Below are 72,089 nucleotides of genomic sequence, written 5' to 3'. Positions count from 1 at the left end.
TACACCCATCAGAATGCCCCCTCAACGAGAAGTTATTCTGTGGACATGAGAAGAAACAGGAATTTCCATGTACTGCCGGTGGATGCACAGCCTGGTGGGTGTGTAGCCTGGAGCAACCTTCCGAAGAACAATCTGGTGACGTTGGTCAAATCAAGTATGTGCATGCCCTGTGCCTTGGGAGTTTTACTAATGGGTCTATACCCCAAAGAAACTTTCAAACTGAAAGCAAATATATGAGGATGCTCATTGCAGCATTTAGTGGGCATTGGAAGCAAGCAACATAGTTGTCTATCACTGTGAGTTAATAGAGATAAAAAAGTTCCATGTCATGGGATGCACACTCTGTATGTCTCTATATAGCAAAATAGAACTTATGCGAATATGATGTACATACACATAACACTATGCATATTAAAATACTAACTAAAGATTCAGTTATGCATATTGGAAGCATTAGGGTGGTGGTCTGCAAAGGAAGGAAAGGGGAATGGAATTATAGACCAAGTGCAAAAAAGAATAAACCAATATCCGAGTGTGAGGCCTGGCATGAATCAAAGATGTGGTAAGCCATGAAACAAGTACAGTTAATTTAACACGAGATTTTTCTGTGATCCCTTTATCTTCATTTTCTCTATTCAACTCAATGCTGCTTTTTTTTTTTTTAGTTAAAATTAAGTTAAAAGCAACATTTCCCCTGATTACGTTTTTTTACTCTTTAAAACTGGTCCTTTGGCAAAGTTGTAGCTGAAAAATTCAGTGTAGAATTGATTTTTTTACACTGGATGAAAACAAATCTAAAATATTGCCTATAAAATATTAGTTGAATCGAAACATGTGTTTGTTTAAGCTCCCTAGGGCATGCCTCTCCTATGAAGAATGTCTCATGACAGTTCTCTTAAATCCTTGGTCTTTGTTTTAAGATTCTCCCCATATTTGTATAACAAGAAGAATGTGAGTTCTCCTGGAGACAATAAAATTTCTAATCTCATGGGAAAAGCATTAAAAACTGACATTTGTAATTGAATGTTAGAAGTTTTTTACCTTTTTAAATCCATAGATCAAAACACATTGAAGGTTTATGATGATGACAGCTTTTATCTTCATTTTGTTGGGTAATAAGCTTTATTTCTTTGTGTCACACCAGTCATTTTAGGATCTTAGGAGACAAACCTGTTTAGAGGATGCCTGGATACCAGCTGTGTGAAGACTGTGATGGACTATGTTTCCTACGGTTTCTTCCTCCCAATATTTCTCATGTCCTGGCATAGTGACTGTTTCTGCCTGATTACATCTGTGACAGTCAAAATGCTCCGGTTTAGATAGCAGAAGACAGTCTTTTAGATCTCTATTAGTTAACCCCTAATCTGCCTGGTACAAAGAAGCGTTTAGATTCCTTTAAAGTTTCCAAGATTCACATACATCCATGTGAACTTAGGGTTTCTTTTAAATAATAAATAGGTTTTCCAAATTCAAGATTTGAAAATTTCAAAAATTTTTTTTCACTAACTTTTAAAAAATGGGAAATCTGGAGTCCTTAATGACGACAACATCAGTGACATGAAGGGGATGTTCTGACCACACCCATGAGTCCCTCACCACAGTTTTTCATTTTCAGGTACCTACATCTTAGATCTCTGTATTTATTTCTCTGAAGGGAACCTCCTCCACCTGTTATGAGTGCTCTCCTGGATTTTGTTCACCAAATGTGTATATTTGAGTTTGTTACCAACAACAGGTTCTTGGGATGTCAATGCAGTAAAAATTAAAAATTGACATGAGGCCAAGAGAGTTTTCCCAGATAAGGCTTTACTGGAGCCCATAAGGGAGACAGCATGAGAGAGAGAATTCCCTGGCTGCCCCCACCACACTGAAAAGAATTGGAAGGGATTTTTTTATTACACATAGTGCAGGAATTGACACCAGGGGTAAGGTAAGCAGGCTGGGCTGGAGGTTTCTGGGAGGATATTTTAGATGAGATTAACATTTACACTGGTGGACTTTTAATCCTTTTAGTACAGCAGATTGCCCTCCATAATGTGGGTGGGCTCATCTAATCAGGCCTGAATAGGGCAAGGAGTCGGGCCTCTTTCCTGCAAGAGAGAATTTTTCAAACACTGCTTTCAGACTTCATCTGAAACATGGACTCTTCCTGGCTCTATAGCAGCTGCTTTTGGACTTAAACTCTGTTCTCTGAATCTCCACCCTGCAAATTTCAGACTTGCCAACCTCTATAGTCATGTGAGCCAATTCCTTATCACAATTCTCTTTATATATATATAGGGAAGCTGGGGCTCACAGAAGACACACAGCCAGCATGTGGGAGAGAGAGGATCCAAGTTCAAGTCCAGATATGCCTGGCTTCAGAGCCTAAGCATTCACTCACTTTTCTCTTTGGCCTCATGAGAAGCTGAAGCATGAGAGAGTGATAGCTGTAGAATTATACGGCTAATATGTACAGACTTTGTGTTCTAGCTTCCAGCTCTGGCTTAGACTCCATCTCACAATCTCTATGATGTCTTGCTAGCATGTTCCTTTTTTCTGGCATTTTGTTTGGAGATAGAGCAAGTGCCAATTTAGTAAGGAGGTTCCCAGTGCACAGCAGTAGGGATGATTCAGTCCTCCCCTGATTGATAAGAACTATGAGTGGTGATGGACTGTATTACCTGGGAGGCAGCACCCCCCCACCCCCGTGTCCTCTGCCACCTGTATAAACAAACAGTGGAAGCTGCTCTTAGGCATTTCAGCAAGATATGTGGCCTCTGTGAGGTTATCAGCAAAATAATATATTTGGTTTTCAAATCAAGGCATCTGTAAAAGCCAATTTGTCAGACTAATAAATTCAATTTTGAGTCACAAAGCCCTGCAAGAGGATTGGAGCTTTGAATTCTTATTTTTAAATGTTTCATCTCCAGCCCTGAAAGGAAAAGCCCTTTCCTCCTGCTCAAGGGTAAGATTGTCTCATTCTTCTGATTCATATTCATCTTTCAAGATACAAGGTTTTTCATAGTTCTTTTCCTTTTGAAAGTGGGCGTCTTTTTATCTCAGATTTAAACAATAACTCCACATCCCAGCGCTTGACTGTTTCTGGAAATCTATTTAATTTCACAAAACAAGTTACCAAAGCATGCAGACTTAACCAATTTCCATTTTAATAGTATCATCTCTACTTAAGTTTGGATTTGGATGAATATAGACCACTGTCTGGAACATTCGGAATTTCTAACAGTGCTGCTTTGTGGAAAGGATACCTATTTGACCAAAATGCTTTTAATTTCAGGTCCATTTTTGGAATATGAAGGCAAAAATATAAAATTTGAAAATCACCTCTTTCCCCATTGCTTTGGGTTTGTTAGAAAAACGGATGAACAGGATCACAAATACCAGAAATTGCCTACACTAAGGAAACAGCAAGAAACTCATTTTGGGTAAAGATTTATGAGGTTTGTGAGACCTCAAGGAAGTTGCTGAGGCCCATCCATTACCTGTAGGCTCAGTGGCTTTTTTTCCTGCCTCCTCTGCTTTGCCTAAAATTTTGGTGAAATATGTCTTACCCCAGATCACATGTGCTCAGCTATTAAATTCTCCCTCGCTCCTTTAAGAAAAAGGATACCATGGATTGTTTATAAGCTCTTTTCTTTTCTGTCAGGGAGCAATTCAGTACTCAAAAGAAGACGTTTCCATGATTTTTAAAAAGCTTTTCCTTTTTACCTTGCTGGGGCTTCCTGAACAATGGGTAGGTGAGGGAACTTGCGGTCAGTTCAAATCCTTGTTCTACAGTTTACTAGCTGGTTTAAGATCAAGCTTTCAGGTTCTCTAGCCCTCAATCTTCTCACCTTTGCAGTAGGTGTACTGATACCTCCCAGGATGGTTTTGAAGGATGAATAAGTTTGCACTTACAAAATTCTTGGCACAGTGTCTGTCATAGCAGGTCTCGAGGAAAGGTACTGGTATCCCACAAAGCACATTCATGTACATTATCTCACTTTACCTTTACAGTATTCCTATAGGTAGGTGCATCACCTTCCACTATTCCGTTTGTAGAGATAAGAAACTTAGCCAGGTAGTGTTAAATACAGTGCTCAAGGTCACAAAATCAGTAGCAGATATAATATGACATCTCAGATGTCTTGGTTTATTAATGTGATGTCTCTCTTTCTGAATCCTTTAACTGGGATAAGAGCGTGGGCCTCTGGAGGAAAACCCATCAGCTCTGACGCACTAAACATAATTTTCTCTACCCAAAAAGGTAAATGCCAATGAACACAGATTTGCAAAAGTGAAACTAAGTCTAAGTGTCTAGTATGTTCATCTTGTGGTTTTTCAAGGTTTCACTTGTAACCAATTAAATTCTGCTTCTCATTTTCTTCCCTTGGATTGTGTCTCCCTATGACTATGTGTGTCTCTGTGTACACCTTTTCCTCTGTGCTTTTCTTTTTGTGTATGGTGTCTTAGTCCATTTTGGGTTGCTATAAAAGAATACCTGAGACTTGGTCATTTATAAAGAAAAGAGGTTTATTTGGCTCATTGTTCTGCAGGCTCTCCAAGCAGCATGATACCAGCATCTGCTTCTGGTGAGGCCTCAGGAAGCTTCCAATCATAGCAGGAAGCAAAGGGGGAGCAGAAGTGTAACTTGGCAATAGAGACAGCAGAGAGAGGGGAGGAATGCTAGCCCCTTTTAAACACCTCACTCTTGGAGGAACTATTAGAGTGAGAACTCATTCACCTCCAAAGGAGGGTGTTAATCCATTCATGAGGGAGCTGTCCTTGCAATCCAAATCCCTCCCACCAGGCCCCACCTCTAACATTGAAGATCAAATTTCTTTTTAAAAAAATTTTTTTTGTTTTTGTTTTATTTCTTTTTTTAAAAAAAAGAACGGGATACATGTGCAAAATGTGCAGGCTTGTGACATAGGTATACATGTGCCATGATGGTTTGCTGCACCTATTGACCCATCCTATAAATTCCCTCCCCTCACTCCCCACCCCACAACAAGCCCTGCTGTGTGTTGTTCCCCTCTCTGTGTCCGTGTATGTTCAATGTTCAACTCCCACTTATAAGTGAGAACATGCGGTGTTTGGTTTTCTGTTCCTGTGTTAGTTTGCTGAGGATGATGGCTTCCAGCTTTATCCATGTCCCTGCAGAAGGCATGATCTCATCCTTTTTTATGGCTGCGTAGTGTTTATGGCTGCATGGTGTATATGTACCACATTTTCTTTAGAGGATCAAACTTCAGCCTGAGATTTGGAAAGGACAAATATCCAAACTATACTGTATGAGTTTTCCTGATATTGACCCCACATTCTATCTTCCTGTCTCACTCCCTCGATGAAAAGAAAATTTGTATGTGTATCTTTGATTCACAAAATAGGCACAAAATATCTATGAACTAAAGCGATGAATAGATTCATAATTTTTAGAAATCCCTCCCTCCTTTAAGAAAAAGGATACCATGGATTGTTTATAAGCTCATTTCTTTTCTGTCAGGGAGCAATTCAGTACTCAAGGAAGATGTTGTCATGATTTTTAAAAAGCTTTTGCTTTTTACCTTGGGAGTAGACTTGGGAGAGGAAAATTAAGAGACAGATACAGAAAGAGAGAGAGAGAGAGAATGAATGTGCCGGGTAAGACATGGATAAGATGAATAAGACCTAGTTCTCACCCTCAGTCAATTTATAGTTAAGTAGTGGGAATAACTCAGAAATATCTGAAATCCTGAAACTCTTTTGTGTGTTCAGCTCTTTATCAAATGCTCCTAGATTAGACAGAGGAAATACAAGGCATATTTGTTGTCCTCAAGGGGCTTATAATTTAATTGGGGCCATATCTTAAAATGACAGCGAGTATGGTTCTGGCTTTCAAGGAGCTTGGGGATTTTGTTTATTGATGAATGAGTGAGTTCATTTAATGAGCATTCACTGAAAGCCGATTGCCGGAGAGATTCTGTGCTGTATTCTGGGGATGCTGGGTGCTCCTCAGAATTCTAATAATCTTTTTTTGCACGGGGCTCATATTCAAGAAGAGTAATCTGGTGGGAAAAACACATTGAATAAGGCAGAGATTAAATTTTTTAGAAGAGTTAAGCTGTAAGCTGCTTCAGATCTAATAATGAGGAAATGTTCCCTAACACTGGTCTGTTCTCAGAAGAATTGTTTGTGTGACCCTCCTTAGATATGCAAGTGTCAGGCAAGTAGGCCTTAGAGAAAAAATATAATGGTATGTAACTGTGACTTGACAAACACTGCTATACACACATACACGGACGGACACACACACAGAGTCTTTTGGGAGGCACATGGGTCTGGGAGTTCCAGTGGAAATTTGACCTCACATTTGAGGGACTTCTCAAAGATTAGGGGTGTAGAACACAGATCCCACCCCTGCAATTTAAAGTCAGTGATGGGAGCCTTTGATGGGAGTCTTGTCAACAACTGCTGGTAGAAAAGAACCCCAAAGAACTTGAAGGAAACAATGAGGAGTTCGAGTTGGTGATTCAAACACACACTCATGGCCTGAGGGTCCCTGCAAAAGGAATGGTTCGGGTACATATGTGGCTGCTGTTGAAAGTACCTGTGGGTGCACCCATTCTAATGCAGTGATTGTTCTTTGGGGAACTATGGCTGAGGAAGGGAATGTGAACCAAAAAAATAGTTAGACCTCAGTGCTCATTGTGGAGCACAACTATAGCCTGAAAAAGTTGTAGAGCACCATACACCCAGCATTAGGTAAACATTCTTCAGGGCAGGACATATATATATATATATCAGACAGAGTTTTGCTCTTGTCACCCAGGCTGGAGTGCAATGGTGTGATCTCAGCTCACTGCAACCTCTGCCTCCAGGGTTCAAGTGGTTCTCCTGCCTCAGCCTCCTGTGTAGTTGGGATTACAGGCACCCATCACCATGCCTGGCTAATTTTTTTGTTTTTTTTTTTTTTTGTATTTTTAGTAGAGATGGGGTTTCACCATGTTGGCCAGGCTGTTCTTGAAATCCTGACCTCAGGTGATCCTCCCACCTCAGCCTCCTGAAGTGTTGGGATTACAGGTGTGAGCCACTGCACCTGGACGGCAGAGCCAGTCTTGAACTAGGATATGCATATGAGGGAGGGTAAATATCTCCAAAATTAGTAAATTAGACTCTAGATTTTTCTTCATGGTATGTTCAGAAGCAGAGTTGCATTCAAGTTAAAATTAAGGCATAAATCACTAGTTTTAAAACTAGGGTATGATGTATAATTTCTCATTTCTTCAGGTTAGCGAAAATGTAAAAGCTCAACCCACACTTTGTTGGCAAGGCTATGGGGCTACAGGTACTCCCATAAGAAGCTGTTGAGAGTGCAGAGTGATATAGCCCTTATGGAGGGGAATTCGGTTCTGTCTAATAAACTACGCATGCATTTTCCCTTTGCTATAAGAAAACAAAATGGTCATTTCCATCACTTTCTCTGATAATTCCATCATCTCTGTCATCTTGGAGTCATTCTCCTGCTCCTTGGCATGTCTAGTAATTTTCAGTTGGGCATTGTGAAACTTACATGGTTGAATGGTTGATCATCTAATTTTGTTGTCTTCCTTTAAAGAGTGCTAGTTTTTGTTGCTAGGTAGTTAAATTTCCAGTTTGAGCCTTTTTTTTTTTTTTTTTTTCTTTTGAGATGGAATCTCGCTCTGTCGCCCAGGCTGGAGTGCTGTGGCGCGATCTCGGCTCACTGCAAGCTCCGCCTCCCGGGTTCACGCCATTCTCCCGCCTCAGCCTCCCGAGTAGCTGGGACTACAGGCGCCCACCACCACGCTGCAAATTTTGTTTTTGTATTTTTAGTAGAGACGGGGTTTCACTGTGTTAGCCAGGATGGTCTCGATCTCCTGACCTCGTGATCCACCTGCCTCAGCCTCCCAATTTGCTGGGATTACAGGTGTGAGCCACCACGCCCAGCCCAGTATGAGCACTTTTGAGGCTTGTTTTTATGCTTTGGTAGATCATATCTAAAATAGCCTTTACTCTAGGGATAGTTTAGCCCTATTACTTAGGCATGGTCCTCTGGTTATTCTGCTGAATGATCAGAGAGATCATGAGGACTCTCCATTATTGCCAGTGGGAATTCAAATGATTCCCAGCCCTGTGTAATCTCTGAGAGCTATGGAACTCCCAGCAACACAGCTGGGGTTACTCTTTGCCTTGTGGGCTTTTACCCTATGTATATACATCATGGTATTAGCAAAAGATTAGAGAGGATTCCAATGAAGATCATTGGATCTCTTTTCCTGGCTGTTTCTTTCTTCTCTGAAAATCTGCCCTGTAACTCCCAGTCATCTCCCTGAATTCTGAAATCTCTCTCTGCTTGGCAAGTCCATGGTGCTCTGTTTGGGATTCCCCTTCACTGTTTCGTGGTCTACAACATGCCCCTGGCAGAGAGCCGAGGTAATCATGGGACTCACCTTATTTGTTTCACTTCCCTCAGGGATCTCAGTCCTGTGTTGCTTGTGGTTCAATACCTGAAAACAGTGGTTTCATATTGTATTAGTCTGTTCTCATGCTGCTGATAAAGCTATATCTGAGACTGGGTCATTTATTTAAAAACAGAGGTTTAATGGACTCATAGTTCCACATGGCTGGGGAGGCCTCACAATCATGGTGGAATGCCAAAGGCACATCTTTTAATTTTTTTTTTTCCCAAGGCAGAGTCTTGCTCTGTCACCCAGGCTGGAGCGCATTGGCATGATCTCGGCTGATTTCCACCTCTGCTTCCCAGGTTCAAGCGAGTCTCCTGTCTCAGCCTCCCGAGTAGCTGGGATTACAGGCACGCACTACCACGCCTGGCTAATTTTTGTATTTTCAGTAGAGATGGGGTTTTGCCATGTTGGCCAGGCTGTTCTCAAACTCCTGACCTCGTGATTCATCCACCTTGGACTCCCAAAGTGCTGAGATTACAGGCATGAGTCACTGTGCCCAGCTAAAAGTCACATCTTACATGGTGGCAGACAAGAGAGAATATGAGAGCCAAGTGAAAGGGGAAAACCCTTATAAAAGCATCAGATCTAGCAAGACTTTTCACTACCATGAGTATAGTATGTGGGGAACCTCCCCCATGATTCAGTTATCTCCCACTGGGTCCCTCCTACAACACGTGGAAATTACAGGAGCTGCAATTCAAAATGCAATTTCAGTGGGGACACAGTGAAACCATATTGTATATATTTGTATGTTTTTTCCAGTTTTCTAGTCATTTAAAGTGTGACGGTAACTCCAGTGCCTAATATACTCCCTCATATCTAAAAGCCAAATATGTATATAACATGTAATATTTCCTAGCTCTGTCCATTTTAAGGGTCTAAAAGCAATGACATCCCAGTAGCAATGAACATGGTTATTGCCCAGATTCTCTTTTCTAAATATCACTCTCAGTAAAAAACAACAACAATGGCAGAAAAGAAAAGAAACAAAACAGAGTTCCTTGGACAAATGTCTGATTCCAGATCTGAGGCAGAGAAACTACGAAGTGATCATGGTACACTTGGTGTCTTCCCCAAAGTAAGAAGCACTAAAGAATGAATGGAATGTATCAAAAGGACACAGAGCCAGTTTCAAAGAGCTATCACTGGGTTGTCCCAAATTTGAGAATCTGGACATCACAAACAATAATGATGATAATTGGTTTTAACATATCGAATAAAAGAAGAATCCGTGAATTCATGGCAATACTAAAAGAAAAGGGTGGGGTAGGGAGTGAGGGTAAGCATTTATTGACAGAAGAATGATGGTTGATGAATGTGAAATAAATGATAGAATTTGAAAATTATCATTTTCAGCCACTAATGTAATAATTGACTCTGGCAACTTCATTAATAAATGTTAAAACCATTGGGTTAATGGCCAGGTGCAGTGGCTCATGCCTGTGATCCTAGCCCTTTGGGAGGCCGAGGTGGGTGAATCACCTGAGGCCAGGAGTTTGAGACCAGCCTGGCCAACATGGCGAAACCCCGTCTCTACTAAAAAGACAAAAATGAGCCGGGCATGGTGGCAGGCACCTATAATCCCAGCTACTCGGGAGGCTGAGGCAGGAGAATTGCTTGAACCTGAGGGACGGAGATTGCAATGAGGTGAAATCATGCCACTTCACTAAGGCCTGGGCAAAAGATCGAAACATTGTCTCAAAAAAACAAAACAAAACAAAACAAAAAAACATTGGGTTAAAACTTGATGGGTAACAGGGTATTCACATATTTTTCAAAGTACTATACCACAGAATATTAGTTAATGAACAAAGGGAAAATATCACCTTTGTGATGGAGAGAGCTGGTAGATGCTAAATTAACCAAGTAATTAAACAGCATCACCAGTAAGAAAACCAGTGCCTTCTATTAGTGCCTTCTAATGTGAAGCATTGAGAAAGACACTATATCAACCTAAGTAGTTGCAGGAAATCATTTAGTTTGAATCTAATCACAAGAAAACAGACAAATCTAGAATATGAGATCTTCTATAAGAAAACTTGGCTGTATCCTTCAAAAATATAAATGTCAAAGGGAAGAAAATAAAAGAAAAAAATCTGCACTCTGGGAGGCCAAGGCAGGTGGATCATGAGATCAGGAAATCGAGACCATCCTGACTAACATGTTGAAACCCTGTCTCTACTAAAAATACAAAAAATTAGCTGGGTGTGGTGGCATGTGCCTGTAGTCCCACTTACTTAGAAGGCTGAGGCAGAAGAATCGCTTGAACCCGGGAGGTGGAGGTTGCAGTCAGCTGAGATAGCGCCACTGCACTCCAGCCTGGGCAACAAGAGCAAGACTCCGTCTCAAAAAAAAATAAATAAATAAAAAACAACAACAACAAAAAACACCTCAGCAGTAATAGACATTAGTGGGACAGTTAGGGAAAATTAAACATAGACTACAATATTACTGTATTACTGTAAATTTTCTTAAGTTTGATCCATAGGAGAATGTCTTTCTTCTGTTCTTGATACACGCTGAAGTATTTAAGGGCAAAGTGTCACAATGATTACTTTCAAATGACTCACCAATCACAGTGTTAGGTGGATAAATAAGTGAGTGTGATTTTCCAGGCCTGGATCAGGTGCTTACATACCTGGGGCTAGAGTCAGCCCCACAGAGCCAAATATCCTGAGGGCGAAAGCTACCAGGAAGAAAACTGGACAACCAAATAGATGTTCACTACTTAGAGAATGAATATTCAGTTTGATATTTCACCAAGATCCCTCTGGAGCGGTACAAAGGATGGAAAGGAGAGTTAAAATTAAACGGAGGAACCCTGGTAAGGAGGTTGTTAAAGTCATCTAGGTGGAATAAAGTGGACATGAACCACGGTAGTGGTAATGGGTATGGAAGAGAGACAACAGATTTGAGCCGTAATTAAAGGCTACTGAAGGTGTTGGTGATTAATTGGTGGTCTCTCAGGATTTTGTGCATATATCACCATGAGGTCGGAACCAGGAGTGTCTTTTCATTGTTTTATTCCCAACACTTGGAACAAGGGTTGGTGTCCAGTATGTATCTAATGAATAGAAGTGCTAGGGCCAGTCAGAAGGAGTAGAGGCTAGGTTAATTTCAAGTGGAGAAATCTAGGAAGACTTCTTAAAAGAAGTGTCACTTGAAATATGAGTGGGATATTGACATACCACTAGCTAGTAAATAGGTACTTCTGAGAGGTGGCATGGAATGATGGGTAAGAATAGGGTTGGGCAGAGAAATGTATACTAGAGCTGACCACAACCTGCCACAGGACCTCAAATAAGTCATATCCCCACATCAAGCGTCTGTTTCTTCATTGTTAAAATAAGGAAGTTGATTCATGTGTCTTAAGGTTGCTCCTAGCTCTAATATTACATCTGTGTTTAAATGATCTGGGATGTCATCTCTGTCTGTAGAAGGTAGACTCAGCTGAATCAGTGACATTGTTTGGTTCACAGTCATTTGTTGAACTTAACGAGAAGGAGATTAAAGCTGAATGAGGCTAGTCTCTGATCATGAGAAAACTGAAATCCAGGAAAGTTGGACAAGCTCTGGGCCATTTCCTTAAATCATGGTCTCCCCACTCTCAGTCTGTTTCTTATTCCACTACGTCACTTTAAGGTCAGATTTTAGGAGACTTTGACAGAAAAAAGAGTTAATCCTCATTCTGTAGTTAAGAGGCAAGGAGTGAGGATTTAATTTCTGGAGGAAGAGCACACCGTGATTCAAGTTACTGTGTTAATGTGATCATATATCCCATACATGTGTTTCTGAGTTTTTGAAGTTAAAACAATGTTGATTTCTTTCTAATGTATTCCTTTCTTTCCTTTATCTTACCCTTTTTTTTTAGTTCTAGAATAATTGCTTTCTGAAGGGAAAATGCCGAGGAGTATTAAAGGATAAAATATTGGTCACTGAATGATTTAGGTGATGTATTACATGTAAGAAATGTTACTATATTAAAAGTCCCTGGGGAGCCCTCTCACCTTCTCTGGCCTTTATTCAAAACAAGGAATAGAAAGGTCTTACATGATCGAATGGAATCTCTCAGGGTGAATCACATCTATAAAAATATTTTCTGGTATTGGAGGAATAGGATATCATAGGCAGAAAAAAATGATATAAGCAGAAACAGTGGGATACAGAAATCAGATGAAAAGAATGCAAAATGTTCTAATCTATTTCATGCCATAAACTCCTTTCCCATGATCAGAGAAGGTCAATCTGGCCCAGAGAATAAATCTGATCTTGACAGTGGAATTGTACCAAGTACCTTACTAGCTCAAAAGATGGTGCATATATCACCATGAGGTCGGAACTAGGAGTGTCTTTCCATTGTTTTATTCCCAACACTCGGAACAAGGGTTGGCGTCCAGTACGTATCTAATGCATGGAAGTGCTAGGGCCAGTCAGAAAGAGGAGAGGCTAGGTGCAAATTTAATGAGACAAATATTGGTTTCTCATCATCACATTAACTTTGCTTAGCTGTATGACTGCAGAATTTGCCCTGACCTTGCACCCACTGTTTGAAAATGTTATAGATCCTAGTAGTCCAGACAAGATTATGGATTGAAAACAACCCAAGGATGTTTCCCAACAACGGGTTTTTAACCAACGTCTTCACATTTGTTTGGTTTCCTGTTTCCTTAGGTACGAGACATATTTACTGACCATTTCCTCCTTTTGTTGGCAGAAACCTTTACTCCCCCACCTCATTTTCCTGTCCCATGTATATTCCAGACTGGAATCCCAAACACTGACTATGACAAAACTTTTTAACCAGCAGAGTTCTCTGAGATCAGAAGTCAGAAAAAAGACCTTTAGAAACCGAACAGACATTTAGGAAATATTAGTTGGTTTCCTACTTAGTTTCACCAGTAAGAGGTGCTGGTGGGGAAATAGTAGACAGAAGATGGAGAGAAGCTGTAGTTCTCTCTCTTGCTCTTGGTCTCTTCCTTCTACTGCTGTCTTATTTACTTCTTTTTCTGGAAGCATCTCCTCCAATCTCCTGGCTCCTGAGGCCCTCTTAGTTTCCTCTAGCCCTAAGGGTGGTGCCTAATCTCTGAGTTATGTCATCTTCTCCTTTTTAATGCTTCCACTTCTCCAGCTGGATGGGAAGGGGCTAGAAATGGAGACGAGTGGGCACACAGGTTTATTTAATTATTTAACATTATTAATAGTCCAATCCCCTATTGAGGGGAGGGACTACACATGCTCATTGTAATAGCATGCGTAAGTCGAAATACTGACCATAATTGTTTAGTGAAGCTGTGTGTAATTTATCAATAATATGATTGCATTCCTCTAAATTCCCAGTTTGAAGGTCCATTTAGACAATACGGTCTGGAATAGCAAACTTAGCAGGCTCCAAACTACCCAGACAACATGCTAACTAAAGTCTGAGACGGCTCAGTGAGTGACATCCTAACAAGAACCCATGCTACAAAATTACTTTCCAAAAAGACTGATTGAAAAAAAAATTTTTTGAGTAATATACAATTAACGTCAGAAAACGAACACCAAGATTTCACTTGTAACCATCTGCATCCTAGTCATGATTACAGATTTTACATCTCTCACCCTCTTCCTCCTTTTCTACACATTTTCCCCAGCGGCTGCTGGTTGATCCTCTATCCCCAAGGCCCAGGGCTTCCACAGTGCCCTTGGGTTACTCACAGTTTCTCAAGGAAGTGATTCACCTGAGGCCTGTTTCTGCAAAGGTTTATCTGGATTTTTATTAAAAATATAAACAATGTTGTCTGTAAATTATACTTAAATAGGGTTCTTTAATTTTCAAAGGACGTTTTCCTATCTTTATTTATTTATTTATCTTTTTTAGAGACAGGGTCTTGCTCTGTGGCTCAGGCTGGAGTGCAGTGGTGCAATCATAGCTCACTGCAGCCTCGACTTCCTGTGCTCAAGTGATCCTCCCACTCCGGCCTCCCAAGTAGCTGGGACGACAGGTGTGTGCAACCAAGTTCAGCTAACTTTTAAAATTTTTTGTAGAGATGGGTTCTCTCTCTGTTGCCCAAGCTAGTCTTAAACTCGTGGCTTCAAGCAATCCTCCTGCCTCAGGTTCCCAAAAATGTTGAGATTACAGGCATGAGACACTGTGCCCAGCCACATTTTCATACTTTATTTTACCCATCCCTGGGAAGCAAGGTAGAGCACATTACCCCCAGCCCCAAAGCCTTTAGGGATGGATGCCCTATTATGGCACCCCTGAAGGCTTTGGGGCTGAAGGTAATGTGAGGAGATCCGGAAAGAGGCAGCTGGCTGCAGGAAGATACTGGAGTGGGGAAGTCAGTGGGGACTGTCCTATGACAGTCCAGGAAGTTGAAAACTGCCTCAAGTAGGGTGGTAGCAACAGGAATCTGAAGGAAGAAAGTAATGCCAGGAGCACTGTGGTGGTTGAATTGTCAGGACCTGGTGATGGATTTGATATTGAGGTAAAGAAAAAAGGTAGAACTTAAAGGCAACTGCAAAATTTCTGACTGTGGGTGACTAGGAGACGATGATGCTATGGGTAAAAAAGGTTCCATTAGAACAAACAGCTGGCTTGGGGAGCAGGTGCATGAACAGTTGGGTTTTGGACAAGATCTGGCAAGACACTCAGGTGTGGAGGTCTACAGGACAGTTACAAATGAGGCATCAGAAATTGGGGAAAACTTTGAAGCTCGAGATATAAATTTGGGGTTTATCTGCCTCAAAGCAATTACTTAAGTTCTGGGTAAGAATGAGAGGGTCAGATAAAATGTCTGTTATAGGGCACAGAACAGTTATTTCTAGGAGGAGTACACTGGTGGAAGTACTCATGAAAACTTTTCTGTACAGCATAGAATTAAGATCATACGGCCTGCTGGATTTACTGTTGACATTAAAATGAACAAGTGTATCTGTTCTCCTTAGCCTTCAATGATTTTAAAAATAGTCATAACGCCTGGATAATTCCTTGAACTCTACACACTTAACTTTGTACAAAATAACTATGCAAAGTTGGATAATATTTTTGCATGATGACATTAAAAGTAGTAATTATATGGTTCGGTGATATTTTTAGAAATCATAAACATTCCTCCTTTTTGCATATACAAGGAAAACCAAACCAATGCCAGGAATTTGGAGTCTATACAAAGTTAAATAGATCCTATCCAAAAACTACTTATTCAGAAGGAAAACAAATGAAGATATGGATTAAGACAGCATTTCTTATTGCTTTATTCAGGCAGAGAGCCAAGCACATAGCTGTGGTCATCTGCAAAACATCATTTAGGCAGAAATAGAAAGTTGAGGGTCTAAGAGACCCTCCTGCTACCTTGCTTCTCCTTACCTGATGCCCGAAACGCTCCTGTGTGCTTAATACATGCCCTCTTTTTCAGCAGAGTTTCTCAACTGTGGCCATTTTGACATTTCAGGTCAGAGAATTCTTTGTAGGAGGCCGACTTGTGCACTGTGAGATGTTCTGCAGCATCCCTGGCCTCTACCCTCTGAATGTCGGTAGCACTTCCCCACCCCCAAGTCGTGTTAACCAAAAACATCTCCAGACATAGCCAAATGTCCCCTTGGAGGCAAAATCAGCCTGGTTGAGAACTACTGCCTTAAAGATAAACGCCACTGTGAGCTGTCATTTGGTCTCTTTCTGATGAAAGGAACAGGGAGAGCTGGTCTGGCTAAAGAGAAGGGAAGACTGAACAGCAAGACTCAGGGAGAGTTTACAGAGGCACCTACAGAGAAGGTGATAAAGAGAAAGTGCAGAATGGTTGTAGATAACAAGAGAACGAGCATACACTTTGCCAAGGATGTTTGCTATATGGGGAGCTTGCCACCCTACAGTGATATGGCTCAGTGCTGGCTGGGGCTGCCGGTGGCATATTTATAGGCAATGCTGCTTTGTGTGTGGCAGATGTTATGAGCTACCTTTACATAACCTTAGCTTGCTTTGGGTGGACTGGTGGGAATTTTGTGGCTCATTTGGGTGGCATTCACTGAAGTATGAAGTTAGAATTGCAATCACTGGAACTGGACTGCCTGGGTTTCAAATCTCAGCCATGCCACTTAATAATTATGCCTCTCTGACTATCTGTAAAATAGAAGAACCCTTATATGTGCTAAGTCAACTCAAGGTGCCACAACAAAGCACCACAGGCTGGGTGGCTTAAACAACAGACATTTATTTTCTCACAGTTCTGGAGACTGAAAGTCCTAGATCAAGGTCTGGCAGCGTTGTTTCTGGTGAAGGCACTCTCTTAGTCCATTTGTTTTGCTATAAAGGAATACTTGAAGTTGAGTAATTTACAAAGAAAAGAGGTTTATTTGGGTCATGGTTCTGCAGGCTGTACAAGAAGTATGGCACCAACATCTGCTTCTGATGGGGACCTCAGGCTGCTTCCACACATGGTGGAAGGCAAAGGGGAGCTGGTGTGTGCAGATCACCTAAGGGAAGAGAGAGGGTGGAGGAGGTGCTGGACTCCTTAACAATCAGCTCTCTTTGGAACTAATAGAAGGAGAACTCACTCACTTCCCCCAACTCCAGGGAGGTGATTAATCTATTCATGAGGGTTCCATCCCCATGACCTAAACTCCTCCCAGTAGGACCCACCTCCAACTTTGGGGATCAAATTTCAATGTGAGATTTGGAGGGGACAAACATCCAAATTATGGCAGGCTCTTTCCAGGCTTGTAGGTGGCTGCCTTCTTGCTATTGCTTCACATGGCCTTTCTTTGGTATGTGCATGTACAGAGAGCAAACAGAAGTCTCTTTTTATATGGACATGATATGGCAGGGATTTGTGTCCCCACCCAAATCTCATGTTCAGTTGTAATCCCCAATGTTGGAGATGGGGCCTTATGGGAGGTGATTGGATCATGAGAGTGGATCCTTCATGAATAATGTATTAGTCCATTTTTACACTGCTAATAAAGACATACCTGAGACTGGGTAATTTATACAGGAAAGAGGTTTAATGGACTCACAGTTCCACATGGTTGGGGAGGCCTCACAATCATGGCAGAAGGCAAGGAGGGCAAGTCACATCTTACACGGATGGCAGCAGGCAAAGAGCTTCTGCAGGGAAACTCCCTCTTATAAAACCATCAGATCTCATGTGACTTATTCACTGTCATGAAAACAGCACAGGAAAGACTCGCCCCCATGATTCAATTACCTTTCACAGGGTCCCTTCCACAACATGTGGGAATTGTGGGAGCTACAATTCAAGATGAGATTTGGGTGGGGACACAGCTAAACCCTATCACCAACATGAGGTAATGATAACTAGAGGCTTGGGTTATTGGCACCACGTGTGACTCTGCCCACCTCTCTACCCACCCCGTGGCGATCTCCACCAGCTTCCTTTGTATTCTGAGAATCCTGCTATGGTAGAAGATTCCCACAGCTCTGTACTGTTATCTCAGTCTCCTGTGTATACGCCAACTTCGGAATGTTTTCAACTGTTGCCTCTCTTTCCAAGTTAAGGAATTTGTGTCAGTAAGAATATATGCTTATTGGAATTAATCTGAATATATATTTTATGAAATTATTTCCTATTTACATGATTTTACACATAATGCTCACAGAATATTTCTGTAAATTCCTGAATCAGAGGTGTAAGACATTACACTTTAATAACTCATGGGTGGTAAGAAAAAAAAATCCTCTAAATCCATCTCATCCTTCTTATAATTCTTTTTTGTTTTGTTGTTGTTGTTGTTGTTGTTGTTTTCTGTTTGTTTTTTGGAGACAGAGTCTCTCTCTGTCCTCCAGGCTGGAGTGCAGTGGTGCAATCTCAGCTCACTGCAACCTCCGCCTCCCAGGTTCAAGTGATTCTCTTGACTCAGCCTCCGGAGTAGCTGGGATTACAGGCACCTGCCAAGACACCCGGCTAATTTTTGTATTTTTAGTAGAGATGGGGTTTCACCTTGTTGGCCAGGCTGGTCTCGAACACCTGACCTCAGATGATCCGCCCACCTCAGCCTCCTAAAGTGCTGGGATTATAGGCGCAAGCCAGCGCACCCGGCCCTTCTTATAATTCTTCACAAACTCCGCACTATTTTCATTTTTCCAACTGGGAAAGAATCTACACCGGCACTAATGTGAAAAGGCAAAAATGGAAATAAGAGGTAGGAAAGAGTATGTTGTGTATACAGCAGAGTGACTCCGTTACAATCCCGGTTCTACCCTTAGTCACTGTGAGCTTGGGCAAGGCAATTAACCTCTCAGTGCCTCAGTTTCCTCACCTGTAGCAGGTAAAGATAATAGTGGTATTTACCTCACAGGTTTTTTTTGTTTTGTTTTGTGTTTTGAGATTGGGTCTCACTATGTCTCCCAGGCTGGAGTACAGTGGAGCAGTCATGGCTCACTGCAGCCCCAACCTCCTAGGCTCAAGCAGTTCCCCCACTTCAGCCTCCCAAGAAGCTGGGACTACAGGCACATGCCACCATGGCCAGCTAATTTTATTTTTGTACAGATGAGGTCTCACTTTGTTGCCCCGGCTGGTCTGGAACTCTATGTCTCAAGCAATCCTCCTGCCTTGAACTCCCAAAGTTCTGGGTTTACAGGTATGAGTCACCATGCCTGGCCTCATAGATTTTTTTTAATTTAATTTTTTTCAGATAAGGGATCCTGTACCTTGTCTCATAGGGTTTTTTGTGAGGGTTAAATGGGTTAATATATATAAAGCAGTTAGACTAGTACTCAGATTATTACTGAAACAGAGGAACAAAAGTATGAATATACACTGCAGATATAGTCATACATCTAGAGTACCAATAATTCACTGAAAGACCATTAGAAGTGATACATGAGTTTAGTAAAATAACTAAATTCAGATTAATCTCAAAACAATCAAGATTTTAAAATAATTCAGCAATAACCATCCTTATGAGCTGAATTATGTCACCTCTCAATTCATATGTTGATGTCCTAACTCCCAGTATCTAAAAATATAGAAGTGGTTGGTTTTGGAATTGAGTCCTGGGTAAAGGTTGGCAGATTGTTGACATGCACATTAGAAAAAGCCTACATTACCTTGAAGAGACTGTTGCTAGCAGTATGGACATTAGGTTGGGCGCAGTGGTTCATGCCTGTAATCCCAGCACTTTGGGAGGCATGCGGATCACTTGAGCTCAGGAGTTTGAGACCAGCCTGGCTAACACGGTGAAATCCTGTCTCTACTAAAAATACAAAAATTATCCAGGTGTGGTGGCGGGCACCTGTAACCCCAGCTACTCGGGAGTCTGCGACAGGAGAATCATTTGAACCCGGGAGGTGGAAATTGCCATGAGCTGAGATCACACCACTGCACTCCAGCCTGGGCAAACAGAGCGAGACTCTGTCTCCAAAAAAAAAGAACATTAAAGGTGCTTCTGGCAAGGCCTCAAACACCGGAGGGAAGGCGAGCCTTGCTATCATGTGGCAAAAGACTTGGCTGAACTGTATTCTAGTATTTTGTGGAAGGAAGAACTTGTAAGTGACGAACCTGGATATTTAGCTGAGGAGATTTCAAACAGTGCTGAAGGGGAAAGGGGAGGCCTAGTTTCTCCTTGCTGCTTACAGTAAAATGTGAAAGGAGAGAGATAAATTGAGAAAAAGAAATGGTCAGGCAAAAAGGAACCAAAGCTTGAAAATTTAGAGTTCTCAGCCTGTGCATATTGTTTTTCATATTTAAAAATATTTATTGGCCAGGCGCAGTGGCTCAAGCCTGTGATCCCAACACTTTGGGAGGCTGAGGCGGGCGGATCACCTGAGGTCAGGAGTTCAAGACCAGCCTAGCCAACATGGCAAAACCCCGTCTCTACTATAAATACAAAAATCAGCTGGGCATGGTGGTGTTGTGCACCTGTCATCCCAGCTACTCAGGAAGCTGAGGCAGGAGAATCGCTTGAACCTGGGAGGTGGAGGGCACAGTGAGCTGAGATCACACCACTGCACTGTAGCCTGGGCAACACAGTGAGACCCTGTCTCAAAAAATAAATTATTGTATTTTTTTAAATTTTAGTTTTGGGGATACTTGTGAAGATTTGCTGCATAGGTTACATTGCAGATGCTGAGGTTTAGACTTCTCTGGGTCCTGTTACCCAAATAGTAAACATAGTACCTGATAGGTAGTTTTTCAACCTTTTTCCTCTCCTCTCCCTCCCCGATTTTGGAATCCCCAGTATCTGTTGTTTCCATGTTTGTGCCGATGTGTGCTCAGGGTTTAGCCCCCACTCGTAAGTGAGAACATATGGTATTTGATTTTTGGTTTCTGCATTAACTCACTTAGGATCATGGCCTCTTGCTGCATCCATGTTGCTGCAAAGGTCATGATTTCATTCTTTTTTATGTCAGTTTATCCATATTGAAAAAGATGAGAAAGAGTGTTCTGGAGAGAACACCGAGTGTGTGGCTGGACCACACTTTGATATAGAAATTATGAGTGTGACTCATGGATCCAGTCAGTAATCTCAGCAGAAATGCTATCAGCTTGAACTGAAGAGGACAAAGACAGAATGAAATGAAATAATTCTGTCTAACTTCTGGGATTTCTACAGGACAGGCCAATAGAGCTACTTGGCTGCAAACATGCATTATTTTTCAAGAAAGGGAAGATTAACCCTGAAGGTGGTCTAGAGATTAGTAGGACTGCCACTGCCACCATGAGCCCAGAGGGCAGAGGCTAGGGGGACAGAGTTGTCTCCTCCTTGGTTCCATAGGGCAGGTTACCTCCTCGGTTTCATTGGGTTAGGTTGCTGCCTCCAGGCTGAGAGGGTGGGGCCATCACTCCGGTGGGCCCAGAGGCTGGGGATGCCAGCCTTGTGGGTCTAGAGGATTGAGATTGGGGCCAAGGAGGATTCTCCTTGAGTTTTAACATCTGATAAAATTTGCCTTGGTTTTAGACCTGGTTGGGGCCTCTTTCTTCTTTCTGATTTTTCGCTTTTGGAATGGAAATGTTTATTCTATGCCTGTCTCACCATTGTATTTTGGAAGCAGATGACTTGTCTGGTTTTACAGGTTTACAGCTGAAGGGGAATTTTGCCGGGGGATGAATCATATCTCCAATCTCACCCATACCTAATTTAGATGATATTTAGGTGAGACTTGGGACTTAGAGTTGATGCTGGAAAGTCTTAGCTACTTTTGGTGCTGTTAAGATGAGGTGAATGAATTTTGCATACAGAAAAACATGCATTTTAGAGGCCGAGGGGTAGAATGTTATGTATTGAATTATGCCCCTTCCCAAATTTATATGTTGAAGTCCTAACCTGTACTACCTCAGAATGTGACTGTATTTGGAGATGAGGCCTTTAAAGAGAGAATTAACGTAAAATGTGTGGGTGGGCTATAATCCAATATGACTTGTGTCCTTATAAGAAAAGGAGATTGGGACACAGACAATACACAGACAAAGAGGTGCCTGTGAAGGCACAGTGAGAAGGTGGCCATCTGTAAGCCAAGGAGAGAGGCCTCAGGAGAAATCAAAACTGCCAACATCTTGATCTTAGACTTCTAGCCTCCAGAGCTGTGAGAAAATAAATTTCTGTCATTCAAGCCTTCCAGTCTGTGGTATCCTGCCCTAGCAAAGTAATACAACCAGTTAGAAAATATAATGGGAAACTATCATTTAAAACAGCTACCAGTTCTATGTTGTCAGAGCAAAGCTCTTGAGAGCAGGGAGCATTGCTTCTTTAATATGGGGCCTCACATGGTCACTTCGGCCCTGAAGCTACTGTGAATGCCCACATTATTATGAAAATCATCCTTCAGCTTTTGATTTTTGCTCCTTTCCTGAGAGAGGCTCCTCTGAGGGTCTCCCACGTTCCCGTTGTCATCCCAAAGCTGCTGTGCTTAGGGAACTGCTGTTCCACATTTACTTTCTGGAAGATAGCTTTGCCTCACATTTGCAAAGCTAAAAGGTTCATATGGGGTTTTTCTCAGTGCAAACAATAAAGCTGAGCCAAGGGAGTACTGGAATCTCAGCATTTCGAAAGATGGTGGGGATAGGAACAACAACAACAACTAAGAGTTTGCTTTAGGAATGCAAGCAATTCCTTCCATCAATCGGCATTTCATACACGCTAATATTCAGGTTTCAGATTGGCATCTGTTCGTTTTAGCAGGCCTGATGACCTGTACAATGAGCTGAATGAATCGTAGCCCCCAGACTTCAGTGTGCAAGAATACAGTACAACATGTCCTTATTTTCTATAAAGGGAAGACTAAATCCAAATATTGAAAAAGCAAGCGGGCACTGAGCTTATTTACTTGCCAGACAAGGGAACTCACATGAGTGAAGAATTTACCAAGTAGCTCCCTGGAGAGGAAAAGTCAGAAGTTTTTATTGCTAGTAAGGGGAGTTTGGTGGTAGCCCTATGAATTAACATTGACATTTTCTGACTACCTGGAGACAAATAATTACATAAGTTTGCATCTTGGTTAAAACAAGTTCTACTGTTCATTGGTCAGGAAAGAGTCTTTAATTAGGTCCAATGAGGCTCTGGCATAGCAGGTAGTTTGAAGATCTTACTTGTGTTAAAAAAAAAAATGATGGAAGGCCATTGATTTAGACTGAGCTTACGTACTAGGCTTGAACAGATTGGAGCAAACCAAAATGGAGTCACTCATGCTAAATACAACATAATCAACCTGAAGCTTTAAGCAAGCACATAGATCCCCAAACAGACTTTTTTCTTCTGGAAACAGGAGATTCCATCATAATAAGAAAGTCTTCTCTGCTCTAACCCTTACAAAAAAAGTAACCTGAAGTAGTCTGATGTTAACCAATCAGTTTTTTTCTATTGTTCTCTTTCCTTTTTAAAAATTAAATCAAATTTTTATTTTAGATCCAGAGAGTACAAGTCAGGTTTGTTACATGGTTATATTGCATAGTGCTGGAGTTCAGGCTTCTATTGAATCCATCACTCAAATAGTGAATACAGTACCTGATAGGTGGTTTTTCAGCCCTCGTCCCCTTTCCTCTCTCTCCCCTTTAGGAATCCCCAGTGTCTAGTGTTTCCACATTTATGTCAATGTGTACTCAATGCTTACCTCTCATTTATAAGTGAGAACATGCAATATTTGGTTATCTGTTCCTGCATTAATTTGCTTAGGATAATGACCTTCAGTTGTGTCCATGTTGCTACAAAGGACGTAATTTCATTCTTTTTTATGGCTGTGTAGTTTCCATGGTGTATATGTACAACATTTTCTTTATTCAGCCCAACTTCGATGGGTGCCTAGGTCGAGTCCATGACTTTGCTGTTATTAATAGTGCTGTGATGAACACACGAGTGCATGTGTCTCTTTGGGAGAATGATTTCTTTTCCTTTGAGTTGATACTTAGTAATGGGATTACTGGACCGAATGGTTCTAGTTTTAGTTATTTGAGAAATCTCCAAACTGCTGTTTAAAGGTTAATCTAATTTACATTCTCGCCTATAGTGTGTAAGCATTCTGTTTTATCTGCAGCCTCTCTAACATCTGTTATTGTTTGGCTTTCTAATAATTACCATTCAAACTGGTATGAGATGGTGTGTTAGACTGTTTTGCACTGTTATTAAAAAAAAAAAACCGGCTGGGGTGCAGTGGCTCACGCCTGTAATCCTAGCACTTTGGGAGGCTGAGGCGGGTAGATCCCAAGGTCAGGAGATCGAGACCATCCTGGCTAACATAGTGAAACCCCGTCTCTACTACAAAATACAAAATTTAGCCAAGCGTGGTGGCAGGCACCTGTAGTCCCAGCTACTCGGGAGGCTGAGGAAGGAGAATGGTGTGAACCCAGGAGACAGAGCTTGCAGTGAGCTGGGATCGCGCCACTGTACTCCAGCCTGGGCGACAGAGCAAGACTCCATCTCAAAAACAAACAAACAAACACATAAACAAACAAACAAAAACAGAAAAAACCCTGAGGCTGGTAACTTATAAAGAAAAGAGGCTTAATTGGCTCATGGTTCTGCAGGCTGGACAGGAACATGGTGCCAGCATCTGCTCAGCTTCTGGGGAGGCCTCAGGAAGCTTTTAACTAATGTTGGAAGGCAAAGTGGAAGCAAGCATGTCACTTGGCAAAAGTAGGAGGAAGGCGGGGGATGCTACACACTTTTAAACCACCAGATCTCATGAGAACTCACTATGGTAAGAAAACATGAATCTATGAAGGATCTGCCCCCGCTACCCAGACATCACCCACCAGTCCCACCTCCAACATTAAGGATTACAGTTTAACATGAGATTTGGGCAGGGAAAAATATCCAAACTATATCGGATGGTATCTGACTGGGGTTTTAATTTTCATATTTCTGGTGATTCGTGATGTTGAACATTTTTTATATGTTTATTGGCCACTTGTATGCCAACAAACATATGTATGTATTCTTTGGATAAGTGTCTATAACCCGCTTTTTAATGGGATTATTTGTTTTTTGCTTGTTGACTTAATTTCCTTGTAGAATCTGGATATTAGTTTTTGTGTCAGATGAATATTTTGCAAATATGTTCTCCCATTCTGGAGGTTGTCTGTTTACAATGTTGATCATTTCTTTTGCCATGCAGAAGCTCTTTGGTTGGATTAAGTCCCATTTGCCAATTTTTGTTTTTGTCACATTTACCTTTGAGCTCTTACTCATAAATTCTTCACCTGGCCCAATGTCCAAAAGAGTTTTTTTTTTTTTATTTTCTTCTAGGATTTTTATAGTTGGAGGTTTATATTTAAGTCTTTAAACCTTCTTGAGTTAATTTTTGCACATGGTGAAAGGCAGGGGTCTAGTTAAATTCTTTTGCATATGGCCAGCCAGTTTTCCCAGCACTACTTACTGAGTCTTTCCCCATTGCTTATTTTTGTTGAGTTTGTTGAAGATCCATTGGTTATCAGTGTGCACCTTTATTTCTGGGTCCTCTGTTCTGTTCCATTGATCTATGTGTGTGTGTGTTTGACCAGTACCAGGTTATTTGTGTTAGAATAGCCTTATATTATAGTTTGAAGTCAGGTAATGCTATGCCTCTACATTTGTTCCCTTTGCTTTGGATTGCTTTGGCTATTTGGATTCTGTTTTGATTCTACATAAATTTTAGAATAATTTCTTTTTGATTCTGTGAAAAAATGACATAGGCAAGTTAACAGGAGTTGCACTGAATCTGAGGCTTCAGTGCAACTGAATTATAGTGCATTATACTATAGTTTGAAGTCAGGTAATGCTATGCCTCTAGATTTGTTCTCTTTGCTTATGATTGCTTTGGCTATTTGGGTTCTCTTTTGGTTCCACATAAATTTTAGAATACTTTATTTTTATTCTTTGAAAAAATGATGTTGGCAATTTAATAGGAGTTGCACTGAATCTGAGGATTGCTTTAGGCAGTGCGGCCATTTTAATGATACTGATTCTTCCAATCCATGAACATGGAATATTTTGCCATTTGTTTGTGTCATCTATGATTACTTTCAGCAGGGTTTTTTAGTGCTTGTAAAGATCATTTACTTCCTTGGTTAGATGTATTCCTAGGTATTTTATTTTTGTGTGGCTATTGTAAATGAGATTGCAGTCTTGAATTGGTTTCCAGCTTGAACATTATTGGTATATTGAAATGCTACTGATTTTTGTGTATTCATTTTGTATCCTGAAACTTTCTGGGCAACATTTAGCAGGTCTGAGTCTTTTCGAGGAATCTTTAGTGTTTTCTAGGTATAGAATCATGTCAATGGTTAATAGAGATAATTTGACTTCCTATTTTCCTATTTGGACGCCTTTTATTTCTTTCGATTACCTGATTGCTTTCTGGCTAGCACTTCCAATACTATGTTGAATAGGAGTGGTGAGAGTGGACATCTTTGTCTCGTTCTAGTTTTTAGATGAAATGCTTCCAACTTTTCCCCTTTCAGTGTTATGTTAGCCATGGGTTTGTCATAGATGGCTCTTAGGATTTTTAGGTGTATTCCTTCAATGCCTAGTTTGTTGAGGCTTTTTATCATGAAGGCATGTTGGATTTTACCTAATGATTTTTCTATTCATCTATTGAGATGATCATGTTTTTTCTTTTCAATTCTGATTATGTGGTGAATCACATTTATTTATTTGTGTATGTTAAACCATCTTTGCATCCAGTAATAAGTCTCACTTGATCATGGTGATTTATATTTTTGTTATGCTGCGGGATTCAGTTTGCTAGTATTTTTTGAGGATTTTTGCATCTATATTCGTGAGGGATATGGGCCTGTAGTATTTTTGTGTCCTTGGCAGATTTTAGTACCAGATAATACAGGTTTCATAGAATGAAGGAAGGACTCCTCCTTGATTTTTTGGAATAGTTTCAGTGGAATTGCTATCAGCTCTCCTTTGTACATCTGGTGAAATTTGGCTGTGAATCCGTCTGGTACATGGCTTTTTTTGGTTGGCAGTTTTTTAATTACTGATTTGAGTTTATAACTCATTATTGGTCTGTCCAGGTTTGGAAATTCTTCCTGGTTCAATCTTAGAAGGCTGTGTATTTCCAGGAATTCTTCCATTTCCTCTAGGTTTTCTAGTTGTTTGCATACAGATGTTCATAGTAGGCTCTAAGGATCTTTTGTATTTCTGTGGTATCAATTGTAATGTCACCTTTGTAATTTCTGGTTATGCTTATTTGGATTTTCTCTCTTTTTTCCTTTGTTTATCTAGCTGTCAATTAATCTTGTTTACCCTTTCAAAGAACTAATTTTCCATTTTGTTGATCCCTTGCATAATTTTTAAAATCACAATCTCATTTAGTTCTATTCCGATTTTAGTTATTTCTTTTTCTTCTGCTAGCTTTGGGTTAAGTTGTTATTATTATTTTAGTTCCATTGGGGAAATATTAGGCTTTAATTTCAGATCATTCTGACTTTCCAATGTAGGAATGTAGCACTACAAGCTTTCCTCTTACCACTACCTTCGCTGTATCCCAGAACTTTTTGTATGCTATGTCTCTATTTTCATTTGTTTCGGATTATTTTTTGATTTCTGCTTTAATTTTGATGTTTACCCAAAACTCGTTCAGCAGCAAGTTGTTTAGTTTGTATGTATTTGTGTATTTCTAAGAGCTCCTGTTATTGATTTCTAATTTTATTCCACCATGGTCTGTGAAGATGCTTGACATAGTTTTGATTTCTTAAAAATGTATCAAGACTTGCTTTGTGTCAGAGGATGTGGTCAACCTTATAGAGTTTTTCATGCACAGATAGGAATGTGTATGATGTGGTTGTCTGGTGGAGTATTCTGTAGGTGTCTATTAGGTCCATTTAGTCAACTGTCCCATTTAAGTCCAGAATTTGTTAGCCTTGATGATCTGTCTGACAGGGCAGGAGCACCATCGTCTCGGACAAACACTGCCACTTTAAGTTCCAGCTCCCTTTCTAGCCTCATGTATTTCAAGGAAATCACTTCTCTTCTAACTATAAGCAGCCAGAAAGAGCAGACAGTAAAACGCAGATAAGACAGCTCAGGCACAGAGGGAGGTAGGGAGAAAGTCTCCCGGGTAACTGCCAAACTTCACCCTCATACAATGGCCTTAATAAGTACATTCCTTTCCCTTCAGGTGCACTAAGATAGGGAAGCTAAAAGCAGACTCAGAATTGGGGGTAGGGTGTATGCCTGCAGCTGCAGGAAGACGTGTGGGAACAGACACACAACGCTCCCTCCCAGACAAGCACAACAAAAAGACACGGAAGCAGTCAAAGCCTGTGATAAACTCTCACACCCTGAATCCTTAAAAACTCTTAGTCTTTAAGAAAGTGTGGCTCTGACCTAACTTGGCCAGAAGCACCTCTCATGTTTGTTTTCTAAAGTAAACCTGTTCTTGGCTGTAAAGCCACCTTTCATGTTTCTTTCCTCTTTAATTCTTACAGTGTCTAATGCTGAAAACCGACAAAGAAATTCTGGACTGAAGTGGTAATGCTGTCAGTGGGGTAGTAAAGTCTCCCGCTATTATGGTATGGCTGCCTATATCTTTTCTTATATCCAGTAGTAAGTTTTTGTAAACCTCTGTGCTCTGGAGTTGGGTACATACATCTTTAAGATAGATAAATCTATTGAATTGAAACTTTTATCATTATACAACATCCTTCTTTGTCCTTTTTTACTGTTGTTGGTTTAAAGTTTGATTTTACCTAACCCAAGAATAGTGATCTCTTTTTTGTTTTCATTTGCTGATCAATCTTTCTCCATCCCTTTATTTTGAGCCTATGGGTGTCATTACATGTGAGATGGATCTCTTAAAGAGAGCAGGCTTGGCCTTTTTTTTTTTAATCCAACTTGCCACTCTATGAATTTTAAGTGGAGCATTTAGGTTGTTTACATTCACAGTTAATATTGATACGAGAGGTTTTGTTCCTGTCATAGCATTGTTAGCTAGCTGCTTTACAGTCTCTATTGCATAGTTGCTCTACAGTGTCTGTGGGCTTTGTACTCACATGTGCATTTGTGTTAGCAAGTACCATTATTTTGTTTCCATGTTTAGCACTTCTCGTAGGGTCAGTCTGGTGGTAATAACTTCTCTTAGCATTTACTTCTCTGTGAAAGACTTTATTTCTCCTTTGTTTCTGAAGCTTACTTTGGTGGGATATGAATTTCTTTGCTGGCATTTTTTTTTCCTTAAGAAAGCTAAAATGCTGGGCGCGGTGGCTCATGCCTGTAATCCCAGCACTTTGGGAGGCCGAGGCGGGCAGATCACGAGGTCAGGAGATCAAGACCACAGTGAAACCCCGTCTCTACTAAAAATACAAAAAATTAGTCGGGTGCGGTGGCGGGCACCTGTAGCCCCAGCTATTTGGGAGGCTGAGGCAGGAGAATGGCGTGAACCTGGGAGGCGGAGCTTGCAGCGAACCGAGATCGCGCCACTGTACTCCAGCCTGGGTGACAGAGCGAGACTCCATCTCAAAAAAAAAAAAAAAAAAAAAAAAAGAAAGCTAAAAATTGATTTCCAATTGCTTCTGGCTTGAAAGGCTTCTGTTGCGTAGTCCACCATTATTCTGATGGGATTGCCTTTATAGGTAATTTGACCCTTTTTTCAGCTGTCTTTAAGTTTTTTTTTCTCTTTCATTTACCCTGTATAGTGGATTAGGCCATTTTTACATTGCTATAGAGAAACATCTGAGACTGAGTAATTTATAAAGAAAAGAGGTGTAATTGGCTCACAGTTCTGTAGGCTGAACGAGCATGGTGCTGGCATCTACTCTCCGTCTGGGGAGGCCTCAGGGTGCGTTTACTCATGTTGGAAATGGTAGCATGCATGTCACATAGTGAAAGTGGTGCCAAGAGAGAGTAAGGGGGAAGATACCACACGCTTTTACAAAACCAGCTCTTGTGTGAATTCACTCATTGTTATGAGGATAGCACCAAAGGGATGGTGGAAAAGCATTATGAAAAAATCTGCCCCAGTGATCCATTCACCTCCCAACAAGCCTCACATCTCCAACATTTGGGAATACATTTCAACATGAGATTTGGAGAGGACAGCCAACACTGTATCAGATACTCTAGTAACTATGTGCCTTGCGGATGGTCATCTTGTATAGTATCTCATAGGAGTTCTCTAAATTTCTTGTATCTGCATGTCTACCTCTCTAGCAAGATTGGAAAAATTTTCCTGAATTACACCCTCAAATATGTTTTCCAGGTAGCATTTTCTTAGTCTCTGCTAGAAATGCTAATAAGTCATAGGTTTAGTGTTTTTCTCCCTCTTGTCCAGTCTACTTAAAAAACCTTCGACTGTATCTTGAAATTCCTGTAGTGAATATTTCAATTCCAGCAGTTCTGTTTGGTTCTTATTTAATGTAGTTACGTTATTCTTAGCTGGCCTTTTCCCACAAGGTCTAGAATATATCATCTTACTCCTTTCTGGCCTACAAGGGTTCTGCTGAAAGATCTGTTGATAATATCATTGGGGTTCCATTGTACATTACAATTTGCATTTCTCTTGCTGCTTTCAAGACTATTTTTTTGTCTTTAACTTTTGACGGTTTTAACTTTCTTCTGGACTTAAACTATAATTGACTAAATGGAACTAATAGATATCTACAGAATACCCTGGCCAACAAACACAAAGAATATACATTCTTCTCATCTGCACATGGAACATTGTTTAAGATTGATCACATGCTCTGACATAAAGCCATGACATAAAGCATTCTATCTCTCCACATACACAAACTCTATAGTTTTACTCCTCTTCCCCCCATTTTATACTTTTGATGTCACAATTTACATCTTTTCATAATTCATGTCTCTTAAATTATTGCAGCTTTAGTCATTTTTAATAGTTTTGAGTTTTAATCTTTATACTAAGTTTAAAGTTTATACCTTTAACCTTTAACCCTAGGCAATGAGTAGGTCAATTTAGTGTATGTTAAAACAATAAAGGTTAAAGGTATAGCATATACTAAATCGTTTTAACGTATACTAAATTGACCTACCCATTGCCATTACGGTATTAGAGTGTCTTGGATTTGAAAATGTTCTTCCTTTGATCAGTAAGCTTTATACTTTCATGCTACTAATTAGCATCCCCTTCCTCCATCTTAAAGAACTCCCTTTGGAATTTTTACAATGCATGTCTAGTGGTGATAAACTAAGCCTTTGTTTGTCAGTCTTTTTCACCCTTCATTTTTGAAAGACAGGATTGTTGGGTAGAGTATTCTTAATTGGATTCCCACCCCCTACTCGCCTCCACCCCGCCCCTGCAAAGTTTTGAAAATGTCATCTTACTCCTTTTTGGCCTACAAGGTTTCTGCTGAAAAATTTGTTGATAATGTCATTGGGATTCCTTTGTACATAACAATTTGCTTTTTTCTTGCTGCTTTCAAAACTCTGTTTTTCTTTAACTTTTGACAATTTGATTATGATGTTTCTCAGTGTATTAATCTTACTTGGCATCTTTGAGCTTACTAAATCAGGATTTCTGTTTCCTTCTAAAAGCTTGAGAAGTTTCTGGCTCAATGTTACTTTCTGTATTTTTCTGGAACATCAATAATGCATATGATGGTCGGTTGATGGTATTCCATTAGTCTCTTAAAATGTCTTCACTATTTTCTATTTTTGCTCCTCAAACTGGGTGACTTTTTTTCTTTTTTTTTTTTTTACTTAAACAACAGAGACTTATTTTCTCACTGTTGTGGAGGCTAAAAAGTCCAAATCAATGTGCCAGCAGAGTCACTACCTGGCGAGGGCTGTTAAATTAAAAATTATAGGAGGCAGTTGGTTTGGACTAAGATCCTACACCAAACCCCAACAGACCAGACTAAAAATCACAATGGAGTCACTCAGGCTGAGGATCAACATCACTAAACTAAAACTAAGTTGTTACCTGACCTTCTGAGAAATCAGAAATTTTCGTCTCCACTGAGCAGTAACAAGGTACCTTGCCTTGAATGGCAAGGAGATTGAATGGGGAACTTGGATATTTATGTCCACCTGGCCGTAGAAAGGTGGCACTCCCCTTCTTCCACCAGCATGGTATCTGAGGAAGCCTCTTAAAATAAAAGATAGAAAGAGATAACAGCCAATTTCTTAAACAGGCCAGTTTGAATCTTCAATAAGCATGATGATAAAATTCCTTCTGTTTTAACCCTTAACCTGAAGTAACCTTAAGATTACTTGAATAGTTATTGTTCTATTTTTCTGCCTTAAAAGGAAAGTAAATTTGACCAATCTACTTTCCATTCGTTATTTCTGCTTTCTTCCGTCCTTCTCTGTCTATAAAACTAACAACCCCTTTTGCTCAGCTCATTGGAGCACTAGTTCTGTTTTATGAAATGGAGTATTGCCTGATTCCAGAATCGCAGATAAAGCCAATTGAGATCTTTACATTTGTTGTAGTTTTGTCCTTTGACAGATCTCTTTCCTTAGGTTACAGATGGCTGCCTTCCTGCTATGTTCTCACATGGCCTTTCCTTGGTAACTGCACTGGGGAGAGAGCAATCTCTTTTCTTTTTCTTATAAAGCCACCAATCCTATCAGATTAAGACTCCACGTTTATAACCTTATTTAACCTTAAATATCTCCTAAAAGCCCTATTTCCAAACACAATAACTTTGGGCTTTAACATATGAATGTTGGGGGAGCAGACATAATTCAATATATAACAAGCTGTAAACAAAGATTTGTATGCAGATATTAATCTTATTTTTTAAATTTAATTTTTATTTTAAGTTCAGGGGTACATGTGCAGGTTTGTTATATAGATAAACTCATGTCATGGGGGTTTGTTTTGCAGATTACTTTGTCACGCAGGTAGTAAGCCTAGTACGCGTTATTTATTTTTTCTGCTTCTCTCTCTCCTCCTACTCTTCACCTTCCAGTAGGCCCCAGTGTGAGTTGTTCCCCTCTATGTGTCCATGTGTTCTCATCATTTAGCTCCCACTTACAAGTAAGAACATGTGGTATTTGGTTTTCTGTTTCTGCATTGGTTTGCTAAGGATAATGGCCTCCAGCTTCATCCATGTTTCTGCAAAGGACATGATCTCATTCTTTCTTATAGCTGCATAGTATTCCATGGTGTATATGTACCACATTTTCTTTATCCAGTGTATCATTGATGGGCATTTAGATTGATTCCACATCTTTGCTATTGCGAATAGTGCTGCAGTGAACATACCCATGTATGTGTCTTTAGAACAGAATGATTTATATTCCTTTGTGTATATACCCAGTAATGGGATTGCTGGGTCAAATGGTATTTCTGGTTCTTGAAACAGAAACTTGATAACTTTCAATGACCTGTCTTTGAGTTCCCTGATTCTTTCTTCTGTTTGATGTAGCCTGCTGTTGAACATCTCTATTAGATTTTTTAGTCAGAGTATTTTTCAGTTCTATAATTTCTGTCTGGTGTTTTAAAAACTTTTAAAAAATCTCTTTGTTGAAATTCACAGTTTTGTTCCTACATTGGTCACCTGATCAGAGAGCATCTTTATGACCTTTATTCTAAATTCCCTGTCAGGTAAATTGCATATCTCCACATCACTTGGGTACAGTTTCGGAAATTTATTTTGTTTTTAATTGGAATATATATCTCTGTTTCATCATTTTCTTTGACTTTCTGTGTTAGTTTCTGTATGTTAGATGAGACAACTGCCTCTCCCAATCTAGTCAGCTATAATTTTGTGTCTACTGATTCCTCCTAGAGTTTGTCCACATGATGAGCATCCCACTATTACAGCTTCCACCTAAGACTACATCCTCAACCTCCTACCTCTTGAAGTAGAGGGAATTAGACATATGCAAGTCTCTCTAGACCACAGGAAAAAGGTGATTTTATACAGGTGCATAGCATTTCCAGGAGCCTTATCCCCCAGGAGCAATGTACAGAAGGGGCTTTAAAATGCAGCTGTCTGTCACTTCCTGGAATGGGTTTATGGCACACTGTTCCAGTGGCTACTTGGTGGCCTGGTTTCCAACATGCACTGGGGAGAAAGGAGACAAATATCCCACTAGCAGCCTGAGAAGGAGATTGTCTCTTCCCGTGCTTTCTCCCCTAACCCCAGTGATAATTGCAGGTCTATTAATCCGACCTGAAAAGAGTTTGTCCACTCTTTCCACTCTTAGGACTGCATCCTAAACCTCCCAACTCTGGGGTAGAGGGGACTAGGTGTATGCAAGTCTCTCTAGGCCACAGAAAAGGCAGTTTTATATGAGCCTGCATGCACTTCCACAGACTTCATACTATGGGAGGAGTGTGGAGAAGGAACTCTAAAAATGCAGCTCCGTGTTTCTTCCCAGAAAGGATTTATTTATGCCATACATTAGGTGCTGCAACTTTTATAGCAACCACGATTAACTGAATCCTAAATACCTTCTAGCTCAAAGAACGGAAGAAGGCACATGTGAGTCTCTCTAGATTATAGGACAAAGAGGTGGTTTTCAATGGGCATCTAAGTACTTCCAGGGGCTACATCCTCTGGGTGCAGTGCAGAAAAAATTCTGGAATGCACAGCTCCCATTTTTCCCTCCAGAAGGATTTTCCTGCACATTCTTTCCATGACTATTTGACAAGCTTGCTTCTAATACATTTGCATTGGTGAGCAAACAGTAGCCCTCCAGTAATCTGAGCCACAGCTTGGCACTTCCTGAGCCTTTCTTCCAGCTCACCCCAGTAATAAATCTAGGCCTATTCATTTACCTTGAAGGAGTTAGTTCACACACCAAGAGCCACAACTTATATAGCTCCCACCAAAGGCACTGTCTTCTTAATGAACTAGCTCTGGGAATCAGTGGGGCTTTCCATTCCTGAATGTCCCTAGGCCACAAAAAACAAATAGGTGGATATGACGTAGGCTTACTTCCAATAGGTATCTCCCTAGGATCAGAGGCTGCCGCCTGAACACCAGTATGGGTACTTGCCCCATATAATCTCCCTGGCTTTCAGCAGAGAGAGTGGCAGATAAACACACACACTCAGCTTCACCTTGAAAATAGAAGAACTGGAATATACATCCAACATCCTACCTTCCCAGTTACGTCTAGAAGGTTTGGTTTCTACCTTACTTATCTCAGAGTTCTACCAAGATATGCCACATCCTAGTCTCCAGGGGGCCACCAAAAACAGAGACATGGGTTTGGACAAACACAAACAATTAAGAGGCACCTTAAAATCTCTGGCCAAATCAATTGGTGAGATTCTTCTTCACTCATTTAGATTTCATTAGAGAAAAGGTAACATTGCATAATAAGGGCAGAAGGCTTCAACCTGGAAGCGAAATTGTGTATTTCTGAATCTCTCTGAACATATTTTTGCTTTTTCCATTATGTGCTATATATAATCAAGAACAAAACAACTGAATTAGGTTTCAGGATACTCGTTGTGCAATATAATTTACTTGATTCATTTGTATACAACTGTATCATCATACTTGAGCCACATTTTTATCTGGTTTTTTGTTTGATTGTTTTGTTTTCATTTTTGTTTTTTTGCCACCACATCCTCCTGTGATGTGATCTTGCTCAGAATGTGAGAAACTTGGGTCTGCCTAGGAGCACCAGTGGTGACCTGGCATTGCAACAAGATAGCAGGAGAGCTGAACAAGGCTAATAGGTAAGAAAGATGACAAGCTCTCAAATATTGCTATATGTCTTTCATTTGTCCTTCCCACTGAGGCCAGATCTCCTATCCACCTCTTCCTAGGATATCTACACTCACCAGTATCTCCCAACTATTACACTGCTGCCTAAAATACTGATGCTTCAATGTAATTTATTCTCCTAATGAATATTTATTCATTCTAATGTCTGCTTTTCTCTTAAGATTATTATAGTCATCACGAGTCGAAGAGGGAGAATAGTGTTAAGAACAAATCTGCAGTTTAAACTATAGCCCTGATACTGGAATTTACAAACAGAAAATCTGAGTTATGGATAAGTAAAGATTCAGATTTTGAATCACAAGGCACACTCTCAGATCCGAGACATCTGATATCCTATCAATATTTAATTAAGGAAGAAGCAGGCAGATGACAGTAGGACCAGAATTTCAAGTTACAGGAAAATAAAGCAAAATGGAAGGAGAACTTTTGGCAAATGCTGGCCCAGCAACCACAATATTAATGATGTTATTCATCCATATAACAAATAGTTTTGAAAATTTATATCTGGCAGTGAATTATATAAATATTATTTGCATTTTATCTTTGAGGAATCAGAGCCACAGATTTTAAAAGTAATTCACCCCGTGTCCACAGGATTTCAAATCAGATCTACACAATAAAGCTCATGTTCCTTCTCTTGTGGCAAAGTATGGATGGAAGTAAAAGAATGTAACTAGGAGACAAGAAAGAGGATGAGAGGAAGACTCTATTGAGGAAAAAATGCCTAGCCCCATAATATCCTAAGTCGTCTAAAGAAAAACTTTGATTCACAATATATTAGCCAACAATGTTTTCATAAACTTTAGAGACAGTGAGTTTTTCCACAATATTCTTTATTCATTTACCAGTAAAAATTTACTATGAATTCAACAATAAATCAATATTAAATGTTTTCTAGCATGAATCACTCTGCTTCCCAAGATAATCACAGGCCATCCTTAAAATGCCTTTATTTTTATTAATTTGAAAATGTGTCCTTATGTTTCTTTAAAAAGTTATTGTTTTTTAATAAATGCTGACATTTTTATGGATGAAAGTATTTGATGTTTAGGATTTTCTTCAAAATAACGTGAGGGTAGAGAGGATATCTGATAGCACATAAGTTGATAATTAGTGAGTTGGGTGATACATACACAAGGGTTTATTTTGTTCCTTATTCTAAATAGTAAGGGATCCATCACCAGGTTTGGGCACGAGATTTCTCCCCAAGGAAATCTTAAATATATTTCTCAGCACTTCTTCAACCTCTTCCTCAGTGAGAGTTTTAAACTCGACCAGATCTGTATTGTCTTTATAATTGAATTTTCTATAGGTGAGGATGAAGCCCACCAAACAGTAAACCCCTTCTGGGGTCTGCAAGGAACAAAATGATGTGGTTATAAATGAAGATGTTGGAGACGTCTGCAGGTATGTATTCATAGACTCAAAATCTTCAATTGTTCGAGGTTCAAGCGTAAATAAGTATATTTTTTGGTGTTTCTTCTTTGGCAGGAGATGAGAATTAAGAAATTCTTTGTTTGTAATATACTGCTCTCTCCTGATTTGGTCCAGGTACCAGATTCCTCTCTCTTCTGTCAAGCAGAAAATGCAAGGCACCTGAGGCTGATCCTTCCCAGAAATTAATTCTAGAGGCTGCCACATCTGGGAGGAGCTTCCAGACCCAGCATCGACAATGTAATTCCTGCCGTCAATGGTCACCTGCAGGAGAAGGTGAACCATGCCAGTGCTGTATTTGTTAACTGGAGGGATGTAAAAATACCCTCCTAACATTGTGGTCTGAAAACCGATTGTGGTCAGAGCCCAGTACAGAAGTTGATTGACCTGGAGACACCACCCACCCCGGTTTCTTCTTACAATGTGATCAAAAATAGCCTCTAAGCCCAACTCCATGGCTTGCCCACAATGCATGTTAAGGTTCTCAAAGGGAACAGCCCGGATCTGGTGCTCAAGAATGTCAGTTAATGTTTCCAAGTCCAATTTGTTCCTAGAGTTCTTATAGCCAATTCTTTCAAAATATGCTTCAATGTCCATGATCCCCTAAGCAAGAAAAACAAAACATAAAAACATATCATACTTTAGCATTTGATTTCCTCGTGTGACTAATTATAGGTATAACGTATTTTAAATACGTAAAAACACAATGGTTATAAGTATCTGTCATAGTAATTCTTTTGTTAGTATTTCTACTGCATGAATCCCTTTTACATGCATAAGTTCTCTTAGTAGTCTCAGAACCCTGTAAGGAAAGTATTATTGTATCTTCCGTCTTTTAAGCATGAGGAGTTGGAAATCCAGATTAAATAAGGAGCCAAATGGTAAACAACTTGTTTGTGGTGTTCTTGGTGATGAGTAAAAAAGAGATTCCAATTGGTATCAATTATAATAGGCTTATAAACAGTTTCTGATATAAGCAGGAGAATTATACAGTAGAGTATATGGTATTCATGGTACATGACCCACTTGATTTCCCATTTAGCTGTACCTAACACAAAGCTCCTCACTCAAAAAATATATTGATTAATTCATTCATTCACTGATTGATTCAAGAAATAGTTTACAGAATACTCTTGATGTGTTTCCTATTGTTCTAGTACTTGCTTGCCCTCAAAAATATTATATTTTAATGGGAGTTGAAGGGACACAAATAGGAAACTGAATAAATGGATAAAACATGCAGTCTGTTAGATTGTGGTAAGTGCCTGGTGAAAACAAAAAGAGGGGTTAGTGGGTGCACAGGGAGAGCACTGAATTCAAACAAGGTGGTTAAAGAAAGGCTCACTAAGACTTTAAGGATGCTAGAGAATAAGTTCTGTGGATATGTGTGAGGAGGATTGTTCCATGCAGTGGAACAGAAAGTACCAGGATCCTTAGCTGGAACCTGTCCCAAGTGTTGAGGAAACATCCAGGAAGCCAGGGTGACTGGAGCACAGTCAGTGAGAAGGGGAATGGATTGAGATGATATCTGACAACTAACAGTGGCCTTGGAGCCAATGCTTATATTTTGGCTTCTATTCTAAACGAGATGAGAAATCAAAGTGAGACAGGATGAGAGAAGGGTTATAAGCGGAACAGTGTTCGCCTAATCAAAGTGATCTGTCTAGCTACTGTGTGGACAATAGGCTGCCCATATTGAGCTCTATGGGCTGTCACATAAACTATGTAGGACCACTTCAAACACAACAGCTCTAGGACCAAAGCTTGGCTGATGGGTGGCATGTGACCTAAGTAGATCATTGAAACTCTATTGAGGCATTTTTGCTGAAATCTAAGCACATGTATTATGCTGCAAGGCTAGAAGCTGGGAGGATATCAACCCAAAGCTACTGGGGAGAACCCACTGAAGAACAATACTAACAAAGAATTTACTAGTAACTTGAGCAGGGGAATACGTGACTCTTAGTACCAGCATAGGAAGTTTCATGGTTTCGTCGAAGACTTTAAATACACGTTGTAGCTCAGAAGACAGTGCCCCAAGGTAAAAGCTTCAGAAGTCAGTTTTTCTTTGGCCTTCTCCTGGCCTCCTATCTCTCAGTCCCAATATCCCTCAAAGCTGGCCAAACAAACTAGAATCTCTTTCCCCAAGGCAGAACCTAGAAATCAGAACTCCTTTTTCTCAAAACCAGCCACAAAGTCTAAAAATATTACTCTAATTTGCCCTCTCCCTTTCTGTGTATGAATTAGCCATAAAGAAATTATCCAACTTACCTTGTTGGATTGTAGGTCATAAGATCCCTATACCCAGAAGGAAGGAGTACATGCTCAGAGAGGTCAAGAGGAATCTAGACAGACAGGTCTTGCTGGGTTTCCCCAGTCCATTGGCATTAGGTTATGCCTTTTGCCTCAATCATATTTTTATATGTGCCCATACCTTGTCGCACCTAAGCATAAAAAGGACAATTTCCCCTGTGTGTTGGGGTCTTTATTCTGAAGACTCCAGCATACACACTCCAAACAAATCTGCATGCCTTCTCTTCAACTGATCTATCTTTTGTGAGTTGATTTTTCAGTAATCCTTCAGAGGGTTTCTGGCCCTTACTCATAGGAGGAAAAGCCAACAGCACAGAATTAAGTGATAATGGAAGAAAACATTGCTTTTTTTGAAGCTTTAAGACGAAACACTTCAGCATCAGGCTATAGCAACAGATTTAGACCTGAAGAAAAAAAAAATTTGCCAGAGCCAACAAAAAGTTGAAAGAGAGAGTTAAGATCTCAGCTATTCTCAAATGAAGAAAAGGCTAAAAGCAGCAGGATACACCAGAAGTTGAACTTCTGAGATATCTGAGAAGTTTCAAAAAGAAAAAAATAGCATTAAACATTAAAACTTCTTGGAATTTAATGAAGAGCAAATCAATACTTTAAGAAACCCTTATTGCTCTAACCAATGTTTTGGTTTTGTATTGTGGTTTTTTTGGTCAAAGCTCAGTTTCCAGAAAGACGACTATAAATAATTCAATTTTAATTAAAGCCAACATAACCACAAACAAAATTTCTTTTATGAATTTGATTATACACATGCCACTTCCAACATGATTGGACTTTCCATTGTATCCTAAATTTCCCTCTTTCTTAGATTACCAGTCATCTTACTTCAGAAAAAAATATAAAATTATTTATCATACAAAATAATTCTCTTTTCTTTTTAATCTCTCTTATCACAAATACATCTTTATATCTATAACTTTCTTTACATCTCTTTCCCCTATTTACTGGTTCCTTTTTACTTTGTTTCATAAATAACCTTTGAATTAGACAAAAGTGATTTTCTTTTTAATGAGAATACATTTTTCTATTTGTCTTATATTATTTTCTTTTTTCATCAAAAACATGTCTTTGACAGACTTTATAAACAGAATTATATATTAAGTGGAATTTTTATTTTTAGTGACCTTAAACCTAGGAAACATGAAATCCTAAACTGCATATCAGGTATCAGTACTTTATAGATGAAATCACTCTATAATTTTTAGGCATGTTTCTCCATATCTCTACTTAATTGGAAATGAGCCAAACTATTAATGAGTAGCTGTTCTTTAATCCAAAATAAGTTTAAGATTTTAAATTACATAAAAGTTAACCAACAAGCATTTATCCATCCCACTTATATTTGTTCAATTTATTCATTGTTAGCAGTTTACCTAGATTGCTTTGAGAACTGAGACATTAGACAAAACTAGTCACATTTAAAGTTATTTCCTTGCTAACTATTTTATAGCCTGTGAATATCAGGTGTTCACCCAAGTATAAACCTTAATGTTAAACGTATTTTTTTACAGATAGCTCAGGATTTAGCTGTTTTTATGAAACGAATATTAAGCTAGTCTTATTTATTTAAAAAATTACAGGCTGGGTGCATTGGTTCATGCCTGTCATCCCAGCACTTTGGGAAGCCAAGGTGGGCAGATCACGAGGTCAGGGGTTCGAGACCATCCTGACCAACGTGGTGAAACCCCGTCTCTACTAAAAATACAAAAATTAGGCGGGTGTGGTCATGCACAGCTGTAATCCCAGCTACTCAGGAGGCTGAGGCAGGAGAATCACTTGAACCCTGGAGGCAGGCACTCCAGCCTGGCTGACAGAGTGAGATTCGGTCTCAAAAGAACAAAAAAAAATTTTTTAGATTTTAAAGATTGTTTTAAGTTAAAAATGTGGACAAAACTAAAGGTTTATGAAAGATTGATCATTGATCTTGTAAAAGGAATTCTATATATAAGCCAGCTGGCTAAAATTTGAAAGGGATTATTTAGTTTTTGCATAAATTAAACCTTAAAATAAAAAGCATACTAATTCAGGGCCAGAATCTAGGCCCTTATGTCAAAATATCAGGGTTTTATTAGAATACTAATCTGCTCTTTTATGGAAAATTATAAAATGTTGTAAAAGATTTATAAAAATCTCTACCTTGTGTTACAACTAATTAAATAGATTTGTTTGTAAGATTTTATTAATGCTAACTTTAGCATTAATAATAAGCTATGCAATGGTAAAATTTAGATTTCCTTTGAATAAGATTTTCTTTTAATATTAAGAGATAGTGAAAGATTTTTGCTTACCTTTTGAGAAAACTGCAAAAAAAAAAAAAAAAAGATGGGTTGGGGAAGAGAGACAAATTTAGTTGGCCTCATGCTGTCTTTATTAGGTCTTATTGTTTGTGAAAGTGAGTCCTCTCTCTCAAAGAGTGAAGGTTTTTACTTTTTGAAATCTTTGAGTTATCACTTTGCCTAAATGAATGACTTATTTACAATGACCTGTTTGGTGATTGTAATTTGTTTTTCCACCACAATATCTGTCTCTATCTAAATACCCGTAACCCAAATCTCTCCAAAGCTATTACCTTGGCTTTTAATATATGAAACTTGTTTTAAGTTTCAAAGTGGGGACTGAAGAAAATCAAACTTTCCAAAATCAAATTCTAAATTCAGTCTTGTTGACCTCATTATCTTTTTTGATATTAAGTCCCCTGAAGCCAAAAACAGACATATTCGGTGTATTTGGCATGTTAAAATCATATAGGAAACATTGTCAAATATGAAATGGTGTTCAACTTTATTTGTTCTACATTTATATTAAACCTGTTACTAGTATGTTTTTCAACATTGCGTGATATTCCTATCATTCTGATGTCTTTATATATGTTATTAGTATTTATAATTATTATGTTAAATTGTTATATGCCACAGAAATAACCAAATTTCCTTGTTAAGTGTGTCCTTGACCATGGCTGTCCTAAGACTTCTGTCATTGACAGTTGTTCTACTTTGGTGCTTTTAAAAAGGTGGTTTGCAATTAGCTATAGGACTCTAAGGGGTGCTTTTGAATGAAGCTTTATGATAACTTTGGAGATTGTGCCACTGGTATAGAGAAAAAAAACTCCCAGGACTCTCATGGAGAACTAATATGTTCATGAAGATTGCTCACCCAATATCTAACAGAATAGGAGTTAATTGCATGGACTGAAATAATAGAAGACTGAAATAATCTTTTTATGGGTTTTGTTGAAACATTGCCACTTTTGTTTTTCAGAGTCAAAATTTTTTTCTTTTTAGACATTTACAGCTTTTAATATTTGTGTAAAGTATACTCTTGTGAGCAAAATTTGAAGCATATTTCCCTCTATCTGCCTGATTTCTCTGAAATTTGGAAACTCTTAGTGATTATTGCTAATTTATGGGAATATAATTATTTGCATAAATTCAGTTAGAATCTGTTTTGTTTTGTAACAGGCCACAAGTGGAGACAAAAATCAAGGATTTGACTGGAATGCCCTATTTTTAAGAAATTGATATTGGGACTTTATAAAGCTGATAATAGCCCTGTGGATAAAACTGGCCTCACAGCTTGTCTATGCAGTTCCTTTACAGGTTCCTTTACAGGTTTCTGGCCTGTAATGGGTAAAAGAAGGTCACATTCTGACAGGCCCAGGAACCCCAACTTATTTTGGGACCTTGAGAGAGAATTCACTTAATTCATACAGGTATCTCGTAGAAACAGATAAATCCTTGGTTGGGCTCAGGATGCTTTTAAGAGGTCTAATATGAGATTCTTTACAAAAAAGAATGTTCCAGCAAAGCCATTTTTTAAAAAGGAGCCTATATAGTAAATAATTATTCTTGCTGCCCTTTATGCAAAAAATCAGACCAAGTATAGTAACAAAACTTATTTTGCAAATAAATCAGTTCTACTGTGTGTCAGGCCTCTGAGCCTAAGCTAAGCCATCATATCCCGTGACCTGCATGTACACATCCAGATGGCCGGTTCCTGCCTTACTGATGACATTCCACCACAAAAGATGGGAAAATGGCCTGTTCCTGCCTTAACTGATGACACTGTCTTGTGAAATTCCTTCTCCTGGCTCATCCTGGCTCAATAGCTCCCCTACTGAGCACCTTGTGACCCCCACTCTGCCTGCCAGAGAACAACCCCCCTTTGACTGTACTTTTCTTTTATCTATCCAAATCCTATAAAATGGCCCCACCCTTATCTCCCTTCACTGACTCTCTTTTAGGACTCAGCCCGCCTGCACCCAGGTGAAATAAACAGCCATGTTGCTCACACAGAGTCTGTTTGGTGGTCTCTTCACACGGATGTGCATGAAACTATGTCTTTCATAAAATTGAAGAACTGGAAGCAGAAATACTATGTTTCAAAAACTATAGTGTATCTGTTAGTATCTTCTAGCCTTGCCCATTGTTTTTTCAGTTTTTATTATTTTTTACAAGTTAGACCAAATCCTGAATTTTTTTCTGGCTACAAGTCTGCAAAGTAACATTTTCAACGTTTTCTCCCATTTTTCTTACTTGAATTCACTAGAAATTAAAACTGGGGTTTTCTTAAAGTCTTGCAAACTGAAGGTATCAGGAGAAAATAACAGTAACTTATAAACAACCTTCATGCATATCTGCTGATGTGAGGCCTTCTCAGAAAGTTCAGTGGAACACCTGGTTTGAACTTCCAGGGAAATCTGGGACATTGCCACTGCAATATGAAGACGCCTCAGAGAAAAAGCTATAGACTAGCTTTTCTAGATATATAGACTACTCCAGATAGTAACATTTATTTATTTATTTTTTTCTGTTTCTACAGAAATGCCTCCTACTAGAAATCTGATTGCCTACATTACGTCTAAAGGCCTAAACCATTTGCAGTCCCACCTCCTGGAATGGGACGTAGATATTTAACTGAACTGATCTCACCTCAAAACCAAGGGACTGCCTAAAGAAAATATGGAATGATATATTTAAATTTGCTCATTTATATTTATCCCAAATGTGTTTTTCCACTGCTATGACTGTCTCTATCTAAACACCTCTAACTTAAATCTCCCCAAAGCTATTACCTTGGCTTTTAGTATGTGAAACTTGTTTTAAATTTCAAAGTGGGGACTGAAGAAAATCAAAATATTTTACCCTCAAATATATTTCTTTGACATATTTAAAAATGGTTTCCACTGGCCAACAAGCAGAAGTGGCATTGCAAAACTGTCTTAACTGAGGAAAATTTGCGTCTGTGGACAATGTCCATTAATGCAGCCATACCCTCTCCTGTTTCTAAGCCTTTCCCAGGATCCAGAGCGATTGAGAGTCTGACACCTTTAAAGATCTGGATAGAAACATTTACCATCTTTTGCTTCTGAGAAAAGGTTCGTCTACATAACAAGGCCACCTTTGCTAGCCGAGCTTCTTCCTTCCTCTCTCTCTTAACCTGTGTTGCCACTAAAACTAATTTACCTGTTTCTGGCCATGCTTTGAGTCTCCACTCTTTACTGTGGCCTCGGAATAATACATGAGTTTCTGTAACTTACTGGGAAGTTGGGTCTTCATTCTCAAGTTTCCCAAGTGTGGTGGTTAATATTGAGTGTCAACTTGATTGGATTGAAGGATTCAAAGTATTGTTCCTGGGTGTGTCTGTGAGGGTGTTGCCAAAGGAAATTAACATTTGAATCAGTGGACTGAGAAAGGGAGGCCCACCCTCAATCCGGGTGGGCACCATCTAATCAGCTGCCAGCACAGCCAGAATGAAAGTAGGCAGAAGAATGTGGAAAGACTAGACTGGCTTAGTCTCCCAGCCTACATCTTTCTCCTGTGCTGGATGCTTCCTGCCCTCAAACATCAAACTCCAAGTTCTTCAGCCTTTGGACTCCTGGACCTTTGACCACAGACTGAAGGCTGCACTGTCGGCTTCCCTACTTTTGAGGTTTTGGGACTCGGACTGGCTTCCTTGCTCCTCAGCTTGCAGACGGCCTACTGTGGGACGTCACCTTGTGATCATGTGACTCACTACTCCTTAATAAACTCCCCTTTATGTATACATCTATCCTATTAGTTCTGGCCCTCTAAAGGGTCCTGGCTAATAGACCATGTATATACATTAAATAAATTTGTACTCCCTTTCCCCTATTAATCAACCTGTCACATGACAGTGACTTTTAGTGAAGCTTTAGGGGGCCAACAGCCTATGGCCCCCACATAAGGTATACATTGGCTCTGCCTGAAAATCAGACATATTGAAGTAGGAGAGCTTACAGGACAAAGGTGGATTCAAAGATTTTGTGATTGGCAATTTGTTGAAGAGTTAAGTTTTGTCTAAAGACTTGCGGTCAGTACAATTAAATGCTTGAGTTAAAAGGGCTTATGGGAACCATGGTTTATGTCATGTAGATGAAACCTCCAGCTAGCAGCCTTAGAGAAAACAGATGGTAAATATCTCTTTTCAGATTTTTAAGGTGTCAGACTCTCATTTATTCTCTCCTCAATCAGAGCAGAGCCAGAAACCAGCAAATTTCCCCATAAAAGATGGTTTTGCAAGACCATTTCAATATGTGTCAAAGAAATATATTTTGGGGATTAAATATATTGATTTCCTTCAGGGTCTGCTATTGTCATGTGATGCTAAACCAGAGTCAGATTGGAATTTGGTATCTTATTCCCACAAACAGTCCATTTTGACAGTCTTATGATCACTGTTTCAATGTTAATGCTGGTCAGTTGTGCCTGAACTCCAAAAGGGAGTGTGTATAATGAGGCGTGTCTGACCTCCCTTTCCATTATGGCCTGGAATTTAGTTTTCCAGGTTTCTCTGGGGTCGCCTAGGACAAGAGGGGATCCATTCAGTCAGTAGGGGGACTTGATTTTATTTTTAATTTATACCCCACTTTCAAAGTACACTGCAAATTACTTACAAAGTTCTACTTACTTTGGCCAGCAACCAGGAACTAGGCTGAATGCAATCCTCTTGCTTCCAAGGTCTGTAATAAAGTGCTCTCCCTTCCAAAGTCTGCAAGGGAAGTGATCTCACTGGAATTCCGTATCACCCTGACACCAGAGTCTAGTTAGGATCACCTCAGGGATCTCTGGGAAATGTAGTTGCAGGGCCTCAGGTTGCCTCTGTGAATCTCTTACGCAAATCTTTTTGTTAAAAATGGTGTGGATAATTATATTATCTGATGATACCCATGCCACAGGCTAGGAGAGCTGTGCCCTTGTATTTCACCTAGTTCTTGCTCTCTGGAAGTCTGATGCCAGACTTCCCATGTGTGATATAGAAGGTGAGAGCTTGAAACAGGTCAAGGAACAGCAGAACCAATAACTTAGAAGCGGCAGAAGAGGAAGATGAAAGGTTTTAGTCATACTCTCAGTTTATGGCACACTTTCATCACTTCCTATAAGGCCTCTCTTTTTCTTCTGCCTCTTTTCATCTCTCATCCTCACTCTCATTCACTTCTCTACCCAAAGGTAACACACAATGTGTCTGAAATAACTCTATGCATGTGGTATAAGTGTCACATGTATCATATGGCTTTGTTTCTGCTTTTTTGACATTAACATTAATGTAAATTTTTATTTCTCCTAGCCTGTGGCATGGGTATCATCAGATAATATAATTATCCACACCATATTTAATGAAAAGATTTGTGTAAATTTTTATTTACATTAATATTAATATAAAATATAAACATTGTATATAATGTTTTTTGACACATAACAATTGTATATATTTATTTGGTAGTGTGTGATGTTCTGATACATGCAGACATTGTGTAAAGATCAAATCATGGTAATTAGCATGTCTGTCACCTCAAACATTTATCATCTCTTTGTCATGAGAACATTCAAAATCCTTCCTTCTAGCTTTTTTTCTAGCTTCCATACCCTCTTTTCTCTCCAGTAACAACTCTTAACTTTCTACTACTCTAACTATTCTACTCTTAACTTCTATGAGCTAAATTACTTTTAGATTCCACATATGAGTGAGATGTGCAGTTTTCATGATGTAATTGTTGCCTTTAGCACCTACTGTTCCAGTACATACCTCTGGCATGCTGCCACATGAACTCGGGACTCTGTGGGAAGGCTTTCTTTTGGCCTGTGCTTGGGCAGATGGACTACAAATTAAAGCACCTGGGACCACCACTCAGCCCACATGATGGGAACTGGAGACTAAATATCCTTGTGTTCTACATGCTAAGGTGGGATTACTCTTAGGCATGTACAAAACTGCCTCCTGGTGTTGTCTACTGGGATTATGCTCCCTTTCTTTGCAGGCAGCCTGCCAACAATGCACCTTTTTATTGATCTCAAGGTGTCTTGGGTTCACTGTTATACTCCCGCACTGGTGATTCCTTAAATCATCTCCTAAATCAAAATAAGCCACTGGAATACAAATCTTTGTCTTGTGGCCTGGTTTTAGAGAAACCCAACCTAAGTCTCTTTAACTTACCAGTTCCACTTGTGAAGGACATTTGATTGCCTCCTACTCCTGGTTATTATAAACACTGATGTGATGAATGCGTTTCTAGACATCCTCTGCAGATTAGCAGAACTCGCTGGGATATATGTATTAGGAATGGGATCTGCGGAGGGGCAGATCATAGATGTACTTTTTCTTTTGGCACTGCCAGATTTCTGTCCTCTTGTATAGAAGAATTCCTACTTTCCTCATATCCTGATTGACATTTGGTGTTAGCCACCTTCAAATGTTTGACAGTTTTGTGTATCTAAGATGATAGCTCAGTGTTCTTTTCATTTTCACTTCTCTGATTCCCAGTGAATACGGGTGAATAGGTTCTTCACATACCTATTGACCCTTCACATTTCCATTTGTGAATTAAATGGCAAGGTTTTAAGAAAGAATTCCTTCTGCCAAATTAGTCGGGACACACAGGCGAAGAGAGATGGATTAAAATTCAGATCTTGCTAGAAAATCTTTGGCCAAGGTGGGGTGAGAGAGAAGCAGAGGAAATAATTCCAGCATGTAGGACTGTGATCTGGACCATTTTTGACTGAGTGTGGGAGAGGAATTGTCAATGGATTATGGTCATTTTTCTCCTTGATTGTTGGAAACCTGACACCTGGAATTAAAATGTTGCAATCCAGATTGGCACATGTGTAATTCTGAGATTGCCTCTAATTATTGTCAGTTTGACAGAGATCCTTGAGGATGTCCAGCAAGAACCGTCATGGGAAACTATGAGATGAGGAGACTTGTGACTAAGGGAGAGTAAGACCAGAGTCAAGGATCCTGGTGTCCAAGGGAAGAAACACCTGAGGCTGGGAGTGTGAGATGTCAGAGAGCTTGAGAATACCCTACAGCCTCCCACAGGGTGGTCATCAAGACCTTCAAACCAAAATTTGACTTCATCAAAGTTTTTTATGTGGAAGAAGAGCAGAATTGGGGAATACCTGAGCTGTCACTGAGTACTTCCTCACCATACAAGTAAGAGATACAGAGATGGGCTGGGCAACAACAGTGATACCATAAAGAAAAGCTCCTTCTTCACTGTGACTTATACACGTAGAAAGCATGTTGTTTGTGTCTTTAAAGAAAAGCATTAGAGTTAGTTATGTCTAGTTTACAGATTCTCACATGTGCTAACTCACTTTTATGTCAAGATTCTAAAGTTTGATAATTGACTGTTTCCTTGCTAACAACAAAACTTATATTTTTGCAGAGAAAGAAATAAATGTTCTTCCTTTCCTGATCTTCTCTGAAGAAGGGTTCTATATCCAAGCTAATTTTTTTTTTTTTTTTTTTTTTGCTTATTATCTACTTTAACATTTAGCATAACTTCTGGTTTTCACTTCAACAAGTAAAGTTTGGGATAATCCCTCCCATCTTCTCATCAATGAGAAAACTAAACAAACTGAAAATAAATCTTCTCAGATCCATGACAGAATTGAAGTCACAGCAAAGTGCTGTCCTGAAAAGAGACAGACAGTTAAAGACAGATAATCACAATTTATTCTCAATTCTAGAAACTAAAGCCCAGGTTCAGAGGACCACAGATGAAGCCAGTATTTTTAGCAACATACAAACATGTAATAATTCATGAATTGTTGAGACTCAGTGTAGACAAACTTGACAGTTTAAAACTCTTGGGTGCTCAGTCTCAGAAGGTCTTCACACTTTTGTGTTTTACCTCCAGGATGCCCACCAAGTTCTCACTGTGAATACTGGAGAATAGTCTCTTCATGCTCCTGGCAGAAGGTGGAGAAAAATAACCATTGTGATATAAGTCCAGAGCATTCTGGTCCTCCTTCCCTTAAGGGAAATTACAAGGGCCTAACTGAAGTGAGGTAAGAGAAACATTCAACTCCAACCCTTCTAGCATTCCTGTCTCAGACCTAAGTGGAGGGGAGGGGGGAATGGATGCTGAGAAGCACTTTCGAAAGTCACGTCCCAGGGCAAACGCTCACTAGAAGATAGCGACCTCATCAAAGGCCTGTACAATGGTTCTCTTTCCCCCATACATTAAAACCACTGCGACTGCAGGAGGAAATACAGGAGGCCCGGGGCCAGGACAATGCTAAGGAGCTGAGGCCAAGCGCTTTGGAGAAAAGGCGACGAGAGAAGGAGCGGGACCGGAAGAGGAAGCGAAAGAGCTGCGGCAAAAAGGGAAGGGAGCAAAGGCCAAGGCCGAGAGGGCCGAGGGCCGGGGCGGCGATCAAGCCCACCCAGAGGTGGCCTGCAAGGAGCCGCAGGAGCCGTCGGGGCTGGTCGTCCACAAGGTGGAGGTGAATGAGCACGAGCCGGCCAGCAAGGCGCAAAGAGGAGGAACAGGCAGGAGCTGAAGGGGAGCCTCGCGCAGCGGAAAGGGAGGAAGTCCGGGCGCTGCTGAACTCCGGGGCCGGGACCAGCGGAAGGCACGAGAGCTGGAGGCCAACGTGAAGGGGCCGCGGACAGACCTGCCGAACCAGGCGGAGGGCGCGACAATCCGGAACGCCTAGCGCCTGCCCTAGGGGCTTGAGGCGCAGGGAGAAGCGCGGGAGCGGCGGCGGCGGCGCCGCCAGCGGGAGGAGCGCGGGGCGGACGAGGTGGAGAAGAAGCGGCGGCGCCAAAACCTAAGCAGGAAGAAGGCGGCCAGCTCCCCGCGCTCCCTGCACTGGGCCCGCAAGGGGACGATCCCGTCCAGGACCTGGAGCGCGCCGGCCTCGTGGGGGCGCCCGAGGGCTCCCCCCTTCCCCCACCCCAGGCCCAGCGTGTCCCTGGCCTGGGCCTTTCCCACCTGGGGCTGCCGTCTCTGTCCCGCGAGTCTCGAGGAGCCCCTCCGAGTCCTTGTGTGATGCCGGCTCCTCACTCAACCTCCGTGGAACTCGGCTTCTCCATGTGAAAGGGACACAGTCTTGCTCACCTGAGTTGTGAGGCCTCAGATCAGGCACGCAGAAAAGAATGTTTCAGCGTCGTCCTTGAACACAGGGCGCAGATCCTTCAGACCCTAGGGAAAGAGTGAACCAGATCCGGCCCTCCAGTCTTCTCTGTGAGGCCTGAGAGCTTCCCAGAGGTTTGCAGAGTCAGAGAAGAGGAACCTTGGTACGGGTGGGTGGGAGGAGTTTGGGGTGAGACAATCACTGGCCCTTCTTCCCCTGCCCGTGTTCACAGGGGCCATAGGACAGGAAGAGAATGTCCTTTGCCAATTATCCGCCTTAGTCCAAAACTCACTGGAAGGGAGGACAACCCCGGGGTGGGGTGTATGGGCACCTGGCACTCGGGAGAAGCTGGAGCCCATCCAGGCACCGTGTGTCCGGGACAGAACACCATGGTCTTCTCTGCTCTCTTGGCTTCTGCCTGTTTGAGTCTCATTCTTTTATCTGCCTTAGTAGCCCGGGCCGCATTCCGCAGCTCAAAATTCAAAGGGTGGAAGGGAGCTGTACCTTTCCAGATCATGGATGTAAGTTGGGCCACATGGCCACCTCTGAACCAGTTGCTGGCTCCAGTTGTGGGGCAGTGACTGACATGCCTCACTACCCTCCTGGAGTCAGAAAGTAAAAGTTTCCTGGCAGAGGGTGGAGCTGAGTGGGGGTAGAGGGAAGTTTGCTGTTACCTAATGAGAGGGATAGGGGTGAGGACAGACAGCAGATGTCAGATGGCTTCTGTCCCAGGTGAGTGCTTTGTTGCAGAAGTGGTCCAGTGTGGCTGGTGTTTTCTAAGTGTCTTGGAGTGAGGAAATCACACTTACTGAGCAGCTATTCAGACAAGAGGCCCCTCACTCCTTAAAAATTTGATAAAATGGGAAATTTTCCCAGGGTACACAATTTAAAACAGGTTTCTAATTGGCATTGTAGCATGCTAGATGTTCTCAAAAGTCTCTCTGGTGTGGCTGAACTGAAAATGCTTGATAGAATTTATTTTTTTAACGAATGACTGGGTTGGTGGGAAATGAAGAGATGTCTGGGCTGAGATTTTCCCCGCTTGATGAAAGAGAACAACAGTCTTGAGATTTGGGAAACCTGTGGCAGCCATGGAGGTGCACCTCTTGATCTTTTTTGAGAAATAACTGGCCATTCAGCTGCAAGGAGTGTAGATTGTTGACAGTCCAGACCATTGCCTTCTGCATCTGCTTCAGCCATTGAGCTAAGGACATGCACTGTGTGGGTGGCCTCCACCCAGTGACTAAGCACTCCTTTAATAGGCAGACTGCTCCACGGTTCCCCGTGAGTTATTTGAGACTGTTCACTCTGCATCGTGGTGTGAGGCTCTCCCGGTACCATTCTGCTTTCGGCCCTTGTCTTTCACAGGTGTTAGCCCTTGATAGCCCTTTTACACTCATCACTTAGTCTCTGAATCTGTTTGCTGGAGGAATGAAAGTGACACGGCTTCCAACAACTTCCAAGTAAATTTTAAACACACACCCTGGGGTATCTGCACATCACTGTAGAACATAAAAACCGGATCCAATAATCTTACAATCCTTAGCCAGAGAAGAAAAACAGGTGCCCTGAGAAGGAAGACAGATTGACAGCTGATTTCTCAACAGCAACAATGAAAGCTGGAAATATGAAAATTGCTGAGGAAACAAGAAGTCTAGAATTCAACACCCCTGTAAATATTTTTCACTTTGAGTGTCAGTTGTTCATTATTTTTGCTTGCTGAAAAATCCCTTCATGTCATCCTATCTCTTAAGAAAATGAAACTTAAGAAGGAAGATGATCTTACAAAGAAATGAGGAGCACAGATAAGGGGGATGTTTTGAATCTAAGCATGCCCATTGCATGAAACTGGTCTTCATTTTGGTAGCCAGCAGCCATCAGTGGCTATTTAAATTAAATAAAATTGGCTGGGCACGGTGGCTCATGCCTGTAATCCCAACACTTTGGGAGGCCAAGGCAGGCAGATCAACTTGAAGTCGGGAGTTTGAGACCAGCCTGGCCAACATGGTGAAACCCTTCTCCACTAAAAATACAAAAATCAGCTGGGTGTGGTGGCAGCCGCCTGTAATCCCAGCTAATTGGGGGGCTGAGGCAGGAGAATCACAAACCTGAGAGGCAGAGGCTGCAGTGAGCCAAGATCACACCACTGCACTCCAGCCACGGCAAGAGAGCAAAACTCCATCTCAAAATAAATAAATAATGTATCACTTAATAAATTGAATTAATTAAGTACTCAGTTCTTGGGTTGTATTAGCCACATTTTAAGTGCTCAGTAGCCCTAGTGATTAACATATTGGATAGCACAGATACAGAACATTTATATATCAAAGAAGGTTATTGGTCAATGCAGGTATAAAACAATGTTTTGTAATTTGTAGGCTTAAAAATCAAGGTATATCTAGAATATTGGACAATATGATATGTAAGTTATAGAAGTGGCTGGAATTGAATTATTCTCAGGTTTTTTATTTGTAAGGAGTAAAAGTTAGAATTTAAATATGCATATTCTAAGATAACCACCAAAAGATAGAAACGGTATAAACTAAAAGGGAAAAACATGGAATGAGGTGGAAAGATCTCAATCCAGCAGGAGGGCAGAGAGAGGGAAAGAATAAAACCTAGGAACTAAGTGAGGTGAATGGAAGATACAAACTATGATGGAAGAATTAAATCCAAATCTATAGGCAATCAACATGAATGCAAATTGATTAAACTCAGATGAATTTTGGTGGCATGTAAATAATAATAAAGCTGTAAATAAAAGTCTTTTGACTCTCCAAAGAGACAAAGATTGTAATGCCCTCCGAAAAATTATAAAAATGAATCACCCTGAGGTTATAACATCTTTCTACAGCTTCCAAATGAGTCATAAACTCCAATATCTCCATCTTCAGCTGGATGATTAGATATCATTTGGGGGATTCCCTCCATTAAAAAGAGGTCTTGCTCTTTTATGGTTAGTGCTGTGTGAGAAGCCATGAGCAGCAGGGTCTCTGGCGACACTTGGTACCAGGCAGTGCAAAGAGTCCTGGGAGGGAACCAGCACAAGCGCCAGAAGTTTTTGGAGACCGTGGAGTTGCAGATCAGCTTGAAGAACTATGATCCCCAGAAGGACAAATGCTTCTCAGTCTTAAGTCCACTCCCCACTCCAAGTTCTCCCTCTGTTCTTTGGGGGACCAGCAGCACCGTGAAGAGGCAAGGGCCGTGGGTATCCCCGACGTGAACATCGAGATGATGAAAGAACTCAACGAGAGTAAGAAACTGGTCAATACGCTGGACAAGAAGAATGACGCATTTGTGGCTTCAGAGTCTCTGATCAAGCAGATCCCACGAATCCTCGGCCCAGGCCTAAATAAGGCAGGAAAGTTCCCTTCTCTGCTCACACACAACGAAAACATGGTGGCCAAAGGGGACGAGGTGAAGTCCACAATCAAGTTCCAAATGAAGAAGGTGTTATGTCTGGCTGTGACTGTTGGCCATGTGAAGATGACAGGCGATGAGTTTGTGTAAAACATTCACCTGGCTGTCAACTTCTTGGTGTCATTGCTCAAGAAAAACTGGCAGAATGTCTGGGCCTTATATATCAAAAGCACCGTGGGCAAGCCCCAGCGCCTATATTACGGCACATTTGAATGAACTCTACTGCTACCAGAAAAAAAAAAAAAAAATCTCTATCAAATCTTGTTAACTAATCTTTGTGCTGTTAAATTTTGAGGCTTTGACCCCTGGGTACACCTATCTCATCTAAAAGGGGATACATGACTTCTATTGAATCTTAAATGTCAACCCTGGTATCTGACACTAAATTCAAGTTAACTGAAGCTTCATCTTCAGACCTGGGAGAAGATGACAGTCAAAATAAACTGCTTTCATATGACACTGGGCCAGTTAAATCATAACTATTGATTTAGTAATTTTTCCTTCATCTTAATATACTTTGTTCTATGCCTTAATGCCAGATAATTTGAATTGTCCAGATACCTATGAGTTTCCTTTTCCTGTCATTGTCAGAGCTAGGCTGCGCTTATGTCCTTTTTGTTTAAAACATTGCTTATTCTATACATGGCTTACAAAATGGGGTAGGACAACAAAGATTACCTTTCTCCTCTCTATCTGATATCTCTGAAGTTTAAAAACCATTTAGAATCCACTGAGCTTGATCTATTTTCATTGCTAATGCTCCACTGCTGAAACTGTATAAACACCTTCCCTCTAGGCCCAGCCACTATCACAGAAGAGGTGGAAATGTGAGACTGTAAGGGCCAAATTTGAGGGATAAAAATTATTGATGCTGCTTCTTGGTTGGTGAAAGAAAAATTAAGTTAGATCCTCTAAATCAAAGACAGGCCTACAGATGCTTAAATAGCTGGCAAAATAAGGGACTTTGCTTCCTGGGTCATTGTATGACCCCTTTTTAGCCATCCAAACCATAAAGAATTTCCTACTTCTCACAGAATTAAAAGAAAATTACTAAGAAGATATCAAGATACCTGGTTACAAAGCCTCCTGGGTGTAATGCCCCCAGTTATGAGGTTTATGCAGATAGATATATACAATTTTTTTAATCAGCCACCTTAGAACAAATTACTAAAAAGGCTGCAAAAAGCATTGTGGCACAACAGAAGTCTCAAAACTTAGCTTAAAGGTCTTAACAGAATGCCTGTGTTTTGTATAGCTAGTTGCCATAAGTATGTAACTAAAACCATGACATTAGCTCAATGCATGGAATTGATAGTTAAGTCAATTTTGTTACCTTGCCTTTTGACTTTTGGTTCTTGACTGTTATGTTACAACTCTCTGCATAATTCTGTAATTCTTTGCATTAGCCACACCAAAGTAGCCATTTCCTGAATCCCATTTTTTCTTATCTGTATGTCTGAGTGCAGTGAATTCTATAGCCTCAACACATTATATTGTAGGTTCATTTCAGAAAAATGTATTATCTCTATATACTTTTATCAAGCAGATGCTAGTTACATGGTTAGTATCCAATAAGTGCTGATTAAGTGAATGCATTCACAACCCAGTCAGAGATGAAGTGAGGCAAACAAATAAATAACACGCCATGACAGACTCTGAAATGGCCAGGCATACTAGGTATAATTGGAACACAAATGAAGAAGCCATTATTTGTGTCTCGGTGACCTGAAAAAAGGTTTCACAGAAAGGAGCATTTTAACAGAGATATAAAAATGAATTCAAATTTGTTTATGCTTCTCTAGGCCTATGTTGCCTTTCTTGGGGCATGAAAAGCACAAATTAGGATTGGGAATTGGGAATGAGCATGAGCTGGGGTGACCCCGGAGAGGGATGGAGGGGCTTCAGACCAGGGGTGGCTTCCAGGAGAGTGACAGGAGTAAAAATGTAAAAGTAGGTTAGGGCTTGAATTGATTACCCTTTTCAGACTTCTTGGCCTGTAGAAATCCTAAGAGCTCAAATGTTACCCCCTATGATGCATTCTCAGAAGTGTCAGTCAGAATTAATCCCGTTTTCTCTTTGCCAGGAGACAAAAACTAAATGTGCATTACAACAAGCAGTAAAAGAAACATGTTTTTAGGTCAACATTCGTTGTTTTCGTATCAGTTTCCTCCCTGAAGGAGAAGTGAAGGCTTTGTCTGTCTCATTTCTCACAGTGCCTGACTGAGGAGCTTGGCATACGTTTCCTGGGTGTTGAACAAATGCAGGGATTGGCTTTTCATTGCACGGGAGTGAAATTCAGTCCGAATTGTTTTGCTGCTCCTCAGACTCACCAGCTCTACAGCCTCCCACCTCATGGCAGCCAAGCCCATCCCTCCCTTCCTGTCCATCCGTTTTCATCCATGTCCCTGTCTCCTGGAAGCTTGTAGTTCCCACGCCAGAGACTGAAGCAGAGCAATCCTAATGGCTCAGTGTGACCTTTTTCCTGACTTCCTCAGTATTTGTTTATGCTGCAATCTGCAGTCTTCAGCCTGCCAGCCTGCCACGCTGGAGTCTGCCCCTTGGCCGAACCCTCTTTTCTTGCCCTTTGAAATTTTGGTTTCACCGTATCTAGCAGGCACCCTGGTGGCTGCTCCTCACATAGGAGGTCAACACTCCTGGAGGAAGCAGACTTTGTTCACTACCCTGGGGCTGGGCTGCTAGAGGCTGGTCACCACGGAATGCAGGGACAGCCCTCATTGGCTGTTCTTTCCTAGTCTTTGCTTCTCCCATCCCTCAGGGCTGGCCAGCCACACCCTGCATGGTGGTGTGGCCTGGAGTACCAGCTCAGTTTGTTTAATCTTTAACTTGTTTACAGACAAAATCTAATATGGTTTGGCTCTGTGTCCCCACCCAAATCTCAACTTGAATTGTAATCCCCATAATCCCCACGTGCTGAGGGAGAGACCCGGTGGGAGGTGATTGGATCATGGGGTGGTTCCCCCATGCTGTTCTTACGATAGTGAGTGAGTTCTCGTGAGATCTGATGGTTTTATAAGTGTTTTGCAGTTCCTCCTTCGCTCTCTCTCTTTCCTGCCACCGCGTGAAAAAGGTACTTGCTTCTCCTTTGCCTTCTGCCATGATTGTAGGTTTCCTGAGGCCTCCCCAGCCACTCAGAACTGTGAGTCAATTAAACCTCTTTCCTTTATAAATTACCCAGCCTTGGGTATTTCTTCATAGCAGTGTGAAAGCCGACTAATACAGAATCCCTTTCTTGGGGATGGACAAGACTGGGTGAAAGGGCAGGAAGAGTGACAAAGTCCCTACCCATCAGAGTGAGTGTGTGACTTGAGGATGCTTGGGTGTAAAGGGCTCTTTCTTAATTTGCAAACTGAGGGTGTTGGTGCCAAGTGTGTCTACAATTCCTTTCCCCCTCATATTTTTTTATGATTCTATGAATGCAACAAAGAGAGCATGTACTGGGGAAACAATGAGATAATTCATTGTTAGATTATTCCATTAAAAGGTTGAATTCAGTCAAGCCATTGCTTTATAACTGGTGCATTTCAAATCCATTGTTATTTCTGGTTCCCTTCCCCAAACTAATTTCCACCCCCTTCCTCTGACACCCACCCCCCATCACTAAAGGCATATGCCCACTTCTCCCTTGGTCTGCAGGGCTGACTAGCTGGTTGGGAGCAGCAGGAGCCAGGGAATCGCACAGGGAGGTTGACTCTCTCTCCCAGGGCCAGTGCTGTTCATGTCCATTTCCACCTCACACTAGGCGGCTACCACCAATTCAGGAGCCTGCTTGATGTGGGTGTGGAGTGGGGTAAAGTTGACCCCAGTAGCACAGCTATATGTAGATTCCCTTCCAAGAATAAAGCATATATTTATACCTCATGCCATCATTCAATAATAAGTTTTGAACGCTACTTTTGTCAGGCACTGTGCTAACAGAGCCTGGAATGATTCATTCATGTATCCAACAAATATTTACTGCATGCCTCCTGGATAAATGAAAAATGAGGCAGAGTCCCTGCCTACTGTGAACCTAGTTTAAACCTCCATGAGAAGGAGGGAAACTCCCTTCATGCTTATAATCTGCCCAGATCTCTATTCATTCTTGAGTCGTATGTGGACCTGCATATCTTTACTGAACCCCCTTGTAGACTGCCTGTGCTCATCGGGCAACATAATTTTGACCCCAGAAGTTTTTCACACTGATTATTCCACAAAAAAGCTGTCTTAAGGCATTTGATCATCTCCCCAAGTTTTCTTGCTTAAGAGAGATTTCAAAACCTCTATCTCTACACAGTCTGGCCAATAATCTTCTCTGATGAATAAGACAATACCACAGTACTGGTTTAGTTCTTGTCTTACTTGTCAGAGAAGATGACTAAACCCCTGGAAAATAATGAGATAATCTAAAGGAGTTAGATCATTTGCCAAGAAAAAAGAGAACAGGAAGCCCACACTTATTTGCCCATTCAAGGATTCATATCTTCCACCCCTTTAATAAAGCTCTGTAGAGTGTTGATTCATTTGAAAGCATTTTCAGGTTCTGTTAGAATGTATGGCATAACAACTCCCCCAAATCAGTGGCCTGATAGAGTGAAAGTTTAGTACTAATGATTAAATTGTAACTATTGCAGTTATTCTGAAAAACACATAGAAAAAAAAAACAAACTAATAATTATTTACAGAGAAAGCAGCTGGATGGTGTTACAGATCACCAAAACAGCATTTGAACTCACCGTTCCTTAAGTTTCTGAAAAACAGGATAGGTTCCTATTAAGAAGCTCACCTTCCTGCTGTTAGAATGAAATAATAGGTTGTCCAATTTGTTGGTGAATGGTTTTTCATAGTTGTCTCTTATGATCTTTGATTTCTGTGCTATCAATTATAATATCACTTCTTACATTTCTGATTTTGACCTTTCTTTTTTCTAGCTAAAATTTTGTCAGTTTGTTTTGCTTTTCAAAAAAACTCAACTTTTATTTTGGATGATATTTTCTGAAGTTTTTCTACTTTCTATTTCCTTTATATATTCTCTGATCTTTGTGATTTCTTTTCTTCTGCTAACTTTAGTCATAGGTTGTTCTTTTTTTAGTTCTGTGGGATGTAACATTAGTTTTTTCATTTGACAACTTTTCTTCTTTTTTCATATAGGTGTAATGCTATAAACTTCCCTTTTAGAGCTGCTTTTGTCTCAAGATATTTTTTAGTTTCCCCTTTAATTTCTTCATTGACCCGATCATTGTTTAGGAGCATATTGTTTAATTTCCACAAACTTGTTCATTTTCAATGACTCCTCCTGTTACTGATTTCTAGTTTCATACCAGTGTAGTCAGAAAAGATCATTGATATGATTTTGGTCTTCTCAAATTTGTTAAAACTTGTTTTGTGGCCTAACATATGGTCTTTGCTGGAGAGTGTTCTGTGTTACCTTGAGAAGATTCTGTTTGTGTTGGGTGGGATGTTCTGTGTATGTCTAGTAGGTCCATTTGGTCTAGAGTATCAAATTAAGTCTGATATAATTTGGTTGTTTGTCCCCCTAAATCTCATGTTAAATTGTACTCCCCAACATTGGAGGTGGGACCTGATGGGACATGAGTGAATCATGGGAGTGGATTGCTCATTAATGGTCTAGCACCATCCTCTTAGTGCCGTCCTTGCAATAGTGAGTGAGTTCTCGCAAGATCTGGTTGTTTAAAAGTGTGTCACACTTTCTCCTGTCTCTCTCTTGCTCCTATTGTGGCCGTGTGATGTGTCTGGTCCCAGTTCACCTTCTAGCATGAATAAAAGTTCTCTGAGGCCTCCCTAGAAGCCGAGCAGATCACAGTGCCATGCTTGTGTAGCCTGCAGAACTGTGAGCCAATTAAACCTCTTTTATTTATAAATCACTCAGTCTCAGGTATTCCTTTATAACAATGCAAGAGCAGCCTAACACAAAGTCTGATGTTTACTTCCTGGTTTTCCATCTGGATATCTCTTCATTGCTGAAAATGGGGTGTTGAAGTTGCCCACTATTACTGTATTGCAGTCTATCTCTCCTTTCAGATCTATTAATATTTGCTTCATACATTTAGGTGCTCTGATCTTGGGTGCATACAGGTTTACAATTAATATGTCCTCTTACAAAATCGACCCCTTTATTATTAGGTAATGACCTTTTTTTGTCTCTTTTTACAATTTTTGACATAAAGTCTATTTTATCTGATATAGCTCCTCTTGCTCTTTTCTGGATTCCCTTTGCGTGGAATATCTTTTTCTAACTCTCCACTTTCAGTCCATGTGTGTCCTTACAGGAAAAACAGGGTGTCTCTTGTAGGCAGCATAGAGTTGGGTCTTGTTTTTTCATCCATTCAACTACTCTGTGACTTGATTGGAGAATTAAATTCATTTATATTCACGTAATTACTGCTAGGTAAGAACTTACTAGTGCCATTTTGTTCATTGTTTTCTGGCTGTTTTGTAGATCCTTTGTTTGTTTCTTCCTTTCTTGCCTTCTTCCTTTGTGGTTTGATAACTTTCTGTAATGATATGAGTTGGATATTTTCTTTTGATGTTTTGTGTATGTTTTATAGACCTTTGCTTTGTTGTTATGCTGAGGCTTACAGAAAACACCTTATACATGTAACAGGCTATTTTAGGTGTTAGCAGCTTAATTTTGGGGATGGGTAGTGAATTGCTTTTTAAAATTGTCATTTATTTATTGATACATAATAATTGTACGTATTTATGGGGAACATGTGACATTTTGTTTCAACGTTTAATGATCAAGTCAGGGTAATAGGATATTTACCACCTTAAACATTTGTTATTTCATTGTGTTAGGAACATGCCAAATCTCTTGAAATATATGATAATTATTGTTAACCATGATCAACCTACTAGATGTGCTGTTGAATATCAGAATTTACTTCTTGTATCTAACGGTATTTTTATATCCATTACCAAACCTCTCTTCATCCCCCTATTCCCTACCCTTTCCAGCCTCTGGTAACCATAATTCTATTCACCATTTTCGTGGGATAACTTAATATGTGATATTTATCTTTAAGTTCTTGGCTTATTTCACTGAACATAATGCCCTCTGGTTCCATCATTGTTGTTGGGAAGGACTGGATTTCATTATATTTTATGACTGAATAATATTCCATTGTGAATATATACAGCATCCTTTCTTACCCATTCATCTGTTGATGGACATTTAGGCTGATTTCATATCTTGGGTATTGTGAATAATACTGATAACAATGTGATTTTAATCACATATATAAGCTCTACAGTTTTAATCCTCTTCCTCCTATGTTTTATGTTTTTGATGTCACAATTTACATCTTTTCAGCATTTGTATCCCTTAAGAAATTATTGTAGCTTTAGTCATTTTTAATCGTTTTGACCTTTAACCTTTATACTGAAGACATGATTGACTTACCCATTGTCATTACAGTGTTAGAGTGTACTGGATTTTAAAACAGTCTTACTTTTATCAGTAAGATTTATATTTTCATGTTACTAATTACCATTTTTCTCCATCTTGAAGAACTACCTTTGAAATTTTTACAATGCAAGTCTAGTGGTGATAAACTCTCAACTTTTGCTTGTCTGACGAAGTTTTTTCAATCCTTCATTTTTGAAAGACATGATTTCTGGGTATAGTATTCTTAGTTGGCTTCCCCCTACTAGGTCTTGAATATATCATCTTACTCCTTTCTGGCCTACAAGATTTTGGATGAAAAAATCTGCTGATACTATCACTGGGATTTCCTTGTACATAACAATTTGCATTTCTCTAGCTGCTTTAAAAACTCTCTCTTTGTCTTTAACTTTTGACAATTTGAGTATGATGTTTCTCAATGTATGCCTCTTTTGAGTCACCTTGTTTGGTGCTTTGAACTCCTTAAGTTAGTATTTCTATTTCCTTCTACAGGCTTGGGAAGTTTTCTTTCATTATCTCTTTGAATATGGTTAATGTCACTTTCTCTTTTCTGGTACATCAATAACACATATGATGTACAGCCTGACGCTGTTCCATACATCTCTTAAGTTATCTTCAGTATTTTTCATTCTTTTCTATTTTTGCTCCTCAGATTGGATGACTTTAACTGACTTGCTTTTGAGTTCACTGATCCTTTCTTCTGCTTGATCTAGCCTGCTGTTGAACCACTTTATTGGATTTTTCATTTCAGTTATAGTATTCTTCAGTGCTATAATTTCTGTTTGGTACTTCTTAAAAATTTTCTCTCTCTTCGTTGAAATTCTCAGTTTATTCTTACATTGCTCTCCTGACCTCAGTAAGCATCTTTATTATCTTTATTCTGAATTCCCTGTGAAGTAAATCACATATCTCCACATCACTTGGGTTGGATTTGGGAGATTTATATTGTTCTTAAATGGGAATATATATCCCTGTTTCCTCATTTTCTTTGACCTTCTGTGTTGGTTTCTACACATTAGATAACTGCCTCTGCCAGATTTTTTTAGTGAAAACGTATGTCTATTGATCCCTCCTGGAAAGGGTTTGTTCACATGATGAGCATTCCACTATTTCAACTTCCATCTGATATGACATCCTAAACCTCTTAGGTCTTGGAGTAGAGAGAAGTAGACATACGTAAGTCTCCCTAGATCACAGGAAAAAGTGGCGATTTTATACAGGTTTGTAAGCATTTCTAGGGACCTCATGCCCCAGGAGCAGTGCATAAAAGGGGCTTAAACATGCAGCTACCTGTTACTTCCTGGAATGGGTTTATGGCACACTGTTCCAGTGGCTACTTGGGGGTCTGGTTTCTAATGTGCATTGGGGAGAAAGGGGGCAGATAGCCGCCTGGTAGCCTCAGAAACACAATGGCTTTTCCAGAGCTTTCTCCCCTGGCTCACACTACTGATAAATCCAGGCCCATTAATCCCACCTGGAATGAGTTTGTCCTCATATTGAGTGCCCCACCTTTTATAGTTTTAACACAAGGGGCTGCATCCTAAACCTCCTAGCTCTGGGAGTAGAGAGGGCTAGGCATATACAACACTCTGTAGGCCACAGAAAAAAGTGGCAGTTTTATATGAGCGTGCACACACTTCCAGGGACTTCATTCAGTGGAGGAATGTAGAGAAGGGGCTCTAAAATGCAGTTCCCTGTTCATTCCCAAATGGGGTTTGAGCCATGCATTGAGTTCCCAAACTCTTATAGTTACCACTTGATTGACTGCATCCTAAAAACCTTCCAACTCTAGGAACGGGAGAATGCACACGTGAGTCTTTCTAGATTACAGAACAAATAGGTGGTTTTCAGTGGGAGTCTAAGCACTTCCAGGGGCTCCATCCCCAGAGTGCTGTTCAGAAAAGAGGCTGGAATGCACAGCTCCCATCTTCTTTCTAGAAGGGGTTTTCTGTACATTCTTTCAGTGACTATTTGACAGCCTGGCTTCTAATGAATTTGTATTAGTGAGCTAATAGAGTAGACAAACAGTAACCCTCCTGCAGTCTGAGTCACAGCATGGTACTTTCTGAGCCTTTCTTCTGGCTTACCCCAGTAATAAATCTAGTCCTATTCATGTTTTCTTGAAGAAGTTGTCTCACACATCAAGTGCGACAAATTCTATAGCTCCCATTAAAGACACTTTCTCCCAGTGACCTAGCTATCGGAGTCAGTGGGGCTTTGCATTCCTGAATATCCCTAAGCCTCAGAAAACAAACAGGTGGGCTCACTTCCAGTGGGTATCTCCCTAGGGTCAGAGGCTACCACCTGAATACCAATATACACGCTTGTCCCAGATCATCTGCCTTGCTTAATGCACAGAGAGTGGGAGATTAACACATACACACTCAGCTTCACTGTGAAGGTAGAGGAAATAGCATACACACTTAACACCTCAACCTTTCCAACTAGATCTTCTAACTTACTTGTCTCAGGGTTCTGACACGACATGGCATATCCTACTCTTCAGAGGGCCACCAAAAATAGAGACAACGTTTTGGACAAATGCAAAGAATCAACATCCACCTCAAAATCTTTAGCCAAATCAATTGGTGAGATTCTTTTCCTTCATTCATTTAGATTCCATTTGAAAAAGGTTAACATTGCATAGTAAAAGCAGAAGTCTTCAATCTGCAAGCTAAATTGTATATTTGAGTCTTTTTGAACATATTTTTGCTTTTCCCCCTATGTGACAGATATATTCAAGAAAAAAAATTGCATTTGGGTTACAGGATATTCATTGTGCAACATGACTTACTTGACTCATTGTATAAAACTGCATCATTTTCTTTGAGCCACATTTTGATCTGGTTTGAGTTTTTTGCCAGCATTTCCTCCATTGGCCTGATCTTGGTTGGAATATGAGAAAGTTCTTTCTGCTCGAGAGTACCAGAAGTGACGTGGCATTATTGCAAGACAGCAACATAGCTGAACAAGGCCCATCAGTAAGGAAGATGGCAAGCTTTCAAATATTGACATATCTCTTTCATTCTTTCTTCTCACTGAGACCAGGTCTCATACCCACCACTTCTTAGGAAATCCTTGATATTAGTCTGTTCTCATGCTGCTAATAAAGACATACCTGAGACTGGGTAAATTATAAAGAAAAAGAGGTTTAATGGACACACAGTTCCACATGGCTGGGGAGGCCTCACAGTTATGGCAGAAGGTGAAGGAGGAGCAAAGGTACATCTCTCATGGTGGCAGGCAAAAGAGTATGTGCAGGGGAACTGCCCTTTATAAAACCATCAGATCTTGTGAGACTTATTCACTATCATGAGAACAGCATGGGAGAAACGTGCACCCATGATTCAGTTACCTCCCACTGGGTCCCTCCCACAACATGTAGGGATTATGGGAACTACAATTCAAAATGAGATTTGGGTGGGGATACAGTCAAAGCATATCATTCACACTCGCCAGTATCTCCCAACTATTATATTGCTGTCTAAAATACTGATGCTCCAATGTATCTTATTTTCTTAACGAATATTTCTCCATTCTGGTCCCTGCTTTTCTCTTAAGCTTATTAAAATGATCACAAGTTGAAGAGAAAGAGAGTAACGTAAGAATCAGTCTGAAGTTTAAACTATAGCCCTGATACTGGAATCTACGAACAGAAAATCTGAGTTATGGATAAGTAAACATTCAGATTCTGAAACACAAGACACACGCTTAGATCCAGGGCATCTGATTTTCTATCAATATTTAATCAAGGAAGAAGCAGGCAGATGAAACTGGAGCCAGAATTTCAAACTGTAGGGAAATAAAGCAAGATGGAAGGAGAACTTTGATCAAATGCTGATCTAGTACTAAAACATTACTGACATTATTCATTCATCCATGTAGCAAATATTTTTTTGAAAGTTTACTCCAGGTCTGGCACTGAATTGTATAAATATTATCCTCATTTTATCTTTGAGAAATCAGAGCTACAGTTTTAAAAAATAATTCACCCAGTGTCCACAGGATTTCAAATCGAATTTATATACCAAAACCATGTTCTTTTTCTTATGGCAAAGTTTGGAAGAAAGTAAAAGAATATAACCAGGAGACAAGAGAAAGGATGAGAGGGAAGACTTTATTGAGGAAAAACACCTAGTCCCATAATAGCCTAAGTCTCCTAAAGAAAAACTTGAATTCACATTATATTATCCAACAATCTTTTCATATGCTTTATAGACAATTAGTTTTTCCGTAATATTCTATTCACTCATTTACCAGTAAAAATTTTCTATAAAGTCAACAAAAAACCCGCATTAAATATTTTCTCACACAAATCACTATGGTTCCCAAGATAATCACAGGTCATCCTTAAAATGCTTTTATGTTCATGAGTTTGAAAATGTGTGGTTATCATTCTTTAAAATGATGTTTAATGATATATGCTGGCATTTTTATTGGTGAAATGATTTGATATATAGAATTTTCCTCCAAATAATGTGAGGGTATAGAGGATATATGATAGGACATCGGTTGATAATTAGTGAGCTGGCTAATAAATGCACAAGGATTTATTTTGTTTCTTACTCTAAATAGTAAAAGATGAATCACCATGTTTGGGCATGAGTTTTCCCTCTAAGGATATATTAAACATATTCTTCAGTCATTCTTCAACTTCTTCCTATTTCAGAATTTAAAACTCTACGAGATCCATATTGTCCTTATAGCAGAATCTCCTACAGTTGAGAGTGAAGCCCACCAAGCAGTGCATACCTTCTGGGGTTTGCACAGAACAAAATAATGTGCTTGTAAATGGAGATGTTGGAGATGTCTACAGGTATGTACTCACAGACTCAAAATCTTCAATTGTTCAGGATTCAGGAGTAAAGGAGTAGATTTTTTTTTGTTATTTCTTTTCTTCCCGGAGATCAGAATTAAGAAAATCTTAGTTTGAAATGTGCTGACATCTTCTAAGGTGATCCAGGTAGCAGAATCCACTCTCTCTCTCAAGCAGAAAATGAGTGACACCTGAGGCTGATCCTTCCCAGAAATAAACCCCAGAGGCTGCCACATCTGGAAGGAGCTTCCAAACTGACCATCAGTGATGTGGTACTTGCCGTTAACGGTCACCTGCAGAAGAAGGTGAACCATGTCAGCGCTATATTTTTTGGCCAGAGGGATATAAACATTCCCTGCCAATATCGTGGTCTCAAAGCCAGTTGTGGTCAGAGCCCTTTACAGAAATCGATCAACCCAGAGACACCACCCACCCTGGGGGTCTTCTTATAACGTGATAAAAAAAAATGGACTTTAAGCCCTACTCCATGTGTTCCCCACAATGCATGCTAAAGTTCTCAGAGGGAACAGCTCAGACCTGTTGCTGAAGATAGCAGTTAATATTTCCAAGTTTAATTTGTTCCTAGAGTTCTTATAACCAGTTCTTTCAAAATATACTGTAATGTCCATGATCCCTTAAACAAGGAAAACAAAGACAAATAACATTACTTTTGCCCTTAGATTCCCTTGAGTAGGGTAATTATAGGTATAACATATTTTGAATATGTAAAAACACAATGATTATAAGTATCTGTCATAATAATTATTTTGTTAGTACTTTTATTGCATGAATTTCTCTTACATGCCTAAGTTCACTTTATAGTCTCAGAACCCTGTAAGAAAAGTACTATTGTACCTTCTGTCTCCCACCAACAATGTATAAGCATTCCTTTTTCTCTGCGTCCTTGCCAGCACATTATTGTTTGACTTTTTGATAATAGCCATTCTAACTCATGTGAAATGGTGTGTTACTGTGGTTTGGGTTTGCATTTCTCTAATGGTCAGTGAGGTTCAGCTTTTTTTCATATGTTGGTTGGCTGCATGCATGTCTTCTTTTGAAAAGCATGTGTTCATGCCCTTTGCCCAGATTTTCATGGGGTTGCTTGCTTTTTTCTTTTAAATTTAAGTTTCTTATAGATTCTGGATATTAGACCCTTGCTGGATGCATAGTTTGCAAATATTTTCTCCCACTCTGTAGGTTATCTGCTTACTCTATTGATAGTTTCTATTGCTGTGTACAAGCACTTTAGTTTGAGTCCCACTAATCAATTTTTTGTTTTGTTGCAATTGCTTTTGGCATCTTCAACAGAAAAGGTCTATGTCTAGAACGGTATTTCCTAGGTTTTCTTTCAGGGTTGTTATAGTTTTAGGTCTTACATTTAAATCTTTAACCCATCTTGAATGGATTTCTGTATATGGTATAGGAGGGGATCCGGTTTTCAATCTTCTGCATATGGCTAATTATTTCAGCACCATTTATTGACTTAAGTTTTCCTTTCCTCCATTGCTTGTTTTTGTCAGCTTTGTCAAAGATCAGATGGTTGTAGGTGTGTGGCTTCATTTCTGGGATCTGTATTCTGTTCCATTGTCTATGTGTCTATATTCGTACCGGTACCATGCTCTTTTGGTTACTGTGGACTTGTAGCATCGTTTGAACTCAGGTTATGTGATGCCTCCAGTTTTGTTCTTTGTGCTTAGAATTGCTTTGGCTGTTTGGGCTCTTTTTTGGTTCCTTATGAATTTTAGAATCGCTTTTTCTAGTTCTGTGCAGAATGTCATTGGTAGTTTGATAGGAATAACATTGAATCTGTAAAATGCTCTAGGCAGTAATGCCATTTTAACAATATTGATTTTTCCTATCCATGAGTATGGAATGCTTTTTTCCATTTGTTTGTGTCATCTCTGATTTCTTCAAGCAGTGTTTTGTAATTTTTTTTTTCTTTTTTTGAGATAGAGTCTCACTCTATCCCCCAGGCTGGAGTGCAGTGGTGTGATCTCGGCTCGCTGCAACCTCCACCTCCCAGATTCAAGCAATTCTCATGCCTCAGTCTCCTGAGTAGCTGGGATTACAGGTGCCTGTCACCACACCTGGCTGATTTTTGTATTTTTAGTAGAGGTGGGGTTTCACCGTGTTGGCCAGGCTGGCCCCAAACTCCTGACCTCAGGTGATCCACCCGCCTCATCCTCCCAAAGTGCTGGGATCACAGGTGTGAGCCACTGTGCCTGGCCTGTAATTCTTATTGCAGAGATCTTTTACCTTTCTCCTTAGCTGTATTCCTAGGTATGTTTTTCTTTTTGTGGTGATTGTGAATGGGATTGTGTTCCTGATTTGGCTCTGGGCCTGTTTTTTGTTGGTGTATAGGAATGCTTCTAATTTTTGTGCATTGATTTTGTATGCTGAGACTTCGCTGAAGTTTTTTTTTAATCAGCTTAAGGAGCTTTTGGGCTAAGACTATGGGGTTTTCTAGATATAGAATTGTGGCATCTGCAAACAGGGACTTTTTCTCTTTCTATTTGGATGCCTTTTATCTCTTTCTCATGCCTCAGTGCTCTGGCTAAGACTTCCAGTACTACGTTGAATAGGAGTGGTGAGAGTGGGCATCCTTGTCTTGTTCTGGTTTTCAAGGGGGAATACTTCCAGCTTTTGTGCAACCCGTATGATGTTGATTGTGGGTTTGTCATAGATAGCTCTTATTATTTAAAGATATGTTCCTTCAATGCCTAGATTGTTGAGGGTTTTAAACATGAATGGATGCTGAATTTTATCAAAAGCCTTTTCTGCATCTACTGAGATAATCATCTGGTTTTTGTTTTCAGTTCTGTTTATGTGATTAATCACATTTATTGATTTGCATATGTTGAAGAAACGTTGCATCCCTGGAATAAAGCCTATTTGATTGCTGTAGATTAGCTTTTTGATGTGTTGCTGGATTTGGTTTGCTAGTATTTTAGTGAGAATTTTTGCATCTGTTTTCATCAAGGATATTGGTATAATGTTTTCTTTATGGGTGTCATTGCACATGAGATGGGTCTCTTGAAGACAGCATACGGTTGGGTCGTGCTCTTTTATCCAAGTTGCCATTCTGTGCCTTTTAACTGGGGACAGTTAGCCCATTTACATTCAAGGTTAATATTGACATGTGTGGATTTGATCCTGTTGTTGTGTTGTTAGCTGGTTATTATTCAGACTTGATTGTGTGGTTGCTTTATAGTGTCAGTGGTCTATGTACTTAACTGTTTTTATGTGGCTGGTAATGGTCTTTCCTTTCCATATTTATCACTCCCCGTAGGACCTCTTGTAAAGCAGGTGTGAAGGTAATGAATTTCCTTAGCATTAGCTTGTCTGAAAAGTATCTTATTTCTCCTTTGCTTGGGAATCTTTGGCCAGATATGAAATTCTTGGTTGGAACTTCTTCTTTTTAAAGAATAGTGAATATAGGCTCCCAATCTCTTCTGGCTTGTAGGGTTTCTGTCCAAAGGTCTGCTTTTAGCCTGATGGGGTTCCCTTTGTAGGTGACCTGTCCTTTCTGTCTAGCTATCTTTAATATTTTTTCTTTCTTGTTGACCTTGGAGAACCTGATGACTATGTGTCTTGGGGATAGTTGTCTTGTGCAGTATCTCACAAAGGTTCTCTACATTTTTTAATTTGAATGTTGGCCTCTCTGGTGATGTTGGGGAAATTTTTGTGGCCAAGATTGTGAAATATGTTTTCCAAGTTGCTTGTTTTATCTCCCTCTCTTTCAAGGATGCCAGTGAGTCACAGATTTGGTCTCTACATAATCCCACATTTCTCCAAGGTTTTCTCCTTTTTTTCTTTATTTTTGTCTGAGTTAGTTTGTAGAACCAGTTTTTGAGCTCTGAGATTCTTTCCTCAGCTTGGTCTATTCTGCTGTTAATACTTGCAATTTTATTAGGAAATTCTTGTAGTGTGTTTTTCAGCTCTATCATTACAGTTTGTTTTTTTCTTAAAATGCCCATTTTATCTTCAGCTCTTGTATCATTTTTTGTTATAATCCTTAGATTCCTTAAATTGCATTTGACTTTCTCCTGAATCTCGATAATCTTTGTTCCTATTCATATTCTGAATTTTACGTTGGTAATTTCTGCCCTTTCCGCTGGTTAAGAAGCGTTTCTGGGGAAGTAGTACAGTCATTTAGAGGAAAGAAGACACTCTAGCTTTTTTAGTTGCCAGAGTTCTTGTGCTGGTTCTTTCTCATCTGTGTGGCTTTAACTCTGGTGTAATTTGAGTATAGTCAGTTAACTTCCTTTCTGGACATTTTCAGAGGACTAAAGCTTTGTCCTGGGTCTTTATTTGTAGCTGAATTCTTGTCCTTGGTTTCACAGAGTGGTATATTAGCAAAGTTTTTTGGATGTTGAAGTTTGGGCTGTGATCCAGTAGATGGTGCTTAAGTGTAATGTCCAGTAGGTAGGCTCTTGCTCAGCCTCATGGCTCCTCTGTATTTCCTCACATTTGCAGCCACGTTCCTTCTCAGTGTTTTGAAAGTGTGGGCTCCTTTCCCACTCAAGTTCTGGATGGAGATCTGGGCTTGGAACTCCTGGGCTGCACATCACAGCCCTAGGGCAAGCTCAGGCTTTATGTTTTCTCCCCAGCTTGGAGGCAGCAGGGGAAGGGACCTTGGTAGTGGCAATGAGCAAGGGCCTTTTACTTGTCTCTTGTGGCTTCACCCCAGAGAAGCACAAAGCCTCTACTACTTGGAGTGGTCAGCCAGGGCTGTGGTGTGTGTTGTGGGACCATGCTGGGGAGACCTCCCTTGTAATGAACAGGAGGCAGGGGTCTCACAGGGAAGACAGACTGGCCTCTTCTCCTCTCCTGCAGTGTGCTGGAGGTGTGAGTAAAGTACTTGGGGTCTTTGTTCCCTCCTCACTTTGAAGGCAGCAAGTGTAGTACCACTGCAGTAGCAGTGGCAGAGAGGCTTTCAGTTGCCTTTGGGAACTTCACCCCAAAGAAATGCAGAGCTGCTGCCAAAGGGAATGTTGAGCTGAGGGTGGGTTGGCTGTACTGTGAGCCTGAGCCAGGGGTCCTCTTTGAAGAGCAGGTGTTGGAGTCTCACAGGTAAGAGAGAGTGGGCTTCTCTCTGTGTGGTGACTGTGGTGTGCTGAATGCATGAGTAATGACCTCAGGGTCTTTATTCCTTCCCCAGTCTGAGGACAGCAATGGCAGAACTGCCTCAGTGGCAGTGGCAGAGTGGCTGTCAGTTTTCTCTGGAAGCTCCACCCCAGGGAAACGAAGAGCCACTACCAGTGGGAATGCTCAGTCAGGGGTGGAGTGGCTGCTCTGCAGTTCCAAGTTTGGGACCCTGCCTGGTGATAAGTAGGGTGTGGGGGCTCACAAGGAAGAGAGACAGTACTCCTCTCCATATGGTGTTTGCAGTGTGCTGGAGGTGCCAGTGACATGACCAGGCCTTTGGTTCCTTCCCCAGCCTGAGGGTAATAAGGGCAGTACCATTGCAGCTGTGATGGGCAAGGGGCTGTGGGTTGTCTCTGAGATTTCCTCCCCAAAGAAATGCAGAGCTGCTGCTGACTGAAGTGTTCAGGCAGGGCAGGGTGGTTGTACTGGTGGCCCAGGTTGAGAAGCCTGCTTAGTGAGGATTAATGGCCAGGGACCCATGTGGAAAACAGTCCGGCCACTTTTCTGTAAGCTGTGCTACACTGAGGGCCCACGTTAGTTCATAATCACTTTGCTCCTTTCCAAGACTGAGGGCAGCAGGATTGAGGGCTGCGGAGCAGTAAAACTGGTAGGTCCACCTGT

General features: G+C 40.3%; 1 protein-coding gene and 2 pseudogenes across 2 annotated transcripts; 1 reads left to right on the top strand and 2 right to left on the bottom strand.

The window, feature by feature from the left end:
* NAT2 (N-acetyltransferase 2) lies at positions 36,338 to 51,255 on the bottom strand. Of its 2 annotated transcripts, XM_017012938.2 has the most exons (3): positions 51,166 to 51,255; positions 50,520 to 50,729; positions 36,338 to 37,558 (listed from the first exon to the last, which is right to left on the bottom strand). In XM_017012938.2, the coding sequence occupies exon 3, from the start codon at positions 37,550 to 37,552 to the stop codon at positions 36,680 to 36,682; it is 873 nt and encodes a 290-aa protein (XP_016868427.1). In that variant the 5' UTR covers positions 37,553 to 37,558; positions 50,520 to 50,729; positions 51,166 to 51,255; the 3' UTR covers positions 36,338 to 36,679. The 2 variants fall into 2 exon arrangements, with proteins under 2 accessions (XP_016868427.1, NP_000006.2); NM_000015.3 differs by lacking the exons at positions 50,520 to 50,729; positions 51,166 to 51,255 and adding an exon at positions 46,211 to 46,274.
* RPL10AP11 (ribosomal protein L10a pseudogene 11) lies at positions 53,608 to 54,313 on the top strand (annotated as a pseudogene).
* NATP (N-acetyltransferase pseudogene) lies at positions 65,678 to 67,646 on the bottom strand (annotated as a pseudogene).

This window comes from Homo sapiens, chromosome 8 (genome assembly GCF_000001405.40).
Source record: "Homo sapiens chromosome 8, GRCh38.p14 Primary Assembly".
Classification (NCBI taxonomy): domain Eukaryota; kingdom Metazoa; phylum Chordata; class Mammalia; order Primates; family Hominidae; genus Homo; species Homo sapiens.
This window is presented reverse-complemented; position numbering and strand designations above follow the sequence as displayed.

Excerpts from the sequence above, each read along its gene's own strand:
- NAT2 (XM_017012938.2), bottom strand. The coding sequence starts at position 37,552 with ATGGACATTGAAGCATATTTTGAAAGAATTGGCTATAAGAACTCTAGG.